A 72,089-nucleotide genomic window follows, 5' to 3' on the forward strand; every position below is an offset into this window, starting at 1 on the left:
GGGGAATGCAGCGATAGGGGCCCATGCTAAAGAGACCAGGGCACATTTGGTAGGAGGGCATATCTTGGTGTAGTTTCTATAGAAACAAACTAAGCGCTCATGTTCATCCATGTTCCCGCTGTACCAGGTAACCGACCCTCTAATAGATTAACAATGTATAATCCAAGTGCACAGTCTGAAGCCTGACATTAGACGAGGGGGGGGGGGGGCAGGGGCATATGGCAGTAGGGCCCACTGGGTATTTCCCCTGTACCCCTGTGGAACCAGTCCAATCCTGCCAGTATGTCACAATCTGGTTCCATGAAATCTGCAGCAACCATGTGATGCTGTCATGTATGCATGGTCCAGAATCTCTGAGGAACGTTTCCAGCAGCTTGATGAATACATCCCTAGTCATGCTGTCCTGGGGGCAAAGAGGGGGTCCTACCCAGTATTAGAACGATAAACCTAATAAAGTAGCCACTGTGTGCAAGTGCCGTAACTAAGGGTGAGCGACTGGTGCCGCAGCACAGAGCGCAAGGGCTCTGTGGGTGGCATTGTCTTTGCCCCACAGTCCTTGGCTCTAGCTAGCAAGGTGTCTGCCATAGCACCGTAGAGCCAGGATCTCAGCTGCAGCATCGCCAGAGTGTCCTGTGGACGTTCCCGACGGTCACACCCTGCAGTCTGTGCAGCCGACTGGAGCATCCTGAAGACACCTTGGTCAGCGATGCACTTACCAGCACTGTCAGTCCCACCCCCTCTATGCAACTTAATGATGTCATGCGCGTGATGTCATGATGTTGCACTCCCAGGGGGTGGAGCCAGCACAGGGTGCTTTTGTGCTGACTATGTATACCAGCATTTTTTTAAAGGATGGTGTCTGTGATTTAGAAGTCATTGCCTAAAGGTTACTTGTGGTTTGATGAACCTAGGGGACAGTTTTACTACACGGAGATAAGCTTGTTTTTCTGCAACCTGTCTTTACAAATGGGCTGATGAGGGCACAACTCACCTGATCCTCTCAGATGTATCAGCCCCATGCTTATCAATCAGGAACTCAGAGTTCATCAGGCAAACAGGCAGATGTATGCGCAGCAAACACCGCTTCAGATTAGATAGAGGTATTATCTGGTCTTTACTATCATTATATACCCACCTACAGCAGATAACAAACCTTCATGTCAACTTTGTTTGTACAACAGCAAAACATCACACAGCATCCCGTATGCAGTGTCGGACTGGGACATGAAGGGCCCACCGGGGGAATGCTGTTGTAGAGGCCCATGCTTAAGGGCGTGGCCAGGGTCTAGTGGGGGCGTGGCCAGCCACCACAGATGTTTGGCTAACTATTAAAGAGTACATTTTCTGTGCCCAATGGTAAATATATAATAAACCATATTCTTGTGACGTATAATGTAATATATGTATAATGCATGATTCAAGTGCACCTGGATAAAGTCTGGAACCTTATCCCTAGAGGAGAAGAAGGGCCCACTGGAAGTGGGGCCCACCGGTGGTTTCCCCTGTTCCCCCGTGGGCCAGTCCGACCCTGCCTGTATGTAGTAACGGGAGGCTTACCGTGTCTAGCAAACCATACCGGGCCTGATTCAGAGAAGGACGCATCGATGTTGTGTCCGTGGATGCAGCAGTGATGCTCAAATATGCTAAGGCAGCAGGAGGTGACTGTAGGAATAAGACTCCTTCTGCATGCAGCGCTGATCTGAGTGCTGAATCCGAAGACGCCGTATCGGATCACCATCTTAATCACTGGTGATTGGTCAAAGCCCTCAGCCATCTGAGTCTCAGCTTACTCAGACTGGCTGCCAGAACTCCTGCCCAGATCCTGCTGCTACAGGATCCAATCAGATTAGTATTACTACCAAGACCTTGCACAGCCACAAGGAAGCAGCCATGCAATCAGTGTATTTAAAATTCAAACGCAGCAGTTAGACAGACGGCTACTGTTAGCATTGCGAGATCTGACTGAGCCTTGGATCACCATTGCGACAATTGGCTGCGATTCGCTATGGTTTTAGGCAGCGGTCAGTCTGCATAAGCTAAAGTTTACTCAGGCTGGCCTTCGGATCCGGACATCCGAGTTTAGTAAGTCCTACGGTGCGGTCCCTGGACCCGTCACACCTTCAAAACTATGGCAACGCCCCACCATTTTGAAGAACGGTGCCAGGTGCAGCCCCGACTCCACCCCCCAATGTCAATCAAGTTGCGGCTGACAGGGGCTGCGAGTGATATTGCAAGACCCATTCTTCACATGTGCAGATCCACAACCACCAGATTTGTATGTAAACCATTGAGTTTATGTACAAATATGAATTAGGCTGATTGTCAGTAGCTTATATACACGGTATGGTCTAGCACTAGGCAATTGCGGGGGCTACTAGGGTTTAGGGAGCACCTAAGACACAGTATGAGTGATGCAATACTACTCATTGGCCCTCATTCCGAGTTGATCGGTCGCAAGGCGAATTTAGCAGAGTTACACACGCTAAGCCGCCGCCTACTGGGAGTGAATCTTAGCTTCTTAAAATTGCGACCGATGTATTCGCAATATTGCGATTACTAACTACTTAGCAGTTTCAGAGTAGCTTCAGACTTACTCTGCCTGTGCGATCAGTTCAGTGCTTGTCGTTCCTGTTTGACGTCACAAACACACCCAGCGTTCGCCCAGGCACTCCCACCGTTTCTCCGGCCACTCCTGCGTTTTTTCCGGAAACTGTAGCGTTTTCAGCCACACGCCCCTGAAACGCCGTGTTTCCGCCCAGTAACACCCATTTCCTGTCAATCACATTACGATCGCCGGAGCGATGAAAAAGCCGTGAGTAAAATTACTTTCTACTTAGCAAAGTTACTTGGCGCAGTCGCAGTGCGAACATTGCGCATGCGTACTAAGCGGATTTTCATTGCGATGCGATGAAAAATACCGAGCGAACAACTCGGAATGAGGGCCATTGTGTTTTTATTACCCCTGGGATGCTCACATGATAACCACTGACCAATTAAATAGATGAGCAACTTTTTATCTGTGAGGCTCTTGACTACTGGTCCTCCATGTCTACTCTGCTAGGAGTGTGGATACAGCCGCTGCCACTGACATGCCTACGACCCTCCCATAGCATGCCCATGAGATGGACCCATCACTTTTCCACCCCATTTCTTATACCGTCTGTCCTGACCGCACCAGCCCCTTTGTGCATACACTCTGTGTGACGCATGCGCCACAGCAGATCTCAGACATTTTTGTGCATGTACAGTTGCAAATAATCGCTCAGCTATGTGTAACATCAGCATTGTGGGCCTAATTCAGACCTGATCGCAGCAGCAATTTTGTTAGCAGATGGGCAAAACCATGGGGGACATACCGACCCGTTCGCACGCAACGGTTTATCGCTGCGGTGCGAATGGGTCCGGAATGCGCATGCGCGATGTTGCCTGGCGACAGGGGTCACCGGGTTACATCGCGTCTAACGAAGGAAGCGGTCGCAGAGCCGACCGCAAAGAAGATTGACAGGAAGAAGGCGTTCCAGGGCGGATCCGAACCGTTGGCTGCCGTTTCCGGGGAGTGGTAAGGAAAACGCAGGCGTGTCCAGGACAACGCAGGGCGGATGTCTGACGTCAAAGCCGGTTCCAGTATCGCAGGGATCGTCGCACAGGGTAAGTAGGTATAGGCCTAGTCTTCTTTTGCTTGAAATTTTTTAAGCTTAGGGCTGCACTAGCGATTGCAGCCCTGCTAAGCTAAAATACACTCCCCCATAGGCGTGGACTAGTTGATCGCAGCAGCAGCAAAAAGTTGCTACATGCGATCAACTCAGAATGACCCCCCCATGTGCACTGCAGGTGGTGCAGATATAACATGTGCAGAGAGAGTTAGATTTGGTTGGGTTATTTTGTTTCTGTGCAGGGTAAATACAGGCTGCTTTATTTTTACACTGCAATTCATACTTACCTACATTGTTTTTCTCCTTCGGGGGGTGGGGCCGGGCTGTGACATCACTAAGCCCCGCCCTCGCATCGGGAAATGCAGCGATTCGAGGGTCCGCGGGAAGGGGCGGGGCTAAAATGACGCGATTAGCGTCATTTTAACCCTTTCTCCACCCGACGGACCCGCTAATGCGGGAGGTTATCTCTCCATCCTGCTCGCATCACTAGGTTGCGAGCAGGATGCGGGAGACCTGCCCACTCTTCCGGTGGTGCGGGGGGCTACCTCTAAAAACGGGAGCCTCCCGCAGCTTCCGGGAGAGTAGGTAAGTATGCTGCAATTTAGATTCCAGTTTGAACACACCCCACCCAAATCTCTCTCTCTCTGCACATGTTACATCTGCCTCCCCTGCAGTGCACATGGTTTTGCCCATCTGCTAACAAAATTGCTGCTACAATCAGGTCTGAATTACCCCCTGTGTGCGGATGGTGTGCGACTAGGCATCAGGCCCTGTGTGAATTTGCTGTTAAGTAAAATAAAGGCTATTATTCTCCATTATCAGTGACATTCTTCAGTGGTGGCTATAAGAGGCTGTTTGCCTTTATACACACATACTGCACTATTTGTAAAACTATTTAACTCGTGAGGTGTAGGTTTAGGTGAACAAAATCTATCTGGGTTTGTTAATGAATGTTTATTGCTACTGCTCCTTTCTAAGTGTACATCATTCTGGAAGAGAAAAGACGGCTCTGTTTCGGTAGTATGGTTTCATTTTAATGTGAAAGTGTCCATATGACTAATAAATGACTAATAGCTTATTGAGTTGAGTAATACTTGCCTGTCTTTAAAATAAATCAATTTTCTAGGGTCAATTAATTTTTTTATATGATATGAATGCAATGCAGTCACTAAATTAACAATTGCAATGTTGGCAGACATAATGGGGGTCATTCCGAGTTGATCGCACGTAGCAACTTTTTGCTGCTCGTGCGATCAACTAGACGCCGCCTATGGGGGAGTGTATTTTAGCATAGCAGGGGTGCGATCGCTTGTGCAGCCCTGCTATGCTAAAAAAGTTTTGTGCAGAACAAAACTAACCCTGCAGTTACTTACCATGTGCGATGCGATGAAGGTCTTGGAATTGACGTCAGACAACTGCCCTCCAAAAGCCTGGACACGCCTGCGTGCGGATCTCCACACTCGGAAAACAGTGAGTATTCACCCCGGAACGCCTCCTCGCTGTCAATCTTCTTGTGATCACGCTAGCGATCACGTTCCTCTCTCTTCTGGTCGTTGCCCGGCGATGGCTGTCACTGGGCAACGACGAGCGTGCGCATTGCGGGCGCCGCGCATGCACAGTTCGGACCCGTTCGCACCACAGTGATGAACCGCAGCGTGCGAACGGGTCGGAATGACCCTCAATGTCTAAACCACAATTTCTACAGTTATGCTATCAACATTGTTGATATGTCGACGGATAACATGTTAATCTCTGCAGAATGCTGACATTAGGTCAGACTGCAGAAACAGAGGGCTAGGGATAGGCTGGGGGGAGAAAGGTCTATATAAGATGATTTCCCCAGCACTTGGCAAAACTAAGGGAGATGTACTAAACAGTGATAAAAGCGGAAAATTGAGCCAGTGGAGAAGTTGCCCATGGCAACCAATCAGCTGCTCTGTATACTTTTATAGCATGCAAATAAATTTACGTCAATGCTGATTGGTTGCCATGGGCAACTTCTCCACTTGCTCACTTCTCCACTTTTATCACTGCTTAGTACATGTCCCATCCAATAGCATACTTCCCAACTGTCCTGATTTTAATGCGACAATCCTGTTTTTCTGGGACTGTCCCATTGTCCTACCCGCAGGCTGCAGTCTCCTGCGGTGGGGGTGGCAGGGGAGACCCTCTGCTAAGCAGAGCATGCGCACAGTGTCTATTCACCAGGAGAGAGGGACAGGGGGCATGGCCAGCAGCTCACAGAGCACTAGGCATGCCCCCCACAGTGGTGAAATGGGGGCATGGCCCGCAATTGCAGCATGGCCCCCTCCTTTTGGGCACGCGGCTTGGCCCCGCACAAATGTCCCGCCCTAGACCATCAGGAAGTTGGGACATACAGTACTTACCTACTCTCCTGGATTGGCGGGAGGCTCCTGAAAATAGGGTGGCGCTCCCAGAAGGGCAGGCGAGTCTCCCGGACCCGGAGTCACCTACCACACTCCTCGAACCTCCCTGCAGCTGTCCTTGAAATTGGGAGGTCTGGGAAGGCGATGATGCAATACACACTGAATCACGTCATTGTAGCCCTGCCCCCGCTATTCAATGCCGGTAAACTGGGCATTGCGTAATGGGGGTGGGGCTAGAATGATGTGATCACACATTCACGCCCCCGCACTGCCCATCCATGTTGAGACCACTCCCCCTATTATACCGGCATGGCTCCCGCATGGGGCAGCCAGAAAGTCGGTAAGCATTACTTGGGAGGTATGCAATAGAATTATTTATCCACCTGCAGCCATTCTCACAAAAGGTAAAATTTGCAAATACCACAAGAAATCATACTCACTATACACTGCGGGAGAGGAGGGTTAGAGGTAGGCACTAGGGACAGGCTTAGGGTTACTCACTGCCAGATGACTGCTGCAACTCACAATCATATGATCACTGGACCCAGAAGACACGCTGCAGTCAACGTCAGCACTGAACCGGGACAGACTGTTTTGTCAAAGGTCTAATCGATGATTTAAAATCATTGATGGTTTATGGCCAATGTCGAGTACTTTTGGAATTGATGGGGGAGAACCAGATGGTTTCCCGCCATAGATGCTACAGAATCACCCAATGTTTTTTTGTTTTTTTTAACGAGGTGGCGTGACACGTAGCGTTCCTTGCCGCCAGCATAGCCCCGCCCTCTGGTTCTGATTGGCCCACGGCCCATTGAAGGAATAATGGTGAACATCAGTTAGTGTAACCATCGATGGCCATCCATTTTACACTTAAAAATCGGTACAAATCAGGAAAGGGGGCGTGGCCATGGGATAAAAGGTGTGTGACCACGCCCCTTTTCCTATACTTTCAATGGAATAATGGAGAGTCAAAAATCGGTACAGACCATAGACAAAAGGTACTGTACCTGCCAAAAAGGTTCAGTTGCAGGATATGTTACCATCAATGTTTACTTACCATTTTGCCATCAATGGTAACCATCGATGGATAACAAACCGACCTCCATCCCTATTGCAAAGGGTATGAAGTGTGTATAGGTTACTAGTACCGCAGCCTCTATGTACTCCTACCTCGACACATTTCTGTTATTAACAGTCTTTTTTTTCTATGGAAAATAGATTTATAAAGGAAAAAGAATACCATTGCACTCATGCATTTCTTCAAATCAGATCAAATCAAGTACCTGTACTATTTCTGTCAAAAAGCAATGGATGTAAATAATTTATGTAAATAACAGAACATGAACAAAAAACACACAATGAAACATATATCAATGAATAATATACAGGTGTTTTTACAAAACTAATTTTCACCTGCATTATGTTAATGAATCCAACTATTGAGCTGTCATTGATAAAGCATGTAGGGGCTAGTACTCCTTTTACGTGTTTGATCTGATGGGAGTAGTAGTACTGAACACAGTGGGGTCCTGAAACGTCTAGCCCAAAGTACCTGCTGTGCCTGGTGGTATGGGTTTTGCATCCTCCAGATATTGACCTTACTTATAGTTGTTCAGTACTGATTGCACGTCCGCAGGGAAGCTGCTGTGCAAAAACGTACAACTAATATGCTAATGTTGCAGAAGGGGAGCCGCCGACAGATGTCTGATAAGCTGACAACTCCGACATCCGTTGTCACACACAGTTGTGTGATGGATGCCACCCTTGAAGTTTACCGCCATACGCTCCTGCGTACCTTGTCTAATTGTTCGGCTGGACCTGAGCCAAAGCTTATAGGCCCTACACGCTGGGCGATAACACTGAACGATATGAATGTTCTCGTTCATTAATAAACGAGAACGTGTTCATATCGTTCAGTGTGGAGGCAGCAATGATGAACGATGTGCGGCCCCGCACTCGTTCATCGTTGGTGCCCCGTCGCTTGTGCATGCAGGCCAATATGGACGATCTTGTACATATTTGCATGCATTGCTATCGAGCCGGGTGATGGGGGGAGTGAAGAAACTTCACTACCCCCGTCACCTCTCCCCCGCCGTCGGGTCGCCTGTATCCGCCGTCGGGCAGTTTGGTGGCGGCTCGCTAGTTGTGTAGGGCCATTACTCAGAATGGCTCCTCCTCCCTGCTTGTGAGGCCAGGAAATATGTGTCCTCCGATGCAGTTCCTGGCCTCGGCACTCCCAGGAAATGGGAGACATGCCCCAGTTTCCAGGAACGCAGCTCTGCCCCATAATCATACTTACCGACTTCCAAGGCCGGTTTAAAAAAAATCTGGTATCCCTGGAAAGAGGGGACCCTCAGCTATTAGCCTAGTGCCCTTATACTCCTGGGGCTCAGGGAAGTAGTAGGAGGTCGGGTAATGATGCTGGGTGCTGGGTAGATGTAAGTGATAATTAGAGTGCACTTGAATCAAATCATTTCGTTCTTCCTCTAAGAAAATTTGAGATGTTTCTTTGCCCTCAAACAATTCCATTTATACGGTGTGCTCACAGCTTAATTAAACTCAGTTAGTTATAGGTTTTGTGATAACCTTCCGATTTATAGTAGTTTCCATAATTATTTTATTCATTTTTTAAGTGAATTGATTTCTTACTAGGGATGGCTATCAACCATCGATGATTATCCACTATCAGTGGGTGAGAAGCCGGGGCTCATGGAGCGTCGCTATGCCTTCGGTTGTGCCGTGCCCCTTTTCCCTGATTGGCCTGCCTTTCCACAGAGCAGGGATGAACATCAAGGAGTGCAAACCATCGATGGTTCTCTATAAGTGGTTTCATGCCATTGTTAGCCACCAGTGACACCACAGATGGCCATCCTATTTCTTACTGTTCCTATAACTAGTTATAAGAATTGCAAGGTGCTGGAGACATTAAATAAACAGATGCCGATATCCCTGACTAGCAGCACAATGAAAGCACTACCTGGACATTAATGGGAAGGGGGTGGGGGACGATGAAAAAAATTAAACCGTGCATTACTCTGCGTTGTGGCAACTTTGTTATTCTTGCTATATATCACCGATTGTGTTGTGTTATGTGTCCTATGCACAATTACCATACCTCCCAACATGACCCTCTCCAGGAGGGACAGAATGCTCTGCTCCTGGACTTTCCTCTTAATGTATGATTGCCATCACCTGTGCTGAAACACCTTTCTTATCCATTAACCTGTTCAGACCAGGTGCCACTGCCAGCAATCATAAAATAAGATTTTACTCACCGGTAAATCTATTTCTCGTAGTCCGTAGTGGATGCTGGGGACTCCGTAAGGACCGTGGGGAACAGACGGGCTCCGCAGGAGACTGGGCACTCTAAGAAAGAATTAGTACTACTGGTGTGCACTGGCTCCTCCCTCTATGCCCTTCCTCCAGACCTCAGTTAAGGAAACTGTGCCCGGAAGAGCTGACATTACAAGGAAAGGATTTTGGAATCCAGAGTAAGACTCATACCAGCCACACCAATCACACCGTATAACTCCTGATAACATACCCAGTTAACAGTATGAACAACAACAGAGCATCAAACAACAGATGCCAACATAACATAACCCTTTTATTAAGCAATAACTATATACACGTATTGCAGAAAGTCCGCACTTGGGACGGGCGCCCAGCATCCACTACGGACTACGAGAAATAGATTTACCGGTGAGTAAAATCTTATTTTCTCTAACGTCCTAGTGGATGCTGGGGACTCCGTAAGGACCATGGGGATTACACCAAAGCTCCCAAACGGGCGGGAGAGTGCGGATGACTCTGCAGCACCGAATGGGCAAACACAAGGTCCTCCTCAGCCAGGGTATCAAACTTATAGAACTTTGCAAAGGTGTTTGAACCCGACCAAGTAGCTGCTCTGCAAACTTGTAATGCCGAGACCCCTCGGGCAGCCGCCCAAGAAGAGCCCACTTTCACTGAATGGGCTTTCACTGATTTTGGATGCGGCAAACCAGCCGCAGAATGAGCCTGCTGAATCGTGTTACAGATCCAGCGAGCAATAGTCTGCTTTGAAGCAGGAGCACCCAGCTTGTTGGATGCATACAGGATAAACAGCGAGTCAGTTTTCCTGACTCCAGCCGTCCTGGCTACATAAATCTTCAAAGCCCTGACTACATCAAGCAACTTGGAGTCCTCCAAGTCACGAGTAGCCGCAGGCACCACAATAGGTTGGTTCAAATGAAAAGATGACACCACCTTCGGCAGAAATTGCGGACGAGTCCGTAATTCTGCCCTGTCCATATGGAAAACCAGATAGGGGCTTTTACATGACAAAGCCGCCAATTCTGACACACGCCTAGCCGAAGCTAAGGCCAATAGCATGACCACTTTCCACGTGAGATACTTTAGCTCCACGGTCTTAAGTGGCTCAAACCAGTGAGATTTCAGGAAACTCAACACCACGTTAAGATCCCAAGGTGCCACTGGTGGCACAAAAGGGGGCTGAATATGCAGCACTCCCTTTACAAACGTCTGAACTTCAGGAAGCGAAGCCAGTTCCTTTTGAAAGAAAATGGATAGGGCCGAAATCTGGACCTTTATGGACCCTAATTTTAAGCCCATAGTCACTCCTGACTGTAGGAAGTGCAGGAATCGGCCCAGCTGGAATTCCTCTGTAGGGGCCGTCCTGGCCTCACACCAAGCAACATATTTTCGCCATATACGGTGATAATGTTTTGCTGTCACGTCCTTCCTAGCCTTTATCAGCGTAGGAATAACTTCATCCGGAATGCCTTTCTCCGCTAGGATCCGGCGTTCAACCGCCATGCCGTCAAACGCAGCCGCGGTAAGTCTTGGAACAGACAGGGCCCCTGTTGCAACAGATCCTGTCTGAGAGGCAGAGGCCATGGGTCCTCTGTGAGCATTTCTTGCAGTTCCGGGTACCAAGTCCTTCTTGGCCAATCCGGAACAATGAGTATTGTTCTCACTCCTCTTTTTCTTATGATTCTCAGCACCTTGGGTATGAGAGGAAGAGGAGGAAACACATAGACCGACTGGAACACCCACGGTGTTACTAGTGCGTCCACAGCTATCGCCTGAGGGTCTCTTGACCTGGCGCAATACGTTTGTAGCTTTTTGTTGAGGCGGGATGCCATCATGTCCACCTGTGGCAGCTCCCATCGATTTGTAATCTGTGTGAAGACTTCTTGATGAAGTCTCCACTCTCCCGGGTGGAGGTCGTGCCTGCTGAGGAAGTCTGCTTCCCAGTTGTCCACTCCCGGAATGAACACTGCTGACAGTGCTTGCACGTGATTCTCCGCCCAGCGAAGAATTCTGGTGGCTTCTGCCATCGCCACCCTGCTTCTTGTGCCGCCCTGGCGGTTTACATGAGCCACTGCGGTGATGTTGTCTGACTGAATCAGCACCGGTTGGTTGCGAAGCAGAGGCTCCGCTTGACTCACGGCGTTGTATATGGCCCTTAGTTCCAGGATATTGATGTGCAGACAAGCCTCCTGACTTGACCACAGCCCTTGGAAGTTTCTTCCCTGAGTGACTGCCCCCCACTCTCGGAGGCTTGCATCCGTGGTCACCAGGACCCAGTCCTGTATGCCGAACCTGCGGCCCTCGAGAAGGTGAGCACTCTGCAGCCACCACAGAAGAGACACCCTGGCCCTGGGGGATAGGGTGATCAGCCGATGCATCTGAAGATGCGATCCGGACCACTTGTCCAACAGATCCCACTGAAAGGTCCTCGCATGGAACCTGCCGAAGGGAATGGCTTCGTATGACGCCACCATCTTTCCCAGGACCCGCGTGCAGTGATGCACCGACACCTGTTTTGGTTTTAAGAGTTCTCTGACCAGAGTCACGAGCTCCTGAGACTTCTCCGCCGGGAGAAACACCTTTTTCTGGTCCGTGTCCAGAACCATGCCCAGGAAGGGCAGACGAGTCGTAGGGATCAGCTGCGACTTTGGAATATTCAAAATCCAGCCGTGCTGTTGCAACACTTTCTGAGAGTGTGCTACGCTGATCAGCAACTGCTCTCTGGACCTCGCCTTTATGAGGAGATCGTCCAAGTATGGGATAACTGTGACACCCTGCTTTCGAAGGAGCACCATCATTTCCGCCATTACCTTGGTAAATATTCTCTGTGCCGTGGAGAGACCAAACGGCAACGTCTGGAATTGGTAATGACAGTCCTGTACCACAAATCTGAGGTACTCCTGATGAGGTGGATAAATGGGGACATGCAGGTAAGCATCCTTTATGTCCAGAGACACCATAAAATCCCCCTCTTCCAGGCTTGCAATGACCGCTCTGAGCGATTCCATCTTGAACTTGAACCTTTTCAGGTAAATGTTCAGGGATTTTAAATTCAATATGGGTCTGACCGAACCGTCCGGTTTCAGAACCACAAACATTGTGGAATAGTAACCCCTTCCCTGTTGAGGGAGGGGAACCTGTACCACCACCTGCTGGAGATATAATTTGTGAATTGCCGCTAACACTACTTCCCTTTCTATGGGGGAAGCAGGCAGGGCTGATTTTAGGTAACGGTGAGGGGGCATCACTTCGAATTCCAGCTTGTATCCCTGAGACACAATCTGTATAGCCCAGGGATCCACCTGTGAGCAAACCCACTGGTGGCTGAATTTTCGGAGACACGCCCCACCGCTCCCGGCTCCACCTGTGGAGCCCCAGCGTCATGCGGTGGATTTAGTGGAAGCCGGGGAGGACTTCTGTTCCTGGGAACTAGCTGTATGGTGCAGCTTCTTTCCTCTACCCCTGCCCCTGGCAAGAAAGGACGCACCTCTGACTTTCTTGCCTTTTTGTGATCGAAAGGACTGCATTTGGTAATACGGTGCTTTCTTAGGCTGTGAGGGAATATATGGCAAAAAATTTGACTTCCCAGCTGTAGCTGTGGAAACTAGGTCCGAGAGACCGTCCCCAAACAATTCCTCACCCTTGTAGGGTAAAACCTCCATGTGCTTTTTAGAGTCGGCATCGCCTGTCCATTGCCGAGTCCACAGGACCCTTCTGGCAGAAATCGACATTGCATTTATTCTAGAGCCCAGTAGGCAAATGTCCCTCTGGGCATCCCTCATATATAGGACAGCGTCTTTTATATGCCCCAGGGTCAGTAAAATAGTATCCTTGTCCAAGGTATCTAGTTCCTCAGACAGTGTATCTGTCCATGCTGCTACAGCACTACACATCCAGGCCGACGCAATTGCCGGCCGCAGTATGGTACCTGAATGTGTATAAACAGACTTCAGGATACCTTCCTGCTTCCTATCCGCAGGATCCTTTAGGGAGGCCGTATCCTGTGACGGCAGGGCCACCTTCTTAGATAAGCGTGTCAGAGCTTTGTCTACCCTAGGGGAGAATTCCCAGCGCATCCTGTCCGTTGGCGGGAAGGGGTACGCCATAAGTAACCTTTTGGAAATCAGCACTTTCCTATCAGGAGAATCCCAAGCTTTTTCACATAACTCATTTAACTCATGTGAAGGGGGAAAAGTCACCTCTTGCTTTTTCTCCCCACACATATAAACCCTCTTGTCAGGGACAGGGTTTACCTCTGATATGTGCAATACATCCTTCATAGCTACAATCATATAGCGGATGGCTTTAGCCATTTTAGGCTGCAATTTTGCATCATCGCCATCGACACTGGAGTCAGAATCCGTGTCGATATCTGTGTCAACAATATGGGATAGTGGGCGCTTCTGAGACCCTGACGGCCTCTGCGCTGTATGATCAGGCATGGGCTGAGACCCCGACTGTCCCAAGGCTTCAGCTTTATCCAACCTTTTATGCAAGGAGTTTACATTATCATTTAACACCTTCCACATATCCATCCAATCAGGTGTCGGCGGGGACACCTCATTCATCTGCACCTGCTCTGCCTCCACATAGCCCTCCTCGTCAAACATGTCGACACAAGCGTACCGACACACCACACACACAGGGAATGCTCTATATGAGGACAGGACAACCACAAGGCCTTTTGGAGAGACAGAGAGAGAGTATGCCAGCACACACCCCAGCGCTATATGACCCAGGAATCACACAGTAACTTAGTGTTTACCCAGTAGCTGCTGTATATATGATTATTGCGCTAAATTTATATGCCCCCCCTCTCTTTTTACCCTCTTTCTACCGTGAGTCTGCAGGGGAGAGCCTGGGGAGCTTCCTCTCAGTGGAGCTGTGGAGAGAAAATGGCGCTGGTGAGTGCTGAGGAAGAAGCCCCGCCCCCTCAGCGGCGGGCTTCTGTCCCGCGATTTGGTGTAAAAAATGGCGGGGGCTCATGCATATATACAGTGCCCAGCTGTATATATGCTGCTTTTGCCAGGAGGTACTCAATTGCTGCCCAGGGCGCCCCCCCCTGCGCCCTACAGTGACCGGAGTGTGTGGGTTAGTGTGGGCGCAATGGCGCACAGCTGCAGTGCTGTGCGCTACCTCATGTGAAGACAGGAGTCTTCTGCCGCCGATTTTGACGTCTTCTTGATTCATCTGCCGGCTTCTGTCTTCTGGCTCTGCGAGGGGGACGGCGGCGCGGCTCCGGGAACGGACGACCAAGGTTAAGTTTCTGTGTTCAAACCCTCTGGAGCTAATGGTGTCCAGTAGCCTAAGAAGCGCAACCTAGCCGCAGTTAGTAGGTTTGCTTCTCTCCCCTCAGTCCCACGTAGCAGAGAGTCTGTTGCCAGCAGAAGCTCTCTGAAAAAAAAAAAAAAAAACCTAACTAAAATACTTTCTATTTATCTATAGGAGAGCTCACTAAAATGCACCCAGCTCCTTCCAGGCACAGATTCTAACTGAGGTCTGGAGGAGGGGCATAGTGGGAGGAGCCAGTGCACAGCAGTAGTACTAATTCTTTCTTAGAGTGCCCAGTCTCCTGCGGAGCCCGTCTATTCCCCATGGTCCTTACGGAGTCCCCAGCATCCACTAGGACGTTAGAGAAATTAAGAGAAACGTCCAGAAGCAGAGCATTCTGTCCCTCCTGGAAAGGGTCATGTTGGGAAATATGCATAAATCCAACAGGCACACCTAGAGCAAGTGACAGGCGGCATTATTACACATGCAGGGTCCTGACTGCCTGCTACACTGCCACCTTCCGGCCATGGCATTGCGGATGAATGAATGAATTGTCGTCATCATATTATTTAAATAAAGCTTCTCAATACAAATGTGAGAACGTGCTTTTGTGGCAGCAGCGCGAGCAGCCGGGGCCTCAATTGGGGTATATAACGGACTGGGTAGAGTGTGCATGGAATGTGACGTCATTATAAACTCGCCAATCGGTGGCAGTGAGCGGGCGCTAAGAACACCTGATGCTTGATTGGCCAAGATGGTGGCGAATCACAGGGGAGGGATAACGCCGAGGGGCGTGCTCTGCAGCCGCAGTCCGGGAGCATCTGGTGCTGAAGCTTCATAGCGCTGATGCCGGTCGTGGAGGGCGGAGTTCTTCCTGCAGAGACAGCTTATCCAGCATTGCGCCCATAGGGAGGTATCGGGGGATGCCTACAGACTGACAGGGAGTGGGGACTTAGTGGGCATGGTACGTTGGGGATAGAGGGGCAGAGGATTGGGCATGTGTGCACTGTATATCTGCTGATGTGCTGTAGGTTACTGGTGCAGGTCTATACAGTGCATGCAGGTAATGATGTGCTGCACATAGAGTATGTACTGTATGGGCAGGGTAAGGAGAACCTGTAGGTGATATTGGCAGTGCATTGTGTAGACAGTCACAGTGTAAAGCACAGTTACAGGTAAGGGGTACATAGATATAGCAATGGGTTCTGGAGGAGAACTTGCTTACTACACATGGGAGGAGGTCCAGAAGCGGTGCACGCGTGAGGAGCGATGGCTGGTCATCCACCGCAAGGTGTATGACATCACAAGATTCTGCATGAAGCATCCTGGGGGACCACGCGTCATCAGCCACTATGCAGGCCAGGATGCCACGGTGAGTGCAGTCACACCCATCACTTCAGCAATGCCAGAGAACAGTGGTTCCCAAACTTTTTTGAATCATGGCGCCCTAGAGTATCAGAATGCGGCACACCTGGGCCAAAAGTTTCTTATTGATAAATTCAGAAGAAAAAAAAAATGAAATCAAGTAAATTGTGTTTATATGTTATTCATAGGTTCAGTTATGTAGTGCGGAATTGTCCACATATTTTATAATTGGCACCCACAACCCAGGGCAACCCTGGAAGTACCCCAGGGTGCCTAGGCACACAGTTTGAGAACTGCTGCCATAGAGCAAAAGAACCAAGGATCGGGTCAGATGAAGAATGACTTGGGCTTGTGCTTAGGAGAGGGTATAAGTTGGAGATAGAATACACTTCTGATCAGTGCGGCAGCATCAGGTCTAGCAATAAATGGGCTTTCTCAAAGCAGAAATAGAGAGTAAGGTGACTTGGCCTAAATGTTCCAATATACAGCGGAATAAAGTTCTGGAAAGTGCAATGGTATGCTGGCAGCTAGCTATCCTAGTGCCACGGTCATAGTGAGCTCTGCCATGGCTGGGCACTGTAGTGCCACTAATATGTACTATAAACTGATAACGCTTTATTGGCCACATTTTTGTATTTTGCTATTTTTATAACATATTTTAGGAAATTGCACGCCTGTCTTCCATTGGTTCTGAAGCACATGCCCACACTTTCTCAGGGTTGTGATGGAAGAAGATACAAGATTGCTTGGGCTAAATGCAAATTGCCTTATATAAAATAGCTATTGGTATTATTTAGGTGTATATAGAGGTGTACGTTTCAGGTGCTGTGAAAATATATGGGGGGGGGGGCGGATTTCTCCTATGCAGGCCGGGCTTCCTGACACTAGATCTATTTATATCTTGTAGCCAGTAATAACAGATTCCAGTGGCAGCAGCATGCCTAGCAATTACAGCTTCACCGAGAAAAGTCCCACATTTTGTTAAAATACACTATGAGCTGTCATGTCTGAGTATGAATGTGAGAGTAGGCATTTTATACACAACTTTACATGTCAGGTTTTCTAGCCTTCTAGGAATGTTTGGTGCTGATCAGTCTACTGCTGGGAAGCCGGGGAACTTCAGGATTGTAACATGTTTGTGTCTCAGACAAGATAATGCAAAGTCACACCAGATAACCTATATTTCTATACACTACACATGCAAAGCACTATTTGCACAGGTATACACCTTTTTAATGTAGTGTTATCCCCTAAGTGGGTATGTGTGTGTGTGCGTCAGTGGCGGAACTAGCGAGCGGTGGGCCCAGGTGCAAGTAGATGAAAATTGTTAGTTGTACTGTTGCTAAAAATGGGTGTGGCCATTAACAATGGGGGGGTAATACACATATGACCCAAATAGTGCAGTGCCAGATACACACGTGCCCCCAGAGTGCAAGATACACATATGTCCCCGCAATGCCAGATATGCCCCCACATTGCCAAATACACATGCCCCCACAGTGCTAGATATGCCCCCACAGTGCCAGATACACATATTTCCCCACGTTGCCAGATATGCCCCCACATTGCCAAATATACCCTCACAGTGCCAGATACACATATTCCCCCACGGTGCCAGATATGCCCTCATAGTGCCAGATATGCCCCCACATTGCCAAATACACATGCCCCCACAGTGCTAGATATGCCCCCACTGTGCCAGATACACATATTCCCCCATGTTGCCAGATATGCTCCCACATTGCCAGATATACCCCCACAGTGCCAGATACACATATTCCCCCACATTGCCAGATACACATGCCCCCACGGTGCCAGATATGCCCACACAGTGCTAGATATGCCCCCACAGTGCCAGATACACATATTCCCCCTCATTGCCAGACACACATGCCCCCACGGTGCCAGATACACATATTCCCCCTCATTGCCAGACACACATGCCCCCACGGTGCCAGATACACATATTCCCCCTCATTGCCAGACACACATGCCCCCACAGTGCCAGATACACATATTCCCCCTCATTGCCAGACACACATGCCCCCACGGTGCCAGATATGCCCACACAGTGCTAGATATGCCCCCACAGTGCCAGATACACATATTCCCCCTCATTGCCAGATACACATGCTCCCACGGTTCCAGATATGCCCACACAGTGCTAGATATGCCCCCATAGTGCCAGTTTAGATATTTTTACCTGCGCGTTGCCAGGGGTGTCATGCTTTTTCCCAGGAGTTTTATGCTCCGGGATCCATGCTCGTTGCCTAGGGGTAGCTAGGGATGGCCACTGACCATCGATGGATGACCCACCGATGGTCATCCCTAGCACCATAATCCTTTCCCCTTCCCTCCTCCCATGTACTCCGCTCGGCTGGCGGACTTTTCCGTAACGCCGTAATCGCATGATATCGTGTCATCCACCAGGCTAGCTGAGCGGAGTAAGGACGAGGGAGTGAGGGGGAGCACTGGCATGGCCGGAAAATTCCCGGGGCTGCCAGTCTGCACAGCGCAGCTGACCCTGAAAATTTTCTGCCCATGCCACTGAAGAGGTGCTTTGGGCCCATTGACAGCGGTGGGCCCCAGTGCACGGTACTTGCTTGCACTGGCGTGTATGTACAGTATGTATGATATTGGGTGTGTGTGTGTATATATACACCCTTAATATCATACATACATAAACACACAAACTATATATTTGTATGAAGTAAGCACTGCTTTTAAGCAATAAAAAATGATTCTATATTTACTGTAATAAATGTATCCCTCTCTCATGTATGTGTATATATATATATATATATATATATATATATATATATATATATATATATAATATAAAAGAATTGCCAGCTGCACATACAGTAAGAAGCATAGTCTGACATTATATGTTTACTGTTTGCACCAACACATAACCCTCTGCAATGAGCCATTATACAGCAATCCGTGTATAATCTGTACAGACAGAGTTCGGCATTCTGCACTGTGTCAGGCGTTAGATGCTCTCTCTACGCTGCCTGTACATATCCATTCACAGGATTGGTGCAGCCTTGTGGTTCCACCATAGCTCAGCCCACTCCCCCACCACAGGCGTCTCCTCCTCTCCATCCCCCAGGGCGGTCCACTGTATTGTGATTAAGTACACAGCATCCGGCACAGATTAACCTCTTGTCTGCCAGAAAAGGGGGTTCTTCCCAGAGCCATGGATTATAGAGGAAGCTGTACTGTTGTGTGTGAACAAAGCAAAAGAGATGAGAATAAAAACATGCTTCCTATTGATTTTCTAGACTCCTGTGACAGGTGTGGACAGCTGCATGCACATCCATTAGTACCGACGGCTTAAAGCTGGGTACACACTAGACGTCATTTTAAATGAATTTGCCGATAACGACACATCGTTACGACAAATGTGCTTTACCGTCCAGTGTGTACGCACTGGGGGCCCCATTCAGACCTGATTGCTGTTGTGCGAAATCGCACAGCGGCCGATTATCGAATGATTGCACATGCGTATGCACTGCAGTGCGCAGGCACGTCGCCAAACAGTGACAGGATGAGGCGAATATTTACATCGCACAGGCATTTGCAAGGTGATTGACAGGAAGAGGACGTTTGTGCGATGGTAACGGTCTGTTTTCTGGGAGTGTCTGGAAAAACACAGGCGTACCCAAGCGTTTTCAGGGCGAGTGTGTGGCGTAAGCTCCGGACCCGATCAGCCTGTTTGTATAGCACTGTAGGAGTAGGTTCTGGGCTACGCACAGACTGCACAGTATGGAAAAATCATTCGATGGTGAGTGAGTTGCGAACGGATTTGCAGCTGTCTGGCGTAATTTTTGCACGCTGTACACATGCATTTGCACACTTGCACGGGGTAGGTATTCACTCTCCATGGGCGGCGGCTATCTGATCGCAGACTGCTACAGAAACGCACAGCAGCGATCAGGTCTGAATCGAGCCCTATATCGCTAGCGATGCGTGCTCCCGTGGGTTGCTAGTGTCGTCTGTACATGCCGCTCAATTATGAAAATTTTGCTAACAACTAGTTGCAAATTGCGCAGTGTGTACGCTACCAACAACGAACGACTAATTTAAATAGGCTGAAACCCAACAATTTGGTAGTGTCGTGCGACTCGTGTATATCATTTGGTCGTTTGTAAAAAACGCTCAGTATGTACGCACAGTATCGTTTGTCTGGGAGTTCCAGGGAAATCGTGAGCGATATCGTATCATGTGCAAGTCGTTTAGTGTGTACCCGGCTTTAGTCATGTCTTCAAAGATAGGGTAACAGTGTAATTCCCATCAGCTGGACCAGTGCTTTCTGTATGTGACTGAGGCATGATTATACTATGTGAGGATTTGTCTGTCGTATGTGCACCATTTACATATCTGTATCTGCATAGGATCCGTTTACCGCATTCCACATTGATAAGGAGCTGGTGCGCAAGCATATGAAATGTCTATTGATTGGAGAGCTGGCACCTGGAGAGCCGTGCATGGAACCCAGCAAGAATGTAAGGAGTCCACGTGTTCCCTAGAATAAGGTTTCCTTCCCTGTAACCTGTCTGTGCTTGTGGGATTTCTGATGCTTTTCCTTTGTGCTTGTGGGATTGCTGATGCTTTTCCTTTGTCTGTGTTTCTGGGATTACTGATGCTTTTCCTTTCTCTCACAGGCTGCTATGGTGGAGGACTTCCGTGCACTGCGTTCCACTGTGGAGCAAATGGGTCTCCTCAACCCCAACAAACTCTTCTTCTTTGGAGTTCTGCTGCACATCCTGCTGCTAGATGTACTGGCCTGGGCCAATCTGTATTATTTCGGTCCCTCTCTTATATCATTCCTGATCTCCGCATTACTTCTTGGCACTGTGCAGGTAGGTGAGATGCAAACAAGAACTTCATTCAGTACGTTTTCTGGTGTCTGTGTGATGCTTCCTGAGAATATTTCACATATTCATTCTGCCAATTGCAATATAACTGTCACTTTGTGATAGCTGATCCTGACAGCCCCAAGCACTGTACTTCATACAGGCATACTTGCCTACCTGCCCCTCTCCATGAGGGAGAAAATGCTCTGTTCCTGGACTTTCCTGGTAATGTATGATTGCCATCACCTGTGGTGAGCTAGTTAATTGATAAGAAAGGTGTTTCACTACAGGTGATGGCAATCATACATTACCAGGAAAGTCCAGGAACGGAGCATTTTCTCCCTCATGGAGAGGGTCAGGTAGGCAAGTATGCATACAGGACAGTCTCATACCTCCCAACATAACCCTCTCCAGGAGGGACAGAATGCTCTGCTCCTGGATGTTTCTCTTAATTTAGGATTGCCATCACCTGTGCTGAAACACCTTTCTTATCCATTAATAACCTGTTCAGCACAGGTGCAGATAATCATACATTGAGAAAAAATCCAGAAGCAGAGCAGTCTGTCCCTCCTGGAGAGGGTCATGTTGGGAGGTATGCGATGGTTACATCTCAGTGGGTGTTTCAATACAAATCCCGGTGGCTACATCATTTGCATAGTTTCGCACAGCTGCTGCACACGGGATACCAGTAGCGATGGCATTTGAGTCCATCTGAATCAGGACCTGACTGAGGTTGGAAATGTGAAGCATTGGCTGCCTATAGGCCCATGTCTGCTGGTATTTCTATAAGCAGCATGCACATTTCTCAGGCTTATTTATGGTTGTTCCAGTTCAACTAATAAAGACAAGCCCATGTAAGTATGATAAATGAATACAGAGTATACAGTGCTATATACAGCCTATATCTCTTCACAAATTCCAACTCGTGCAGCTCTCTGGTGTGTCCTGAATAAATAAGAGGAGAGCACATACAGCTGATAACCATTTAATGGAGTATATGTAATAGCCTGGGAGTTGCAGGCAGCAACGGGGTGACAGCGATGTAGTTCATAGGTTTAAAGAACAAGACGCTGTGACCGGTGTCACAATAGTATCGCAGCCCCTCGCTCTGCGGCTCTGATGCATGCACAGACCACAAAGTATCGGTCATATGTAACCGAAACCACATCCACCACTGAGCCAGGCCCTGTGTGAGGGCAGGGCTGCTCCCAGCCACAGGGGGCTTGGACAGGAGTAGCAACATGATATGAAGAGGGGAACAGAAGTGAGTGGCAAGTCACAGACTGAGAGCTGGATAATGGGCCTAATTCAGACCCGATCGCTGCTGTGCGCTTTCGCATAGTGGGCGATCAGGTCTGAACTGCGCCGGCGCCGCAGTGCACCAGCGCATGCCAGAGATGCGATCGGCATCTTTGCCCAGCGATCGCCTCTGCCTGATTGACAGGCAGAGGCGTTCACTGGGCGAGAGGGGGCGGGCCGGCGGCATTGTGCCGCCATTTTGGGGGAGCGGCCCGGGCAACTATCATGCCATATACTCATGGGCAGTGGCAAACAAATCCCTCTACTGTGTACAACATCGACATTGGTTCCATCTCTGAATGAGGCCCTCGGTCTCAGGATTATTTATATCTTTGTCAGTCACTGCATCTCGTCCACGTTACCATAGTATACAGGGGAGATTGTGCATCCTGGTAGTCTCACTGTCGGTGTACGTGTGTCCCATCTATAGCTGTCCTCACTTGTTGCTCTCTGAGACTCTGTCACTATTGTATATATATCAAGGGCTTAGATTGTGATGTTTTGTCCGTCTTTCAAGTTGTGTTCTTATCTATCTCAGGCTCAGGCTGGCTGGTTGCAGCACGACTATGGCCACTTGTCAGTTTACAGTAAATCGAAATGGAATCATCTGCTACATAAATTTGTGATTGGTCAACTGAAGGTAAGAGACAACATGTTGCTCAAGGAAAACATATCTCTATCTTTTCCTGTGAGGGTCACTATCTATGTATATATTCCTGTGAGGGTCGCTATCTCTGTATCTCCCCCTGCGAGGGTCGCTATCTCTGTATCTTCCTGTGAGGGTCGCTATCTCTGTATCTCTTCCTGTGAGGGTCGCTATCTCTGTATCTCTTCCTGTGAGGGTCGCTATCTCTGTATCTTCCTGTGAGGGTCGCTATCTCTGTATCTCTTCCTGCGAGGGTCGCTATCTCTGTATCTCTCCCTGCGAGGGTCGTTATCTCTGTATCTCTTCCTGTGAGGGTCACTATCTCTGTATCTTCCTGTGAGGGTCGCTATCTCTGTATCTCTCCCTGCGAGGGTCGCTATCTCTGTATCTCTCCCTGCGAGGGTCGCTATCTCTGTATCTTCCTGTGAGGGTCGCTATCTCTGTATCTCCCCCTGCGAGGGTCGCTATCTCTGTATCTCTCCCTGCGAGGGTCGCTATCTCTGTATCTCTCCCTGCGAGGGTCGCTATCTCTGTATCTCTCCCTGCGAGGGTCGCTATCTCTGTATCTCTCCCTGCGAGGGTCGCTATCTCTGTATCTCTCCCTGCGAGGGTCGCTATCTCTGTATCTCTCCCTGCGAGGGTCGCTATCTCTGTATCTCTTCCTGCGAGGGTCGCTATCTCTGTATCTCTCCCTGCGAGGGTCGCTATCTCTGTATCTCTCCCTGCGAGGGTCGTTATCTCTGTATCTCTCCCTGCGAGGGTCGCTATCTCTGTATCTCTTCCTGTGAGGGTCGCTATCTCTGTATCTCTCCCTGCGAGGGTCGCTATCTCTGTATCTCTCCCTGCGAGGGTCGCTATCTCTGTATCTCTCCCTGCGAGGGTCGCTATCTCTGTATCTCTCCCTGCGAGGGTCGCTATCTCTGTATCTCTCCCTGCGAGGGTCGCTATCTCCGTATCTCTCCCTGCGAGGGTCGCTATCTCTGTATCTCTCCCTGCGAGGGTCGCTATCTCTGTATCTCTTCCTGCGAGGGTCGCTATCTCTGTATCTCTCCCTGCGAGGGTCGCTATCTCTGTATCTCTTCCTGCGAGGGTCGCTATCTCTGTATCTCTTCCTGCGAGGGTCGCTATCTCTGTATCTCTCCCTGCGAGGGTCGCTATGAATTACTTCCGTGTGGTAATGGCTTTCACTGTATATTTCTCCTGTGAGGATCACTGTCTGTGCTGCTCTTATGGTGCTCTGTAGGCTCACCCTTTCCCAAGCCCACAATATGCCAACTGTCCAATTCCTTTATCTCCTTTTACCCTACTTTCCTCTTTTCAACCCCAGGGTGCTCCCGCCAGCTGGTGGAATCACATGCACTTCCAGCATCATGCCAAACCCAACTGCTTTCGAAAAGACCCCGACATTAACATGCACCCGCTCTTCTTTGCACTGGGCAAGAAGCTGTCCGTGGAGGTGAGTGGCAATGCTATGGTTGTGTATAACCTAAAGTGTAACTAAAACTGAAAAAAAGAAAGATTTGAGTAAGCCGTAGAGACGGGTGGGAGATTAGATCACTTCTAGCCCAGTTCATGACTGGTTTACAGTACAACGGCTTATTTCTGTGACAGACCATCACAGTCACAGAGCTACAGTAGATGTATAATCTGCAGCGTATTGTGTCCAAAGGCAAGTGCGTGGGTAGATTAGCTCATTATTGCCAGTTCTGAAATTAAAAATATACAAGAAGTATCTAAACCTGTATGTTGCAAAAGATATATTCCTAATGAAATATGCGTACATTAGAAAAAGATCTTTCTCTTACGTCCTAGAGGATGCTGGGGTCCACATTAGTACCATGGGGTATAGACGGTCCACTAGGAGCCATTTGCACTTTAAGAGTTTGAGAGTGTGGGCTGGCTCCCTCTATGCTCCTCCTACCAGACTCAGTTTAGAAAATGTGCCCGAAGGAGCCAGTCACAGCTAGGGGAGCTCTACAGACTCTGAGCCACTATCTCCACTGACAGGACACTGAGCTCCTGAGGGGATCGAACGTTCCCCACCACAGGGGATCGCTCACCCCAGCAGCCAGCCACCACCCCCTTACAGAGCCAGATCAGTGGCGAGTTGGTCACCGGCCCCCTAGCAAGCAGGGGGCCGGTGTGAAGATGGCGGCAACAGGGTATGGAGCGCAGTACTAACTGCGCTCCAGGGCTCAGCGGTACATAGTACGGCGCTGTGAGGGGCGCCATGAGCCAGCGCCTACACCCTACACTGACCTCCAAGCCTGTCAGGGTCCCAGGATCGCTGCCAGCACAACTTCTCAGGCCAGTATAATCTCCAGAAGAGCGGGAAGACAGCGCCATGAAGGAGGCGGAGCTTCTCCTCAGAGCGGACCCAGCAGCGTTCAGCGCCATTTTCCTGCCTGCTGAAGCGCTGTCAGTGAGAGCTGTCTCTCCAATTCAACTCCAGCTATCTCTTACGGTACCAGGGGATTGTAGAAGGGGGTGGGGGGAGACTGTATAAAGCCTGTGTAACCTATTAAGGTGCACAGTCAGTGCTGCTTGGGTGTCTCCCTATACCTTAGAAGCGTTGTGTGTGGGTTGGCTCTAATCTATGTGTCTCTCTTGCCATTCTTGGGGGTGAAACTCTGTCTGTCCTCCCCTGTGTGTGTGTGGAGTGTCTGTGGTCTCCATTAAGCTATGTCCAGGGACTCTGGTGGTCATTCCGAGTTGATCGCAGCCAGCAACTTTTTGCTGCTGCTGCGATCAACTAGTACACGCCTATGGGGGAGTGTATTTTACCTTAGCAGGGCTCCGATCGCTTGTGCAGCCCTGCTAAGCAAAATAAATTTCAAGCAGAAGTAGACCAGCCATGGACATACTTACCCTGAGCGACGATCTCTGTGATGCTAGAGCCGGCTTTGACGTCAGACATCCGCCCTCCGTTCTGCTGGACACGCCTGCGTTTTCCTTATCACTCCCCGAAAACAGTCTCCCACGGTCCGGATCTGCCCAGGAACGCCTTCTTCTTGTCAATCTTCTTTGCAGTCGGCTCTGCGACCGATTCCTTTGTTAGCCGTGACGTAACCCGGCGACCCCTGTCGCCGGGCAGCGTCGCGCTCGCGCATTCTGGACCTGTTTGTACCGCAGCGATAAACCGCTGCGTGCGAACGGGTTGGAATTACCCCCTCTGTGTCATATGCTGCAGAGGATATGTCCTCTCAGGATGATCCCATTCCATGCAATCAGGATTGCACTGGTTTAGCACAGATACCAGCAAGGGAGCCTGAATGGTTATACCCTATTAAAACTATGATTTCTACTAGGGTTGCACAGAATGAATCTGCAACTCAGGTTTTACAGAACTCTATGGCAGTTTGGCCCGGTTCTGTTACCTCAGGACCCCCTGGTGTATGTTCCCACAAACGTGCTCTTGCCCAAGTTATGCAAGATGACACGGATACCGATTCTGACACGGCAGACAGTGAGGGGGATGTGCTGCGGGGGCGGCATCTCATGCAAAAGGGGTGCAGTTGATGATAGAGGCTATGTCGAGGAGGCTTACTTCACTGACAATAAGAAAGCCTCGCTAACCTTCCCTGCGTCCAAAGAATTAAATGCTATATTTGAGAAAGCATGGGAAAACCCGGAGAAAAAATTCCAGATCCCTAGAAGGGTTCTGGTTGCTTTCCCCTTCCCTGAGGAGGATAGGAAAAAATGGGAAAACCCACCCATAGTGGACGTGTCTGTATCCAGACTCTCAAAAAAGGTGGATTTACCTGTTCCAGGATCTACCGCCTTAAAAGCCGGCTGATCGTAAAATTGGCACTACGCTTAAATCCATATACACGGCTTCAGGGGCGATACTACGTCCTACTATTGCCTGTGCATGGATTTCCAAAGCTATAGTAAAGTGGTCAGGCACGTTACTTGAGGATTTGGATACAATGGATAAAAGTGATGTTGAATTGTTTTTATGTAACATTCAGGATTCTGCAGGATTTATGGTGGAATCCATGAAAGACCTGGGTTCCATGGCTGCAGGGATATATTCCATGTCTGTCTCAGCTCGTAGAAGACTTTGGCTGTGCCAGTGGTCTGCCGACGCGGAATCCAGGAGAGGTGTGGAGACCCTACCCTACACAGGTCGGGCTCTCTTTGGGGAAGCGTTGGATGCGTGGATTTCCACGGCTACAGCGGGTAAGTCTCCTTTTCTTCCCTCAGCTGCACCTGCTACGAAGAAACCCTTTTCTCAGCTGCATCTCAATCATTTTCGGACTGCCAAAGCAAGAAAGGCCAAGCCGTCTAACACCTTCTTTAGAGGAGGTCGGCCAAAATCCAAGAAACCTGCTGCGGCGGGCTCCCAGGAACAGAAACCTACTACGGGTACACCAAAGTCCTCAGCATGACGATGGACCGTGCGGCCTGGAGGTGGGACCGGTGGGGGCGAGACTCAGGCATTTCTGTTACGTCTGGGTGTCGTCCGGCCTGGATCCCTGGGTGCAAGACATTGTGTCCCAGGGGTACAGGCTGGAATTTCAAGATCTCCCTCCTCACCGGTTCTTCAAATCAGGCTTGACAGCTTTGCAGGAAGCCAGTTCCTCCCCATATACAAAACAAAGGTTACTATTCGAACCTTTTCATGGTACAGAAACCGGATAGTTTGGTCAGGCCCATTCTGCACTTAAAATCATTAAACCCTTTCCTAAGGGAGTTAAATTTCAAAATGGAGTCTCTAAAGACGGTGATATCAGGTATGGAGGAGGGGGAATTCCTGGTATCCATGGATATCATGGACGCGTAGCTACACATTCAGGTTTGGCCGCCGCATCAAGCTTATCTCCGATTCGCACTGTTGGGCTGTCATTTTCAATTCAAGGCCCTACCATTCGGTCTCTCCACAGCACCGAGGGTGTTCACCAAGGTGATGGCAGAAATGATGGTTCTCCTCTGCAGACACGGGGTGAACATAATTTCATATCTGGATGATCTGATGATAAAGGCATCGTCCAAGGAGAAGCTGTTACAGTCCATAGTTCTCACGACCCATCTACTCAGGGAACACGGTTGGATCCTGAATCTTTCAAAATCACATTTGGAACCAACCAGGAGGTTGTCCTTTCTGGGAATGATCCTCGACACGGAAGTGCAGAGGGTGTTTCTTCCAGATGAAAAAGCCTTGGTGATACAAACAATGATCCGGGATGTCCTAAAGCCAGCCCGGGTGTCGGTTCATCAGTGCATTCGCCTTCTGGGGAAGATAGTGGCCTCTTACGAGGCTCTGTAGTACGGGAGATTTCATGCTCGGTCCTTCCAACTAGATCTCCTGGAGAAGTGGTCGGGATCTCATCTACACATGCACCAGAGAATACGTCTGTCGCCAAAGGCCAGGATTCCACTCCTCTGGTGGCTACAATTGCCTCACCTTCTGGAGGGCCGCAGGTTCGGGATTCAGGACTGGATCCTTCTAACCACGGATGTAAGTCTCCGGGGCTGGGGCGCAGTCACTCAAGGGGAAACCTTCCATGGAAGGTGGTCAAGTCTGGAAGCTGGCCTACCGATAAACATTCTGGAACTAAGAGCCGTCTACAACGGTCTTCTCCATCTTCTGATAAATCGGGCCATTCAAGTGCAGTCGGACGATGTAATGACAGTAGCTTACATAAACCGACAGGGCGGAACGAAAAGCAGAGCTGCAATGTCCGAGGTAACAAGAATAGTCCTCTGGGCAGAAAAACACGCGTTGGCGTTGTCGGCAATCTTTATTCCGGGAGTAGACAACTGGGAAGTGGACTTCCTCAGCAGACACGATCTCCATCCAGGGGAGTGGGGTCTCCATCCGGAGGTGTTCAAGGAGGCATCAGATCTTTGGGGTGTACCCCAAATAGACATGATAGCCTCTTGTCTCAACAAGAAGCTTCGGCGATATTGTTCCTGGTCGAGGGACCCGCAAGCAGTGGCGGTGGACGCCCTGTTGACTCCGTGGGTTTTCCAGTCGGTGTACATGTTTCCACCACTTCCACTCATTCCAAGAGTGCTAAAGAGAACAAGGGTTCAAGCGATCCTCATTACTCCAGACTGGCCAAGAAGGGCTTGGTACGTGGATCTTCTGGATCTACTGCTAGAAGAGCCGAGGCCTCTTCCTCTTCGGGAGGACCTGTTGCAGCAGGGGCTGTTCGCATATCAAGACTTACCAGGGCTACATTTGACGGCATGGAGGTTGAACACCAGATACTAGCTCGGAAGGGCATTCCGAACAAGGTTATTCCTACCCTGATACAGGCTAGGAAAGGAGTAACGTCTGAACATTACCATCGTATTTGGAAAAGATATGTATCTTGGTGTGAGTCCAAGAAGTTTCCTACGGTGGAGTTTCAACTGGGACGTTTTCTCCTCTTCCTGCGAGCAGGTGTGGATATGGGCCTGAGGTTGGGATCCATAAAAGTCCAAATTTCGGCCCTATCCATTTTCTTCCAGAAACATTTGGCTGCCCTCCCTGAGGTTCACACTTTTTTGAAGGGAGTTCTGCACATCCAACCTCCCTTTGTACCGCATACGGGGCCCTGGGATCTTAACGTTGTGTTGCAGTTCCTCCAGTCGGACTGGTTTGAGCCTCTACAGGAGGTTGAGGTCAAGTTTCTCACGTGGAAGGCTGTCACTTTGTTGGCCTTAGCTTCTGCTAGACGTGTGTCGGAGTTGGGGGCTTTGTCATGTAAAAGCCCATACTTGATCTTCCATGAAGATAGAGCCGAGCTTCGGACACGTCAGCAGTTTCTTCCGAAGGTTGTGTCGGCATTTCATATCAACCAACCTATTGTGGTGCCAGTTGCGACTGACTCCTCAATTTCATCAAAGTCCTTAAATGTTGTAAGGGCTCTAAAAATCTACGTGAAGAGGACTGCTCATCACAGAAAATCGGACTCTCTCTTTGTCCTGTATGATCCGAAGAAAATTGGGTGTCCTGCTTCTAAGCAGATGATCTCTCGCTGGATCAGGTTCACTATCCAGCATGCATATTATATGGCAGGCTTGCCGTGTCCTACGTCTGTTAAGGCCCACTCTACTCGTAAGGTGGGGTCTTCCTGGGCGGCTGCCTGGGGTGTCTCGGCTTTACAACTCTGCCGAGCGGCTACTTGGTCGGGGTCGAACATGTTCGCAAAGTTCTACAACTTCGATACTTTGGCCTCTGAGGATCTAAAGTTTGGTCAATCTGTTCTGCAGGAGCCGCCGTGCTCTCCCTCCTTTTCTGGGAGCTTTAGTACATCCCCATGGTACTAATGTGGACCCCAGCATCCTCTAGGACATAAGAGAAAATAGGATTTTAATTACCTACCGGTAAATCCTTTTCTCCTAGTCCGTAGAGGATGCTGGGCGCCCGCCCAGCGTTTCGTTTTCCTGCAGTGGTTTTCTGGTTCAGTACAACTTTGTATTTAGTTAAGTACTGCATTGTTACTTGGTAAGTACTGTTTCAGCGGTTGCTGAGTTTCCAAGCTTGTTAGCTTGGTTTGCCTTCTGTGTGTGAGCTGGTGTGAATCTCGCCACTTTCTGTGTTAAATCCTTCTCTCGAAGATGTCAGTCTCCTCGGGCACAGTTTCTAAACCGAGTCTGGTAGGAGGGGCATAGAGGGAGGAGCCAGCCCACACTCTCAAACTCTTAAAGTGCCAATGGCTCCTAGTGGACCCGTCTATACCCCATGGTACTAATGTGGACCCAAGCATCCTCTACGGACTACGAGAAAAGGATTTACTGGTAGGTAATTAAAATCCTATTTTTGGGCTTATCTGATATCCTAGGGTAATGGTGCCCATACACTTATGAGATATTAGGTGCTATCCTTCGATTTCGACCGCATCTGTGAGAGAAATCGAAGGATTGTATGCACATGTTAGGTACTTTGAGACCCGATGCGCGGGCACGCCACTCGAATGTCGCGTCTCAGTATGTGCTGTACATAATATTTCTCGCATCACAGTACGATCGAAAAACCACATGCGATATATCGCACTGCGATGGGCACCCGCCCGGAGCGGCCAGAGGCCGCTCACACTCTGCGGTGATGTGCCGATCATGTGATTACCATGCGATCTATTGCATGATCGCATGGTAATCACTTTGGCAGTTCAGGTGCGATTTCATCGCACCTGAATTGCCGGTGCGATGCCCTGCGATGTTGTGTCGCTGGGCATCGCACAAGTGTATGGGCACCATAAGTTCCTCCTCCCTTGCAGAAGGAATGGATATGATGTAATGGCTTACTGGGTCTCTGTAATTACTGCCCAACACCAAACACACCACAAAAATTCCTCACAGTCTTGTAAATGGATTTAATATCCTAATAATATAAAATTAAAAACTTTGACATAAAATAGAACATTTAGAGCCATGACATAATACTAAACCACTCCTTGGAAGTAGAAGAATTTCCAGCAGTCCACTGTACTCCTACTAATTTGGAATCCAAGCTTGTTAGGTGGTATTGCTATATTAATCCCACCATTTTCGCTGGAACAGGTAGCAAGCCTCTCAGGACCAGAGTTTGTGAGACTAGAATACATTTGAAAAGTCCAGCCTATAAGGATTGAGCGTGACCACAGGTCATGTGACCAGATTACTCCATAGATCAGTGGTTCCCAAACTTTTGTGAGTCACGGCACCCTGGAGTGTCAGATTTTTTTTCACGGCACCCCTAGGCCACAAGTTTCTTATTGAGAAATTTCGAAAAAAATATTAGATTAAGTAAATTATGTTTATATGTCATCCTTAGGGTCAGTTGTGTGGTGAGGGACAAGATTTGCTTCTGTTTGTCCACATATTTTATAACTGGAAGCCATCAGCACTGGTTTTGCCTATTAAATTGACAATAAATAGTTTGAATTGGTCCTTGACCACCAACCTGAAGCACCCCTGCAAGTGTCCCGCGGCACCCCAGGGTGCCACGGCACACAGTTTGGGAACCACTGCCATAGATGATAGGATAGATACTATCTGAGAATATCTTTTTCCTGTCTGTCATTCCTTTACAGCTTGGAATAAAGAAAAAGAAATATATGCCGTATAATCACCAGCACAAGTACTTCTTTTTGAGTGAGTATATGTCCCTGTATATACGTGGAGAACATTGTTCCCACCCTTACATTGCTGTATGGTAATGTTATACTCTGTTCTCTCTATATTGTAGTTGGTCCTCCAGCACTGCTCCCTCTTTATTTTCAGTGGTATATATTCTACTTTGCTGTACATCGCAAGCAGTGGGTGGTAAGTACATTATACTCGTTAGTGGGGGCCGTAGCTGTGGGCAGCCGTGGTAGCCTGTTTTACTACCGTATGCAATACGAGCATCCGATCATCTAATGCAGGGTTTGTGTGTATGCATGCAGGAACCCGTGCCGCCTGTTGATTTTTACGCCGTTCACCGCAACTGTCATTATTAGTATCTGCACTTGCCCCATGATCTGTCAGAAACCGGCTTCCCTTTCCCATACGCACAGAATAGCAATAGGACGGACATACCCATGCAAGGCTAGGCATGTTTACATTGGAAAAGAGGAGACTAAGAGGGGACATGATCAACATCTACAAATATATAAGGGGTCAATACACAGAGCTTGGGAGGGACCTGTTTTCTATAAGATCAGCACAGAGAACAAGTGGTCACTCGCTTAGGTTAGAGAAGAGGAGTTTCCGCACATTGAGGCGAAAAGGTTTTTTCACTGTAAGGACAATACATGTTTGGAATTCCCTGCCTGAGAGAGTAGTAATTGCGGAATCCGTTAACACCTTTAAGAATGGGTTAGGCAAAGGATAAAGATATTCAGGGTTATGGTGCGTAGGCACGCATTATAGTTAATATAACTAGTCCTAACATAAAAATAACTAGTCCTATAATAGGACTGCATAGGAGACCACAAATAGGTTGAACTCGATGGACAATTGTCTTTTTTTCAACCTTAGTTACTATGTTAATTGTGTGCGCTGAATGCACAAACTCACTGTTTGCGTCCGAGAACAGAGATCTGCGTGATCAGGCCCATTATGGCAAGTAAGTATAAATTGCTCCGTGGATCATTTCACAAATGTAACAAATGCTCCTTCATCTGTGTAAAGGCACCTACTCTGCCTCACACAATTGCAGGTGATCACCCACTTACTGGTCCTTGAATGTTCCTGGGAAAACCAGTCGGCTTAGCTTTGCAGATGTCTTTACATCATACCTGCCTGTGGTCCCGGAATGTGCAGGAGACTCGGGAATGTTGGAGCGGACTTCTGGCAGAGTAGACCAACCTCCCTGATACCACCCACTGCCCCTATGAAATGGATCAGGGAGTGATGACATGATGCCCTGTGGTGTGCAGAATTTGGTGGAGCCCTTATGATATAATTTGCAAAGCATGTAGGCGCGAAAGGAATAGCAATGGCTTGTCTGCCCAACTCCATTCATGGGGCAGTTGTCAGTATTTGCTGATCCTGGGCTGTTATAAAGAGTGAATTGCTATTTGTGTGGTACTTAAAAGCCGGCAACACATACAGTATACAATGTATTTTTGGAATATCCCGGGGTCAGAATACCGTCACGGGGATCCTGACCGCCGAGAACACCGTCAGCTGTGCCAGGGGTATTCCCACTCGTAGGTGTCCCACGACACCCATAGAATGAGAATAGAACCTGTGGCGAGCCACTGAGTCCACAGCGTGGTGATCGCAGCGAGCCTGCAAGGAGCTTAGTTGCGCTCGCCGCCTCCTGGCATTCTGACGTCCAGGATCCCGGCGTCGGAATACTGACCTCCCGGATCCGGGCCGCCGGGATTCCATTCCCAACCCTTTATTTCTCTATCGTCCTAAGTGGATGCTGGGGTTCCTGAAAGGACCATGGGGAATAGCGGCTCCGCAGGAGACAGGGCACAAAAAAGTAAAGCTTTTACCAGATCAGGTGGTGTGCACTGGCTCCTCCCCCTATGACCCTCCTCCAGACTCCAGTTAGATTTTGTGCCCGAACGAGAAGGGTGCAATCTAGGTGGCTCTCCTAAAGAGCTGCTTAGAGAAAGTTTAGCTTAGGTTTTTTACTTTACAGTGAGTCCTGCTGGCAACAGGATCACTGCAACGAGGGACTTAGGGGAGAAGTAGTGAACTCACCTGCGTGCAGAGTGGATTTGCTGCTTGGCTACTGGACACTAGCTCCAGAGGGACGATCACAGGTACAGCCTGGATGGTCACCGGAGCCGCGCCGCCGGCCCCCTTGCAGACGCTGAAGAGAGAAGAGGTCCAAAATCGGCGGCTGAAGACTCCTCAGTCTTCTTAAGGTAGCGCACAGCACTGCAGCTGTGCGCCATTTTCCTCTCAGCACACTTCACACAACAGTCACTGAGGGTGCAGAGCGCTGGGGGGGGCGCTCTGAGAGGCAAATAAAAACCTTATTAGAGGCAAAAAATACCTCACATATAGCCCACAGAGGCTATATGGAGATATTTAACCCCTGCCTAACTTCAAAAATAGCGGGAGACGAGCCCGCCGAAAAAGGGGCGGGGCCTATCTCCTCAGCACACAGCGCCATTTTCTCTCACAGAAAAGCTGGAGAGAAGGCTCCCAGGCTCTCCCCTGCACTGCACTACAGAAACAGGGTTAAAACAGAGAGGGGGGGCACTGATTTTGGCGATATTGTATATATATAAAAGATGCTATAAGGGAGAAACACTTATATAAGGTTGTCCCTATATAATTATAGCGTTTTTGGTGTGTGCTGGCAGACTCTCCCTCTGTCTCCCCAAAGGGCTAGTGGGTCCTGTCCTCTGTCAGAGCATTCCCGGTGTGTGTGCTGTGTGTCGGTACGTGTGTGTCGACATGTATGAGGACGATGTTGGTGAGGAGGCGGAGAAATTGCCTGTAATGGTGATGTCACTCTCTAGGGAGTCGACACCGGAATGGATGGCTTATTTAGAGAATTACGTGAGAATGTCAACACGCTGCAAGGTCGGTTGACGACATGAGACGGCCGACAATCTATTAGGACCGGTCCAGGCGTCTCAGAAACACCGTCAGGGGTTTTTAAAAACGCCCATTTACCTCAGTCGGTCGACACAGACACAGACACGGACACTGAATACAGTGTCGACGGTGAATAAACAAACGTATTTCTCATTAGGGCCACACGTTAAGGGCAATGAAGGAGGTGTTACGTGTTTCTGATACTACAAGTACCACAAGAAAGGGTATTATGTGGGAGTGAAAAAACTACCTGTAGTTTTTCCTGAATCAGATAAAATAAAATGAAGTGTGTGATGATGCGTAGGGTTACCCCGATAGCAAATATTGGCGTTATACCCTTTCCCGCCAGAAATTAGGGTACGTTGGGAAACACCCCTTAGGGTGATAAGGCGCTCACACGCTTATCAAGTGGCGTTACCGTCTCCAGATACGGCCGCCCTCAAGGAGCCAGCTGATAGGAAGCTGGAAAAATATCCTAAAAAGTATATACACACATACGGTGGTTATACTGCGACCAGCGATCGCCATCAGCCTGGAGATGCAGTGCTGGGTTGGCTTGGTCGGATTCCCTGACTGAAAATATTTTATTCATGTAGAGCATTTAATAGGATGCATTCTATATATATGTATGTGAGATGCACAGAGGGATATTTGCTCTCTGGCATCAAGATAAGTGCGTTGTCCATATCTCCCAGAAGATGTCAGGGACACGACAGTGGTCAGGTGATACAGATCCCATACGGCAGATGGAAGTATTGCTGTATAAAGGGAAGGAGTTATTTGGGGGTCGGTCAATCGGACCTGGGGACCACAGCAACAGCTGGGAAATCCAACCTTTTTACCCCAAGTTACATCTCAGCTAAAAAAGACACCGTCTTTTCAGCCTCAATCTTTCCTTTCCCATGAGGGCATGCAGGCAAAAGGCCAGTCATATCTGCCCAGACATAGAGGTAAGGGAAGTAGACTGCAGCAGGCAGCCCTTTCCCAGGAAAAGAAGCCCTCCACCGCGTCTGCCAAGTCCTCAGCATGACGCTGGGGCCGTGCAAGCGGACTCAAGGTGGGGGGGTAGTCTCAAGAGTCTCAGGGCGCAGTGGGATCACTCGCAAGTTGACCCCTAGATCGTACGAGTATTATCCCAGGGGTAAAGATTGGAGAGTCGAGACATCTTCTCCTCGCAGGTTCCTGAAGTCTGCTTTACCAACGGCTCCCTCCGACAGGGAGGCAGCATTGGAAACAATTCACAAGCTGTATATCCAGCAGGTGATAATCAAAGTACCCCTCCTACGACAAGGAAAAGGGTATTATTTTTCCACACTATATTGTGGTACTGAAGCCAGACGGCTTGGTGACACATAGTCTAAATCTAAAATGTTTTGAACACTTACATAAAAGGTTCAAATCGAGATAAAGTCACTCAGAGCATTGATAGCGAACCGGAAAAAAGGGGACTATATGGTGTCCCTGGACATCAAGGATTACCTCCATGTCCAAATTTTGTCCTTCTCATCAAGGTACCTCTGGTTCGTGGTACAGAACTGTCAATATCAGTTTCAGACGATGCCGTTTGAATTATCCACGGCACCCCGGGCCTTTTTACCAAGGTAATGGCCGAAAAGATGTTTCTTCAAAGAAAAAAGGCATCTAAATTATCCCTTACTTGCACGACCTGAAAAGGGCAAGTTCCAGAGAACAGTTGGAGGTCGGAAGAGCACTATCTAAAGTAGTTCTTCGACGGCACGACTGGATTCTAAATATTCCAAGAATCGCAGCTGTTTTCCGACGATACGTCTGCTGTTCCTATGGATGATTCTGGACACGGTTCAGAAAAAGGTTTTTCTTCCCGAGGAAAAAGCCAAGGAGTTATCCGACCTGTCAGGAACCTCCTAAAACCAGGAAAGGTGTCTGTACATCAATGCACAAGAGTCCTGGGAAAAATGGTGGCTTTTTACGAAGCAATTCCATTCGGCAGATTCCATGCAAGAATTTTCCAAAGGGATCTGTTGGACAAATGGTCAGGGTCGCATCCTCAGATGCACCTGCGAATAACCCTGTCGCCAAGGACAAGGGTATATCTTCTGTGGTGGTTGCAAAAGGCTCATCTATTGGAGGGCCGCAGATTCGGCATACAGGATTTGATCCTGGTGACCACGGACGCCAGCCTGAGAGGTTGGGGAGCAGTCACACAAGGAAGAAACTTCCAGGGGGTATGGACGAACCTGGAAAAGTCTCTTCACATAAACATTCTGGTACTAAGAGCAATCTAAAATGCTCTAAGCCAGGCGGAACCACTCCTGCAAGGAAAACCGGTGTTGATTCAGTCGGACAACATCACGGCGGTCGCCCATGTAAACAGACAGGGCGGCACAAGAAGCAGGAGTGCAATGGCAGAAGCTGCCAAGATTCTTCGCTGGGCGGAGAATCACGTAATAGCACTGTCAGCAGTGTTCTTCCCGGGCGTGGACAACTGGGAAGCAGACTTCCTCAGCAGACACGATATTCACCCGGGAGAGTGGGGTCTTCATCCAGAAGTCTTCCACATGCTAATAAACTGTTGGGAAAGACCAATGGTAGACATGATGGCGTCTCGCCTCAACAAGAAACTGGACAAGTATTGCGCCAGGTCAAGAGATCCACAGGCAATAGCTGTGGACGCACTGGTAACACCTTGGGTGTACAAATCAGTATATGTGTTTCCTCCTCTGCCTCTCATACCAAAGGTATTGAAGATTATACGGTGAAGAGGAGTAAGAACAATACTAGTGGCTCCGGATTGGCCAAGAAGGACTTGGTACCCGGAACTTCAAGAGTTGGTCACGGACGACCCGTGCCCTCTACTTCTGAGAAGGGACCTGCTACAACAGGGTCCCTGTCTCTTTCAAGACTTACCGCGGCTGCGTTTGACGGCATGGCGGTTGAACGCCAGATCCTAAAAGGGAAAGGCATTCCAGAAGAAGTCTTTCCTACCTTGATTAAGGCAAGGAAGGAAGTCACCGCGAAACATTATCACCGCATTTGGCGAAAATATGTCGCGTGGTGCGAGGATCGGAGTGTTCCGACGGAGGAATTTCAACTGGGTCGTTTCCTACATTTCCTACAATCAGGATTGTCTATGGGTCTCAAATTGAGATCTATTAAGGTTCAAATTTCGGCCCTGTCAATATTCTTCCAAAAAGAATTGGCCTCAGTTCCTGAGGTACAGACTTTTGTTAAAGGAGTACTGCATATACAGCCTCCTGTGGTGCCTCCGGTGGCACCGTGGGATCTAAATGTAGTTTTAGATTTCCTCAAATCCCATTGGTTTGAACCATTGAAAAAGGTGGATTTTAAATATCTCACATGGAAAGTGACTATGTTACTGGCCCTGGCTTCCGCCAGGAGAGTATCTGAATTGGCGGCTTTATCTTATAAAAGCCCTTATCTAATCTTCCATTCGGATAGGGCAGAACTGAGGACTCGTCCGCATTTTCTCCCTAAGGTGGTATCAGCGTTTCACCTGAACCAACCTATTGTGGTGCCTGCGGCCACTGGCGACTTGGAGGACTCCAAGTTGTTGGACGTTGTCAGAGCCTTAAAAATATACATTTCAAGGACGGCTGAAGTCAGAAAATCTGACTCGCTGTTGATACTATATGCACCCAACAAGTTGGGTGCCCCTGCTTCTAAGCAGACGATTGCTCGTTGGATTTGTAACACAATTCAACTTGCTCATTCTGTGGCAGGCCTGCCACAGCCTAAATCTGTTAAGGCCCATTCCACAAGGAAGGTGGGCTCATCTTGGGCGGCTGCCCGAGGGGTCTCGGCATTACAATTCTGCCGAGCAGCTACGTGGTCGGGGGAAAACACGTTTGTAAAATTCTACAAATTTGATACCCTGGCAAAAGAGGACTTGGAATTCTCTCATTCGGTGCTGCAGAGTCATCCGCACTCTCCCGCCCGTTTGGGAGCTTTGGTATAATCCCCATGGTCCTTTCAGGAACCCCAGCATCCACTTAGGACGATAGAGAAAATAAGAATTTACTTACCGATAATTCTATTTCTCGGAGTCCGTAGTGGATGCTGGGCGCCCATCCCAAGTGCGGATTATCTGCAATACTGTACATAGTTATTGTTAACAAATTCGGGTTATATTGTTAAGGAGCCATCTTTAAGAGGCTCTTTCTATTATCATACTGTTAACTGGGTTTAGATCACAAGTTGTACGGTGTGATTGGTGTGGCTGGTATGAGTCTTACCCGGGATTCAAATTGCCTCCCTTATTGTGTACGCTCGTCCGGGCACAGTACCTAACTGGAGTCTGGAGGAGGGTCATAGGGGGAGGAGCCAGTGCACACCACCTGATCTGGTAAAAGCTTTACTTTTTTGTGCCCTGTCTCCTGCGGAGCCGCTATTCCCCATGGTCCTTTCAGGAACCCCAGCATCCACTACGGACTCCGAGAAATAGAATTATCGGTAAGTAAATTCTTATTTTTGTATTACATGGAGAGGCAGGACACCGCTTGTGTGTTTGAGCAGCTAAGTATGAACCTACAACTAGAGACTTTCCAGATGATTTATCTACGAGCGTAGTGTCTAATTGCTGTATTGTATAGATCTACCTGTGAAATGGGTTCATGTGTACAATACCAGGCGTGGAAAGTCACTAGAGAGAAGTAGTGCCTCAGGGTTTCAAAGCTGTACAGGAGTCTTATTGTTATGAAGTCATTTCAGACCATGTTTATTTCCGCCCCACAGGACATGGCCTGGATGATTTCATTCTACGTGAGATTTTCCCTGTGCTATTTCCCTCTCATTGGGATCGGTGGCACCATCAGCATGTTCATGTTAGTCAGGTAAGTAGTACCACATTGGAAATCGTTAGCAGAGAAACAATGAACTGTGTTTTCCCAGGTTCCTAGGTAATAACTGCATTATGCAGATGGGCATTGTTCTAATGTTCTACATTCTGGGTAGGCAAATGCATTTATATAATTGCTGTGAATATTTGTAGTCTGTTCCCCGAAAGCTGAGCTGTGGTTCCTGTATTGGTAACTGCTCCTAGGTACAGTGGTTTGGCTGGTCCAGAGCAGTCGGAGATGTGTCCTGTGTGTTCAAGACTTCTAAAGAGATCAATCGGATTCTAGTTTTCATTTAGCTAGCACATTCTATAAAAATCTAGACTCTGACTGGTTTTTAGAATACACCTCATATATTAGAATAGAATATGCTCCTCTCAGGTTCCAGAACATTTGTGTTCTAGTCTCCAGATATAGCTCTGTAGCTTAAGTAGGGGGGAGAAGTGATAAAGCAGTGATAAGTACAAGGTGATAATGCAGCAGCCAATCAGCTCCTGTCAATTTACATATTGGAGCTGATTGGCTGGTGCATTATCACCTTACACTTATCACTGCTTTATCACTTCTCACAAGCTTAATACATCTGCCCCCACAGGTGCCAGAGTTATGTCCTCTGTTATACCTGTGGTTTGGTGTATTGGGATAATGTCACAAAGGGGGTGGAGCCTTTCCCGTATGTGTAAGTAGTACTGACCATGGTAAAGTTACTGTATTACTGGTACACACTGTTTTTGTTAAAGTCCAAAAGCAGTCACTGTGTGATGACCTGTCAGGTTACAGAACCTTCTGGGCTTGTTTTATTCATTGCACTCCGGAGCAGTAATATATGTTCCAGATTAGTAACTTGTTCTGAGGTCAGTTTTATTATCTCACTTGTGTTGAGGCAAGGTTACTAAACTACTGCCTGATAATAAGTTCTTCAAGGTATGTATAAGGAGAGCAGCTCTAGAAATGCATGGCTAATGTGATTCTATATATGTGATTTAATTGTATTTTAGATTCCTGGAGAGCAACTGGTTTGTGTGGGTGACACAGATGAATCACATTCCAATGAACATAGACTATGACCAGAACAAAGAGTGGCTTTCTACGCAGGTGAGCAGCATTATCTACTTCTCTTTTGTTGTTAGTCATATTTACATACAAGATCATTATAGATGTACAGACTTAAGGGCATACATATGTATTTTCCTCTGTGGGAAAAGCCCAGAGATGATAAGCAGATGGGTGGTAATGGGGGCGGGGTTGGACTATTGCATCATTAGGTCCCACCCCCTTGAAAAAAAAATGCTACGGTTCACACACATTTCAATAGGGCGCGAGGCTAAAGTGACGCAATTACCATAGAGTCCCATCATTAGGCCACGCCCCTCCTGACAGACCCACTTAACTAGGAAGTGGACAGGATGTGGGAGGGGTGCCAGCTCTTCCGGGTGTGCAGGGGGCTACCCAAAAAATCAGGAATCTTCCGCAGGATCTGGGAGAGTGCCCAAGTATGCTTTAGGGTTGTTGTACTGTGCAGAGAGGCAGATGCCCACTTTTAGCCAAAGGAGAGCTGGCGGTCTCATCCTGTGATTTTATTGGGGCACTCTGTATGTTGCACTTTGACGGAGAAGCGCACACTGCAGTACAAAGCTTTAAGAGGAAAATGATGACGTGTAAGCAATGAAAGGGCTGGTTGGAAAGGGGTAATAGGCTGCTCTTCTGATTTTTACACCTCTCTGCAGACCTTTTACGTCACTTGCAGCAATCACCATCATTGGTATCTGCACTTGCAACAACACCATGCTAGATGCCAAGGGATTTTTCAGAATCAGACTTCCCTTCCCCGTGTGTATGACTCGCATGCGTATAGCTTAGCTACACGCTCATGACACTCCCACATGACAGGGTGGTTCTGTGCGCTTGCATTGTTGCCACCCTGAAAAGACCAGTTTCATAGAAAGACACCAAGTTCCCACCCAGATACGTAAAATCCCATATGCCCTGTATGCAAATACTTGCCACTTGCAGCCGTGCATGGAGATCCACCTGACTGGGTGCGCAACTTTATCTGCACGTTGCTGACCATCTAGACCTGGGTGGGAGGGAATCTTTTTGCTGCCCTCGGATCTAGACACATCACTGTAAAACCATGCCATTCTGTTTGGCACGAGCAGTGCACTCTTATTGGCCCCAGTGTCTTTGCTTCTATTATGTTGAGTGTAGAGACCTCTCCTCTGGTATTTTGTGACTATTTGGCCTTACAGTGACCAGCAGAATTTACACACCTGGACATGTACTGGGAAGTGTTTCTATTTGTAATCTGTTATGGAGCCATTCATGTACAGGAGGTCTAGATTTCTACTGTAGATCAGATTGTTAGTAATGAAGTCATTTGTACAGATGTGTCCTCATACATCTTTGCTGCAGTCAAGCCAAACAGCCCCTCTCAGCATGCCTGGTCGCGATTATACCCTTCTAGCGTTGGGTGTCTTTTTGCATCTTATTTGCCAGAAATGTGTGTTAGTTGCAACACAATGTGACTAGGATGCACAAGGAGCCTGTGCTGATTAATTCTATATATGACACTTGTATATGGTGTGTGACTGAGTCTGTAAATGAAGTGCTACAATGTAGCAGCCGCAGCTTCTTTCTGTTCTGCTCCGTATCCAGACTCACTCTCAGACAATATACACCCAGCGTTAGCAGAGTTGCCCGGGACCTGGTGGCTCACTTACGCCAGGCAACTCTCGCTGCATGGCGTACTGAGGCTAGATGTAAAGGCCAGTACTGACGGGAGAGATGTGTGCTGAGCGATCTTAACACAGACCGCTCAGCACACATCTCTCCCCCCGCTCAGCACAGCGCAACGGAGGGCCGCTCACTTCACACAGCGCTGAAGTGAGCGACCCGCTAGATTGAGCCTGCATGCAGGCCAATCTAGCAATAGCGACGCGCGGGCTGGGGGGCATACACACAACAGATCCTTATTGCTTAGATTTTAAACACGGAACTCTCTGTGTGTACCCCCCCCCCCCCCCTCCCCCTTAAGAGTACACATCTGTAGTTCCTGAGTGCTTTGTGTCACTGGTAATACTCTCTTACACATTTGTCTGCCTTTTACTTCCTACAGCTACAAGCCACTTGTAACGTGGACCAGTCTCTGTTTAACGATTGGTTCAGTGGTCACCTCAATTTCCAGATTGAACATCAGTAAGTAATTAAGGGTGGGCACAAGCAGTTGATCTCTGTCTAGCTTGTTATTTCACCATTGCCACTTTCTGCCTACAGTTTATTCCCCACTATGCCACGGCACAATTACTGGAAGGTCGCTCCTCTTGTCCGCTCGCTCTGCAAGAAGTACAGCATTGAATACCAGTCCAAACCACTGTTCACTGCGTTTGCTGATATAGTTCAGTAAGTGACATAAACCAGGCCTGTGGGGCCTTGCACTGTCTCACTCTTGAGTTATATCTTTTGACCTCTCTCCATGTATTGTTAGCAGCAAGAATATAGGGCTATCTCAGGAATAATGGGACGTTCTTCATCTTCTGTTTGGGAAGTGCCACAGTTTCAGTATTTGTAGAAAAGCCCATTTCCCAACCAGCGGAACGCTGAGGGTTGTATTGATGGGAACCCAATTTCTTTAAACACAGACGTATCTTAACATAGTACAGTTTGGAAGAAATAGGGATGTGATGGAAATCAATGTACAGAAGCAAATAACTTCTATAAGGAGGCGCTCTTACACGTCTGTTCTACCTTTGTTTCTTGGAATGTCACCTATAGTAGGAGCATCATTTGTTCAATGCAGAGGAATGAGAGATTTGTCTGTTTTACTTGCACTTGTATAAACACGTAGGAGTAAATTTACAAAAACTTCTAAAAGTGAATAGAGGTTATATTGTCCATAGCAACCAATCAGATTATCTGTTATTTCTTTATTACATCCTAGGAAATGACATAATCTGTTGCTATGGGCAACATCACCTCTTTTCACTTTTAGAAGCTTTAGTAAATTTACCCCTTGTACCCCTTCCACATCTCTAATCCGGAACCCACCCGGGAATTGGAAACGGGTCCTTCCCGGGTGGGACCCGGCCTTGGACCCTAAGATCTGGCTTGCAGACCGGGCAATATGCCGGGTAGGGTTGCCATAGCAGCGGGGGCGGAGCCGGCATCGGGGGAGGTGTTGCTGGGAGATGAGGTCATCTCCGCACTGCCTCTCCCTATGCTGTGAATGGGTACCGGGTTGCATCGACCTGGCAACCCATTCACACTGCCACTGACCCGGTATTCAACCTGGGAATAACCCTTCTTATAACCCGGGTTCAATTACCGGGTCAGGCGATCCGGGAATTCTCCATGGGCCCTTTCACACCGCACAGTGACCCGTGTCGACCCGGCAATGGTGGTCATTACGAGTTGTTCGCTCGGTAATTTTCTTCGCATCGCAGCGATTTTCCGCTATTTGCGCATGCGCAATGTTCGCACTGCGACTGCGCCAAGTAAATTTGCTATGAAGATTGATATTTTACTCACGGCATTACGAGGTTTTTTCTTCGTTCTGGAGATCGGAGTGTGATTGACAGGAAGTGGGTGTTTCTGGGCGGAAACTGGCCGTTTTATGGGAGTGTTTGAAAAAACGCTACCGTTTCTGGGAAAAACGCGGGAGTGGCTGGAGAAACGGGGGAGTGTCTGGGCGAACGCTGGGTGTGTTTGTGACGTCAAACCAGGAACGACAAGCACTGAACTGATCGCACTGGCAGAGTAAGTCTCGAGCTACTCAGAAACTGCACAGAGAAGTCTTTTTGCAATATTGCGAATCTTTCGTTCGCAATTTTGATAAGCTAAGATTCACTCCCAGTAGGCGGCGGCTTAGCGTGTGCAAAGCTGCTAAAAGCAGCTTGCGAGCGAACAACTCGGAATGACCACCAATATACGGGTTATTTTTATAACGTGAAAGGGTTATTAGAGTTTTAAATCCATTTTAATGAGTAACCTAGCCAGTGGTTCTCAACCTCGGTCCTCAAGTACACCCAACAGTTCATGTTTTCCAGGTCACCTAGCAGTTGAACAGGTGTATTCATTACTCACCGACACATTGTAAAAGACCCACAGGTGGAGCAAATTATTTCACTTGCAATCCTGTGAGGAGACCTGGAAAACATGAACTGTTAGGGGGTACTTGAGGACCGCGGTTGAGAACCACTGGCCTAGACGGTGTCTGTAGCTATTATTTTCCATTATTAATAAAATTCCCAATATCTAAAATGTGCCAAATGCTTTCTAATTCTCCTTCTATTTCTTGCAGCTCCCTTAAAGAGTCTGGAGAGCTGTGGCTAGATGCGTACCTGCATAAGTAATAAAGTCTCCCTCTGTGCAATGCTACAGGATTTGCTCTGGAAGGCTGTGGAGCCTGATAACGGGGCCAGCTACAGCTGCTCGGAGGCTGCATTTTCAACACTTACTTTAATGTCAGGTCTGCAGTGTGGCTGGCTGGAACCTCGTAAACCTGCAGAGCTGTAGTTTATTGAATCTATGATAAATGAAGGCATTGAGACCCAGCACAAACGTTCCAGAACTCTAAATATGTGTTATATTTATTCCATGGTGGCTATATAAAGCAGCGATAGGGCAATGTGTGTTACAACGCTATGTGATTGTTAAAGTGGTGCAAAACATGTACTTTAAATCTCCCCTGTAAGTGATGAATGTATAATACAGATCAATGTACATCATTCCCACTGCATTAGCATTCTGTACCTGGGGGCTACCCATATAATTTATCTTCAGCTGCGCACACCTTAGATCCATGTATTAAAATAATTATGATATTGTAACATTTTCTGGAATGTTACAGAGAGACAAGAAATATCTAGAAATTGCTCACTGCAAGCTGCCATATTTCTGAGTGCCCTTCTAACATTACAGGAAACTGCTGTAGTACTGACCGATGCACTAAATCAGCCCATCTTATCCCCAGTTAATTTCCCGAACGACTGGATCCTGGCGGTGGAAATACCGACGCCGGAATCTCGACAGCAGGGAAACTGCCAGCGGTCAAAATCCCAACCGCTGCCCGGTATTCCCACTCGGGTCCACGCCACCACCTGAGGGGGAATATAGTGTGGCGAAGCTGGCCGGCGAGTGGACATGCTGCGCTAGAGGTCGGGATTCTGACAGTCGGGATTTCATACCAGATCCCTCTACACAGAAGTGTAAGTAATCAGTTCTCTGTAACAATAAACATGGTCCATTGTGTGACTTCCATTCCAGATAATACGCTCAGTCCTACTGACTGTCGATCTTTAGAAGATAATGCTGCCAATATTTTTGAGGTCCCTGTGACGATGGGACTATTTTGTAGTTTTATACCAACAAAACCTTTTCATTCTTGCTGATAGACTAATTAGACTAATTTAACCATTTTGATTGTATATGGGAATCGATCCATTGTTTGATTTCATTGCAACAACTAATAAACTGATTTCACAAGTCTGCCTGTGACATACGGGGGTGTGTGTGTTTTGTGAAGCAAATTACTCCTCATAGCCAGTTACTGATTCACTTACATACAGCAACAGTTTATTACAAAGAAGTTTATATTAGATGGGATTTATTTTAACTGCTCTATTCCCATAATACAGTTTCCATGTTATTGCATGCATTGTCATTCAAGTATCACACAGGCAAAAATAATACAATAGATATTTACTGGTTTGCGGCAGAGGTATTGTCTGGTTTCACTATGGCAATACTTTGCTAAGCTCAGAATCTCATATTAATAATCACTTTACTGCGCTGAGATTGTGTCCGATACTCAGTAATAGTGATTATTTAGAGGCATGGTGCTCAGTAATTGCACTATAGGCAGGGTTGGATTGGTCACAGTGGGAAACCCCCCCGTGGGCCCCTTTTCCTCCTCTAGGGATCAGGTTCCAGACCTGATTATAATTATACATGTTACCTTTTACTGCACAGTACTATTGAGTATTGTGTACAGTGCATATCTGGTATTAATCTGGTACATTATTATGCATGTGTTGGCAGTATTTACCATATATATTTATAAAGGGACCCAGACCATGCACTCTCTAATGGTTAGGCAAACCAATATGGTGGCTAAAGACTAGCTACACCCCTAAACATGGCCCCTACCACTACATCCCCCCGGTGGGCCTTTCATGCCCCAGCTCGACACTGACTATGGGGCAATTCAATGAAATGCAACGTTGAGATTTGATGTGCATCTTGCACATTGATGATACTTATGGTTGCCCAACGTTGCTCATTTTACTGTGCACCACTATAGATGCTGTGGTCGTAGTGTATCACGGGTAGGCACATTGCATTAAATTGAGCCCTATACGTCAGTTTGCCATTGTGCTGGGAGCCAAGAAGATGTACAATAGGAACTACTACATTATCTTACCATGAAAACTGACTCCGGGACACCTCTTGGGGTGTTGGCCAGCAGTTAGTAGGCAATTTATACCTCTTCCATCCTGTTTGTATGTGTATACACACTTCTTAGTGTACTCCAGAGCAGGATGTAGCTTATCTTACCAATAGGTTTCACCTTGGCTAAAGCCTCTGACTGTACCTATGGTTATATATTGTGTCTGGCCTTCTACATTCATTTAACTGTACCGGCCAGTACTTTGTTATTTCTCTATCGTCCTAGTGGATGCTGGGGTTCCTGAAAGGACCATGGGGAATAGCGGCTCCGCAGGAGACAGGGCACAAAAGTAAAGCTTTCCGATCAGGTGGTGTGCACTGGCTCCTCCCCCTATGACCCTCCTCCAAGCCAGTTAGATTTTTGTGCCCGGCCGAGAAGGGTGCAATCTAGGTGGCTCTCCTAAAGAGCTGCTTAGAAAAGTTTAGCTTAGGTTTTTTATTTTACAGTGAGTCCTGCTGGCAACAGGATCACTGCAACGAGGGACTTAGGGGAGAAGAAGTGAACTCACCTGCGTGCAGGATGGATTGGCTTCTTGGCTACTGGACATCAGCTCCAGAGGGACGATCACAGGTACAGCCTGGATGGTCACCGGAGCCTTGCCGCCGGCCCCCTTGCAGATGCTGAAGTAAGAAGAGGTCCAGAATCGGCGGCAGAAGACTCCTCAGTCTTCTAAAGGTAGCGCACAGCACTGCAGCTGTGCGCCATTTTCCTCTCAGCACACTTCACACGGCAGTCACTGAGGGTGCAGGGCGCTGGGAGGGGGGCGCCCTGGGAGGCAAATGAATACCTATTTTGGCTAAAAATACCTCACATATAGCCTCCGGAGGCTATATGGAGATATTTAACCCCTGCCAGAATCCGTTAAGAGCGGGAGACGAGGCCGCCGAAAAAGGGGCGGGGCCTATCTCCTCAGCACACAGCGCCATTTTCCCTCACAGAAAGGCTGGAGGGAAGGCTCCCAGGCTCTCCCCTGCACTGCACTACAGAAACAGGGTTAAAACAGAGAGGGGGGGCACTAAATTGGCGTTAGAAATATATAAAAAAGATGCTATAAGGGAAAACACTTATATAAGGTTGTCCCTATATAATTATAGCGTTTTTGGTGTGTGCTGGTAAACTCTCCCTCTGTCTCTCCAAAGGGCTAGTGGGTCCTGTCCTCTATCAGAGCATTCCCTGTGTGTGTGCTGTGTGTCGGTACGTGTGTGTCGACATGTATGAGGACGATGTTGGTGAGGAGGCGGAGCAATTGCCTGTAATGGTGATGTCACTCTCTAGGGAGTCGACACCGGAATGAATGGCTTATTTAGGAAATTACGTGATAATGTCAACACGCTGCAAGGTCGGTTGACGACATGAGACGGCCGACAAACAATTAGTACCGGTCCAGACGTCTCAAAAACACCGTCAGGGGTTTTAAAACGCCCGTTTACTTTAGTCGGTCGACACAGACACAGACAGGGACACTGAATCCAGTGTCGACGGTGAATAAACAAACGTATTCCTTATTAGGGCCACACGTTAAAGGCAATGAAGGAGGTGTTACATATTTCTGATACTACAAGTACCACAAAAGAGGGTATTATGTGGGATGTGAAAAAACTACCGTAGTTTTTCCTGAATCAGATAAATTAAATAAAGTGTGTGATGATGCGTGGGTTCCCCCCGATAGAAAATTATGGGCGGTATACCCTTTCCCGCCAGAAGTTAGGGCGCATTGGGAAACACCCCTTAGGGTGGATAAGGCGCTCACACGCTTATCAAAACAAGTGGCGGTACCGTCTATAGATAGGGCCGTCCTCAAGGACCAGCTGACAGGAGGCTGGAAAATATCATAAAAAGTATATACACACATACTGGTGTTATACTGCGACCAGCGATCGCCTCAGCCTGGATGTGCAGAGCTGGGGTGGCTTGGTCGGATTCCCTGACTAAAAATATTGATACCCTTGACAGGGACAGTATTTTATTGACTATAGAGCATTTAAAGGATGCATTTCTATATATGCGAGATGCACAGAGGGATATTTGCACTCTGGCATCAAGAGTAAATGCGATGTCCATATCTGCCAGAAGATGTTATGGACACGACAGTGGTCAGGTGATGCAGATTCCAAACGGCACAAAGGTGTATTGCCGTATAAAGGAAGAGGAGTTATTTGGGGTCGGTCCATCGGACCTGGTGGCCACGGCAACTGCTGGAAAATCCGCCGTTTTTACCCTAAGTCACATCTCTGCAGAAAAAGACACCGTCTTTTCAGCCTCAGTCCTTTCGTCCCTATAAGATCATATCTGCCCAGGGATAGAGGAAAGGGAAGAAGACTGCAGCAGGCAGCCCATTCCCAGGAACAGAAGCGTTCCACCGCTTCTGACAAGTTCTCAGCATGGCGCTGAGACCGTACAGGACCCCTGGATCCTACAAGTAGTATCCCAGGGGTACAGATTGGAATGTCGAGACGTTTCCCCTTCGCAGGCTCCTGAAGTCTGCTTTACCAAGGTCTCCCTCCGACAAGGAGGCAGTATGGGAAAAAATTCACAAGCTGTATTCCCAGCAGGTGATAATTAAATTACCCCTCCTACTACAAGAAAAGGGGTATTATTCCACACTATATTGTGGTACTGAAGCCAGAAGGCTAGGTGAGACTTATTCTAAAAATTTTTTTGAACACTTACAAAGGTTCAAATCAAGATGGAGTCACTCAGAGCAGTGATAACGAACCAGGAAGAAGGGGACTATATAGTGTCCCGGGACATCAGGGATGCTTACCTCTATGTCCCAAATTTGCCCTTCTCACTAAGGGTACCTCAGGTTCGTGGTGCAGAACTGTCACTATCAGTTTCAGACGCTGCCGTTTGGATTGTCCACGGCACCCCGGGTCTTTACCAAGGTAATGGCCGAAATGATGATTCATCTTCGAAGAAAAGGCGTCTTAATTATCCCTTACTTGGACGATCTCCTGATAAGGGCATAGTCCAGGGAACAGTTGGAGGTCGGAGTAGCACTATCTCGGATACTGCTACAACAGCACGGGTGGATTCTAAATATTCCAAAATCGCAGCTGATCCCGACGACACGTCTGCTGTGCCTAGGGATGATTCTGGACACAGTCCAGAAAAAGGTGTTTCTCCCGGAAGAGAAAGCCAGGGAGTTATCCGAGCTAGTCAGGAACCTCCTAAAAACAGTGCATCATTGCACAAGGGTCCTGGTAAAAATGGTGGCTTCCTACGAAGCAATTCCATTCGGCAGATTTCACGCAAGAACTTTTCAGTGGGATCTGCTGGACAAATGGTCCGGATCGCATCTTCAGATGCATCAGCGGATAACCCTATATCCAAGGACAAGGGTGTCTCTCCTGTGGTGGTTATAGAGTGCTCATCTTCTAGAGGGCCGCAGATTCGGCATTCAGGATTGGATGCTGGTGACCACGGAGCCCAGCCCGAGAGGCTGGGGAGCAGTCACACAAGGAAAAAATTTCCAGGGAGTGTGATCAAGTCTGGAGACTTTTCTCCACATAAATATACTGGAGCTAAGGGTAAATTTATAATGCTCTAAGCTTAGCAAGACCTCTGCTTCAAGGTCAGCCGGTATTGATCCAGTGGGAAAAACATCACGGCAGTCGCCCACGTAAACAGACAGGGCGACACAAGAAGCAGGAGGGCAATGGCAAAAACTGCAAGGACTTTTCGCTGGGCGGAAAATCATGTGATAGCACTGTCAGCAGTGTTTCATCCCGGGAATGGAAACTGGGAAGCAGACTTCCTCAGCAGGCACGACCTCCACCCGGGAGAGTGGAAACTTCATCGGGAAGTTTTTTCCACATGATTGTAAACCGTTGGGAAATACCAAAGGTGGACATGATGGCGTCCCGTCTGAACAAAAAACGGGACAGGTATTGCGCCAGGTCAAGAGACCCTCAGGCAATAGCTGTGGACGTTCTGGTAACACCGTGGGTGTACCAGTCGGTGTATGTGTTCCCTCCTCTGCTTCTCATACCTAAGGTGCTGAGAATTATAAGACGTAGAGGAGTAAGAACTATACTCATGGCTCCGGATTGGCCAAGAAGGACTTGGTACCCGGAACTTCAAGAGATGCTTACAGAGGTCTTATGGCCTCTGCCGCTAAGAAGGGACTTGCTTCAGCAAGTACCATGTCTGTTCCAAGACTTACCGCAGCTGCGTTTGTCGGCATGGCGGTGGAAAGCCGGATCCTAAGGGAAAAAGGCATTCCGGAAGAGGTCATTCCTACCCTGGTCAAAGCCAGAAAGGAGGTGACCGCACAACATTATCACCACATGTGGCGAAAATATGTTGCGTGGTGTGAGGCCAGGAAGGCCCCACAAAGAAATTTCAACTCGGTCGTTTCCTGCATTTCCTGCAAACAGGAGTGTCTATGGGCCTCAAATTGGGGTCCATTAAGGTTCAAATTTCGGCCCTGTCGATTTTCTTCCAGAAAGAATTGGCTTCAGTTCCTGAAGTCCAGAAGTTTGTCAAGGGAGTATTGCATATACAACCCCCTTTTGTGCCTCCAGTGGCACTGTGGGATCTCAACGTAGTTCTGGGATTCCTCAAATCACATTGGTTTAAAACCAGTCAAATCTGTGGATTTGAAGCATCTCACATGAAAAGTGACCATGCTCTTGGCCCTGGCCTGGACCAGGCGAGTGTCAAATTGGTGGTTTTTTCTCAAAAAAGCCCATATCTGTTTGTCCATTCGGACAGGGCAGAGCTGCGGACTCGTCCCCAGTTCTCTCCCTAAGGTGGTGTCAGTGTTTCACCTGAACCAGCTTATTGTGGTGCCTTGCACCTACTAGGGACTTGGAGGACTCCAAGTTGCTAGATGTTGTCAGGGCCCTGAAAATATGTTCCAGGACGGCTGGAGTCAGGAAAACTGACTTGCTGTTATCCTGTATGCACCCAACAAACTGGGTGCTCTTGCTTCTAAGCAGACTATTGCTAGTTGGATGTGTAATACAATTCAGCTTGCACATTCTGTGGCAGGCCTGCCACAGCCAAAATATGTAAATGCCCATTCCACAAGGAAGGTGGGCTCATCTTGGGCGGCTGCCCGAGGGGTCTCGGCTTTACAACTTTGCCGAGCAGCTACTTGGTCAGGGGCAAACACGTTTGCTAAATTCTACAAATTTGATACCCTGGCTAAGGAGGACCTGGAGTTCTCTCATTCGGTGCTGCAGAGTCATCCGCACTCTCCCGCCCGTTTGGGAGCTTTGGTATAATCCCCATGGTCCTTTCAGGAACCCCAGCATCCACTAGGACGATAGAGAAAATAAGAATTTACTTACCGATAATTCTATTTCTCGGAGTCCGTAGTGGATGCTGGGCGCCCATCCCAAGTGCGGATTATCTGCAATACTTGTACATAGTTACAAAAATCGGGTTATTATTGTTGTGAGCCATCTTTTCAGAGGCTCCGCTGTTATCATACTGTTAACTGGGTTTAGATCACAAGTTGTACGGTGTGATTGGTGTGGCTGGTATGAGTCTTACCCGGGATTCAAAATTCCTCCCTTATTGTGTACGCTCGTCCGGGCACAGTACCTAACTGGCTTGGAGGAGGGTCATAGGGGGAGGAGCCAGTGCACACCACCTGATCGGAAAGCTTTACTTTTGTGCCCTGTCTCCTGCGGAGCCGCTATTCCCCATGGTCCTTTCAGGAACCCCAGCATCCACTACGGACTCCGAGAAATAGAATTATCGGTAAGTAAATTCTTATTATCTTTCATACACTAATGTCAATAAAACACTTCTAAATAGTACAGACAAAAGAAACCATTGTTTCTATTGCCACCATACTACTGATGCTTTAAAGCAGAGGTTCTCAAACTCGGTCCTCGGGGGCACACACAGTGCATGTTTTGCAGGTAACCCAGCAGGTGCACAGGTGTATTAATTACTCACTGACACATTTTAAAAGGTCCACAGGTGGAGCTAATTATTTCACTTGTGATTCTGTGAGGAGACCTGCAAAACATGCACTGTGTGGGCCCACGAGGACCAAGTTTGAGAACCTCTGCTTTAAAGCATTTACTGCTGCGGGGTACACTGGGCTCCACAGGGAATGACATTGGGGTGTAGAGTAGGATCTTGATCCGAGGCACCAACAGGCTCAAAGCTTTGACTGTTCCCAGAATGCCTAGCGCCAACTCCTCTATAACCCCGCCTCTGTGCACAGGAGCTCAGTTTTGTAGTTGGTGCCATGCAGTAAGTAGGCACTTAACAGGGGGGCTGCTCCAGCAGCCCTGAAAGAAGCTTTTGAAGACTTCAAGGGCTGCAGCAGAGACACTGACTGTGTCAGATGTCAGTCAGACATCTCCTGCTGCAGCTCCATCACCTCCCCCAGCGGCGCTGTACACTCCCGCGCCCTGGTTGCCGGGTACCTACAGCGGAGGCTCCGGTTTTCTTCATTGTTAGTCACACACACGACCGCTGCTCTCCCGGGTCGCATGGCCGCACTACAGGGAGGAGGTAAGGGGTCCCCTCAACGGGACCCGCTGTTAATCGCGATCCCGCGTGGCCGGTGGGAGGCGGGCCGCACATGCTGGCGTGGACACTGGTAGTACAGGGACCCCACTAGACCACCAGGGCATGGGCACAGGTCAGTTTTCTCTTATAAAACCGTTTTACTAAGCCCCCAGTACCCGGTGGTGAAGTCCAGCAGGGGGATAAGGCTTTGACCTGTGGCCCCTCCCCCAGGGAGCCATTTAGAGTAAATGTTCCCGCCCTGGAGCTGCATCTCTCCCTCACTCCCTGTCAGCGTTTGGGTGCCATTATAGCAAGCAGAGCTGATCCTGGGACTGTTTGGGCAAATCCTCCTCTGTAAAGCCGCCTGCATGTCAGCGCTGTGCATTTTACAGGACACTTAAGTATTCTACATGTCTGCTGACAGTGGGGGTCATTCCGAGTTGTTCGCTCGTTATTTTTTTTTCGCAACGGAGCAATTAGTCGCTAATGCGCATGCGCAATGTCCGCAGTGCGACTGCGCCAAGTAAATTTGCTATGCAGTTAGGTTTTTTACTCACGGCATTACAAGGTTTTCTCTAACGTCCTAAGTGGATGCTGGGACTCCGTAAGGACCATGGGGAATAGCGGCTCCGCAGGAGACAGGGCACAAAATAAAAGCTTGAGATATCAGGTGGTGTGCACTGGCTCCTCCCCCTATGACCCTCCTCCAAGCCAGTTAGATTTTTGTGCCCGGCCGAGAAGGGTGCAAACTAGGTAGCTCTCCAGAGCTGCTTAGAATAAAAGTTTAGTTAGGTTTTTTTATTTTCAGTGAGTCCTGCTGGCAACAGGCTCACTGCATCGTGGGACTAAGGGGAGAAGAAGCGAACTCACCTGAGTGCAGAGTGGATTGGGCTTCTTAGGCTACTGGACGTTAGCTCCAGAGGGACGATCACAGGTTCAGCCTGGATGGGTCACCGGAGCCGCGCCGCCGTCCCCCTTACAGAGCCAGAAGAGACGAAGGTCCGGTGAAAGCGGCGGCAGAAGACATCCTGTCTTCAAGACTAAGGTAGCGCACAGCACCGCAGCTGTGCGCCATTGCTCTCAGCACACTTCACACTCCGGTCACTGAGGGTGCAGGGCGCTGGGGGGGAGCGCCCTGAGACGCAATATAACACACATATACCTTAGCTGGCAAAAGGAATACATCACATATAGCTCCAGGGCTATATGGATGTATTTTTTCCCCTGCCATTTTACACAAAAAAGCGGGAGTTAAGGACGTTGTGAAGGGGCGGGGCCTATCTCAGCACACTGGCGCCATTATTCCCTCACAGCTCCGCTGGAAGGACGGCTCCCTGATTCTCCCCTGCAGTACTGCATCTGATTCAGGGTAAAAAAGAGAAGGGGGGGCATTTTGGCAGCAGATAACTAGATTAACAGCAGCTATAAGGGATTAACACTTATATAAGGTTATCCCTGTATATATATAGCGCTGGGTGTGTGCTGGCAGACTCTCCCTCTGTCTCTCCAAAGGGCTAAGTGGGGTCCTGTCCTCTATCAGAGCATTCCCGGTGTGTGTGCTGTGTGTCGGTACGCGTGTGTCGACATGTATGAGGAGGAAAATGAGGTGGAGGCGGAGCAGTTGCCTGTGTTAGTGATGTCACCCCCTAGGGAGTCGACACCTGACTGGATGATTGTGTTTAAGCAATTAAGTGATAATGTCAGCAATTTACAAAAAACTGTTGACGACATGAGAAAGCCGGCAAATCAATTAGTGCCTGTTCAGGCGTCTCAGACACCCTCAGGGGCCCTAAAACGGCCGCTACCTCAGTGGGTCGACACGGATCCAGATACAGATACTGAATCTAGTGTCAACGGTGACGAGACAAACGTAATGTCCAGTAGGGCCACACGTTACATGATCACGGCAATGAAAGAGGCATTGAACCTTTCTGACACTACAAATACCTCAAAGGCGGGTATTATGTGGGGTGTGAAAAAACTGCCAATAGTTTTTCCTGAGTCTGAGGAAATAAATGAGGTGTGTGATAAAGCGTGGGTTTCCCCCGATAAAAAACAGCTAATTTCTAATAAGTTATTAGCACTATACCCTTTCCCGCCAGAGGTTAGGGCACGGTGGGAAACACCCCCTAGGGTAGATAAGGCGCTCACACGTTTATCTAAACAAGTAGCGTTACCGTCCCCTGATACGGCCACCCTCAAAGAACCAGCTGATAGGAGGCTGGAAAATATCCTGAAAAGTATATACACACATACTGGTGTTATACTGCGACCAGCAATCGCATCAGCCTGGATGTGCAGTGCTGGAGTCGCATGGGCGGATTCCCTGACTGAGAATATTGATACCCTGGATAGGGACAATATTCTGTTAACTATAGAACATTTAAAGGATGCATTGCTATATATGCGTGATGCGCAGAGGGATATTTGTACCCTGGCATCAAGAGTAAGCGCAATGTCCATCTCTGCCAGAAGAGCATTATGGACCAGACAGTGGTCAGGGGACGCAGATTCCAAACGGCACATGGAAGTATTGCCGTATAAGGGGGAGGAGTTATTTGGGGCTGGTCTAACAGACCTGGTGGCCACGGCAACGGCTGGAAAATCCACCTTTTTACCCCAGGTTACTTCACATCAACAGAAAAAGACACAGTCTTTTCAAACTCAGTCCTTTCGTTCCCATAAGTACAAGCGAGCAAAAGGTCACTCTTTTCTGCCCAAGGGCAGAGGAAGAGGAAAAAGGCGGCACCATGCAGCTGCTTCCCAGGAGCAGAAGCCCTCCCCTGCTTCTGCCAAGTCTTCAGCATGACGCTGGGGCTTTACAAGCAGACTCAGACACGGTGGGGGCCCGTCTCAAGTATTTCAACGCGCAGTGGGCTCACTCGCAAGTGGATCCCTGGATTCTACAGGTAGTATCACAGGGGTACAAACTGGAATTCGAGGCGTTTCCTCCTCATCGGTTCCTGAAGTCTGCTTTACCAAAGTCTCCCTCCGACAGGGAGGCAGTTCTGGAAGCCATTCACAAGCTGTACTCCCAGCAGGTGATAATCAAGGTACCCCTCTTACAACAGGGGAAGGGGTATTATTCCACACTATTTGTGGTACCGAAGCCGGACGGCTCGGTGAGACCAATATTAAATCTAAAATCTTTGAACACTTACATAAAAAGGTTCAAATTCAAGATGGAGTCACTCAGAGCGGTGATAGCGAACCTGGAAGAGGGGGACTATATGGTGTCGCTGGACATCAAGGATGCTTATCTCCACGTCCCAATATATCCTTCTCACCAAGGGTACCTCAGGTTTGTAGTACAAAACTGTCATTATCAGTTTCAGACGCTGCCGTTTGGATTGTCCACGGCGCCTCGGGTCTTTACCAAGGTAATGGCCGAAATGATGATTCTTCTACGAAGAAAAGGCATCTTAATTATCCCTTACTTGGACGATCTCCTGATAAGGGCAAGAACCAAGGAACAGTTAGAAGTCGGAGTGGCACTATCTCAGGTAGTGCTAAGTCAGCACGGATGGATTCTAAATATTCCAAAATCGCAGCTGATTCCAACGACACGTCTACTGTTCTTAGGAATGATTCTGGACACAGTCCAGAAGAAGGTGTTTCTCCCGGAGGAGAAGGCCAGGGAGTTATCCGAGCTAGTCAGGAACCTCCTAAAACCAGGACAGGTCTCAGTGCATCAGTGCACAAGGGTCCTGGGAAAAATGGTGGCTTCTTACGAAGCGATTCCATTCGGAAGATTCCATGCAAGAACTTTTCAGTGGGATCTACTGGGAAAATGGTCCGGATCGCATCTTCAGATGCATCAACGGATAACCCTGTCGCCAAGGACAAGGGTGTCTCTCCTGTGGTGGCTTCAGAGGGCTCATCTACTAGAGGGCCGCAGATTTGGCATTCAGGATTGGATCCTGGTAACCACGGATGCCAGCCTGAGAGGCTGGGGAGCAGTCACACAGGGAAGGAATTTCCAGGGCTTGTGGTCAAGCATGGAAACATCTCTTCATATAAACATTCTAGAACTAAGGGCCATTTACTATGCCTTAATTCAAGCAAAACCTCTGCTTCAGGGTCAGGCGGTGTTGATCCAGTCGGACAACATCACGTCAGTCGCCCACATAAACAGACAGGGCGGCACGAGAAGCAGGAGGGCAATGGCAGAAACTGCAAGGATTCTTCGCTGGGCGGAAAATCATGTGATAGCACTGTCAGCAGTGTTCATTCCGGGAGTGGACAACTGGGAAGCAGACTTCCTCAGCAGACACGACCTTCACCCGGGAGAGTGGGGACTTCACCCAGAAGTCTTCCACCAAATTGTAAACCGTTGGGAAAGACCAAAGGTGGACATGATGGCGTCACGTCTAAACAAAAAACTGGACAGATATTGCGCCAGGTCAAGGGACCCTCAGGCAATAGCAGTGGACGCTCTGGTAACGCCGTGGGTGTACCAGTCAGTGTATGTATTCCCTCCTCTGCCCCTCATACCGAAAGTATTGAGAATCATAAGAAGGAGAGGAGTAAGAACTATACTCGTGGTTCCGGATTGGCCAAGAAGGTCTTGGTACCCGGAACTTCAAGAGATGCTCACGGACGAACCGTGGCCTCTACCTCTAAGACAGGACCTGCTACTGCAGGGGCCTTGTCTGTTCCAAGACTTACCGCGGCTGCGTTTGACGGCATGGCGGTTGAACGCCGGATCCTGAAGGACAAGGGCATTCCAGAAGAAGTCATCCCTACTCTGGTAAAAGCCAGAAAGGAAGTAACCGCAAAACATTATCACCGCATTTGGCGTAAATATGTTGCGTGGTGTGAGGCCAAGAAGGCCCCTACACAGGAATTTCAACTGGGTCGTTTCTTGCATTTCCTGCAAACAGGACTGTCTATGGGCCTAAAATTAGGGTCCATTAAGGTTCAAATTTCGGCCCTGTCGATATTCTTCCAGAAAGAACTGGCTTCAGTACCTGAAGTTCAGACATTTGTGAAAGGGGTGCTGCACATACAGCCTCCTTTTGTGCCTCCAGTGGCACCTTGGGATCTCAATGTTGTGTTGAGATTTCTAAAATCACACTGGTTTGAACCATTGTCTACGGTAGATTTAAAATATCTCACGTGGAAGGTGTCGATGCTGTTGGCCTTGGCTTCAGCTAGGCGTGTGTCAGAATTGGCGGCTTTATCATGTAAAAGCCCTTACCTAAATTTTCATTCTGACAGGGCGGAATTGAGGACTCGTCCTCAATTTCTACCTAAGGTGGTTTCTGCATTTCACATGAACCAACCTATTGTGGTACCTGCGGCTACTAGGGACTTAGAGGACTCTAAGTTGCTGGACGTTGTCAGGGCCTTGAAAATATATGTTTCCAGGACGGCTGGAGTCAGGAAAACTGACTCGCTGTTTATCCTGTATGCACCCAACAAGCTGGGTGCTCCTGCTTCAAAGCAGACGATTGCTCGTTGGATTTGTAGTACAATTCAGCTTGCACATTCCGTGGCAGGATTGCCACAGCCAAAATCAGTAAAAGCCCATTCCACAAGGAAAGTGGGCTCATCTTGGGCGGCTGCCCGAGGGGTCTCGGCTTTACAACTTTGCCGAGCAGCTACTTGGTCAGGGGCAAACACGTTTGCTAAATTCTACAAATTTGATACCCTGGCTGAGGAGGACCTGGAGTTCTCTCATTCGGTGCTGCAGAGTCATCCGCACTCTCCCGCCCGTTTGGGAGCTTTGGTATAATCCCCATGGTCCTTACGGAGTCCCAGCATCCACTTAGGACGTTAGAGAAAATAAGATTTTACTTACCGATAAATCTATTTCTCGTAGTCCGTAGTGGATGCTGGGCGCCCATCCCTAGTGCGGATTGTCTGCAATACTTGTATATAGTTATTGTTACAAAAAATTCGGGTTATTATTGTTGAGCCATCCTTTCAGAGGCTCCTTTAAATTTATCATACTGTTAACTGGGTTCAGATCACGAGTTGTACGGTGTGATTGGTGTGGCTGGTATGAGTCTTACCCGGGATTCAATATCCTTCCTTATTATGTACGCTCGTCCGGGCACAGTATCCTAACTGGCTTGGAGGAGGGTCATAGGGGGAGGAGCCAGTGCACACCACCTGATATCTCAAGCTTTTATTTTGTGCCCTGTCTCCTGCGGAGCCGCTATTCCCCATGGTCCTTACGGAGTCCCAGCATCCACTACGGACTACGAGAAATAGATTTATCGGTAAGTAAAATCTTATTTTTTCTTCGTTCTGGTGATCGTAATGTGATTGACAGGAAGTGGGTGTTTCTGGGCGGAAACTGGCCGTTTTATGGGTGTGTGCGAAAAAACGCTACAGTTTCTGGGAAAAACGCGGGAGTGGCTGGAGAAACGGAGGAGTGTCTGGGCGAACGCTGGGTGTGTTTGTGACGTCAAACCAGGAACGACAAGCACTGAACTGATCGCACTGGCAGAGTAAGTCTCGAGCTACTCAGAAACTGCACAGAGAAGTCTTTTCGCAATATTGCGAATCTTTCGTTCGCAATTTTGATAAGCTAAGATTCACTCCCAGTAGGCGGCGGCAGAGCGTGTGCAAAGCTGCTAAAAGCAGCTTGCGAGCGAACAACTCGGAATGACCCCCAGTGTTAGTTAAGAAAAAGTGTATTTAGTCAGGGTTATTTAGTACAAGTACCCTGTGATATACATCCAGTCTTTACTGTGCATTGTTATATCTATTCAGTGTATAGCTATTCATAGTACTACTAGTACAGTGCAGTTTTACTGCATGTCATAATTTCTGCATTGTACAAACTGTGACTCTGTGTGTGTGTGTGCGTGCGTGCATATAGCTGCTGTGTGAACTCCATTTCGTGTCTCTCACTCAGATTGCTATCCCTATATTCTATAACCTGAGGGGGCTAAGTGTGTCAGGTTTATCTTAATATAGGCAGTTCACAGGATATACTCATTGTGTATTTTTCTATGTGATTTTTAGTCACCAATATACCTCTTTAATTCCCTGTTTGTGCTAATACACTGCACAGGGGGTTCTTGTCCGGTGTTGTGCTGCTGATATTGTACTGTGTTACCTTGCATTGAGCTTTTGATTATGTCAGCTACAAAGGGCAACGGAGCTGGGGCTGATCCCACACTGCGTGTTGTTGACGCTGCAGACACATTTGAGGATAACACAGCAGCTGAGGGTTCAGGTTCTGGGGGTTCCTTGCCCCCCCAGTGGGACTGTAGCAACAGAGGTGCAAAATGACCCACCTTGGGCTACCTTCTCCACGCTATTGAATATGCTGGTAACTAGACTAACGCCCCATATGGGACCTCCTGTGCCGGTACAACCACTTATGGTCCCCGCGGTTAGTCCACCATGGTCAGATCAACTGTCCAATCAGTTACAGCAATTGAACCAATCACTGACTACTCAAAAGTCTAACCCTCGCCCGCCTAAGACCAAGGGGTCCTCTAAGCTTGCAATTACTTCCTCACAATTCACCTACATCCCAGACACCTCGTCTGATGAGGATGGCGCTTATACGGACCCCACAGATTCTGATCCTGATGCTTCTGATGGGGAAGTTGTTTTGCAGGTGGATGTTCCTGACTTGTTAGAGGCTATCAGGCTCATTCTTCAGGTTGATGATGAACAGTAGCCTGACACTGCCCCTAAGAAACCGGACAGGTTTAAACGTCAGAAACTGGTTAAACAAGTTTTCTCTGACGTCCTAGTGGATGCTGGGGACTCCGTAAGGACCATGGGGAATAGCGGCTCCGCAGGAGACTGGGCACAAAAGTAAAGCTTTAGAACTACCTGGTGTGCACTGGCTCCTCCCCCTATGACCCTCCTCCAAGCCTCAGTTAGATTTTTGTGCCCGAACGAGAAGGGTGCACACTAGGTGGCTCTCCTGAGCTGCTTAGTGAAAAGTTTAGTTTTAGGTTTTTTATGTTCAGTGAGACCTGCTGGCAACAGGCTCACTGCATCGAGGGACTAAGGGGAGAAGAAGCGAACTCACCTGCGTGCAGAGTGGATTGGGCTTCTTAGGCTACTGGACATTAGCTCCAGAGGGACCGATCACAGGCCCAGCCATGGATAGGTCCCAGAGCCGCGCGGCCGGCCCCCTTACAGAGCCAGAAGACAGAAGAGGTCCGGAAAATCGGCGGCAGAAGACGTCCTGTCTTCAACAAGGTAGCGCACAGCACTGCAGCTGTGCGCCATTGCTCTCAGCACACTTCACACTCCGGTCACTGAGGGTGCAGGGCGCTGGGGGGGGGGCGCCCTGAGACGCAATAAAAACACCTTGGATGGCAAAAAATGCATCACATATAGCTCCCGGGCTATATGGATGAATTTAACCCCTGCCAGAATACACAGAAAAATGGGAGATAAGGCCGCCGAGAAGGGGGCGGAGCCTATCTCCTCAGCACACTGGCGCCATTTTCCCTCACAGCTCCGTTGGAGGGAAGCTCCCTGGCTCTCCCCTGCAGTCACTACACTACAGAAAGGGTTAAAAAAGAGAGGGGGGCACTAATTACGCGCAGTATTAAAAAATACAGCAGCTATAAGGGGAAAAACACTTATATAAGGTTATCCCTGTATATATATAGCGCTCTGGTGTGTGCTGGCAAACTCTCCCTCTGTCTCCCCAAAGGGCTAGTGGGGTCCTGTCCTCTATCAGAGCATTCCCTGTGTGTGTGCGCTGTGTGTCGGTACGTTTGTGTCGACATGTATGAGGAGAAAAATGATGTGGAGACGGAGCAGATTGCCTGTAATAGTGATGTCACCCCCTAGGGGGTCGACACCTGAGTGGATGAACTGTTGGAAGGAATTACGTGACAGTGTCAGCTCTGTATAAAAGACAGTGGTTGACATGAGACAGCCGGCTACTCAGCTTGTGCCTGTCCAGACGTCTCATAGGCCGTCAGGGGCTCTAAAGCGCCCGTTACCTCAGATGGCAGATATAGACGCCGACACGGATACGGATACTGACTCCAGTGTCGACGGTGAAGAGACAAATGAGACTTCCAGTAGGGCCACACGTTACATGATTGAGGCAATGAAAAATGTTTTACACATTTCTGATAATACGAGTACCACCAAAAAGGGGTATTATGTTCGGTGAGGAAAAACTACCTGTAGTTTTCCTGAATCTGAGAAATTAAATGAGGTGTGTGATGATGCGTGGGTTTCCCCCGATAACAACTGATAATTTCTAAAATGTTATTGGCATTATATCCTTTCCCGCCAGAGGTTAGGGTGCGTTGGGAAACACCCCCTAGGGTGGATAAAGCGCTCACACGCTTGTAAGAACAAGGGCTCTACCCTCTCCTGAGATGGCCGCCCTTAAGGATCCTGCTGATAGAAAGCAGGAGGGTATCCTAAAATGTATTTACACACATACTGGTGTTATACTGCGACCAGCAATCGCCTCAGCCTGGATGTGCAGTGCTGGGTTGGCGTGGTCGGATTCCCTGACTGAAAATATTGATACCCTAGATAGGGACAGTATATTATTTATTGCCTATAGAGCATTTAAAAGATGCATTTCTATATATGCGTGATGCACAGCGGAATATTTGCCGACTGGCATCAAGTCTAAGTGCGTTGTCCATTTCTGCCAGTAGAGGGTTATGGACACGTCAGTGGTCAGGTGATGCGGATTCCAAACGGCATTTGGAAGTATTGCCTTATTAAGGGGAGGAGTTATTTGGGGTCGGTCTTTCAGACCTGGTGGCCACGGCAACAGCTGGGAAATCCACGTTTGTACCCCAGGTCGCCTCTCAACATAAGAAGACGCCGTATTATCAGGCGCAGTCTTTTCGTGGGCAAGGGGGCAAAAGGTTCCTCATTTCTGCCCCGTGACAGAGGGAGAGGAAAAAGGCTGCAGAAATCAGCCAGTTCCCAGGAACAGAAGCCCTCTCCCGCCTCTGCCAAGCCCTCAGTATGACGCTGGGGCTTTACAAGCAGAATCAGGCACGGTGGGGGCCCGTCTCAATGAATTTCAGCGCGCAGTGGGCTCACTCGCAAGTAGACCCCTGGATCCTTCAGGTGATATCTCAGGGGTACAAATTGGAATTCGAGACGTCTCCCCCTCGCCGTTTCCTAAAGTCGGCTTTACCGATGTCTCCTTCTGACAGGGAGGCAGTTTTGGAAGCCATTCACAAGCTGTATTCCCAGCAGGTGATAATCAAGGTACCCCTCCTGCAACAGGGAACGGGGTATTATTCCACACTGTTGTGGTACCGAAGCCGGACGGCTCGGTGAGACCGATTCTAAATCTAAAATCTTGAACACTTACATACGGATGTTCAAATTCAAGATTGAGTCACTCAGAGCAGTGATTGCGAACCTGGAAGAAGGGGACTACATGATGTCTCGGGACATCAAGGATGCTTACCTTCATGTCCCAATTTACCCTTCTCACCAAGGGTACCTCAGGTTTATGGTACAGAACTGTCACTATCAGTTTCAGACGCTGCCGTATGGATGGTCCACGGCACCCCGGGTCTTTACCAAGGTAATGGCCGAAATGATGATACTCCTTCGAAGGAAGGGAATTTTAGTTATCCCTTACTTGGACGATTCCCTGATAAGGGTAAGATCCAGGGAACAGTTGGAGGTCGGTGTAGCACTATCTCAGGTAGTGTTGCGGCAGCACGATTGGATTCTCAATATTCCAAAATCGCAGCTGATTCCGACGACTCGTCGTCTGTTCCTAGGGATGATCCTGGACACAGTCCAGAAAAAGGTGTTTCTCCCGGAGGAGAAAGTCAGGGAGTTATCCGAGCTAGTCGGGAACCTCCTATAACTGAGCCAAGTCTCAGTACATCAATGAAAGGGTTCTGGGAAAAATGGTGGCTTCCTACGAAGCAATCCCATTCGGCAGATTCCACGCAAGAACTTTCCAGTGGGACCTGCTGGACAAATGGTCCGGGTCGCATCTTCAGATGCATCAGCGGATAACCCTGTCACCAAGCACAAGGGTGTCTCTCCTGTGGTGGTTGCAGAGTGCTCATCTTCTAGAGGGCCGCAGATTCGACATTCAGGACTGGGTCCTGGTGACCACGGATGCCAGCCTGCGAGGCTGGGGAGCAGTCACACAGGGAAGGAATTTCCAGAGCTTATGGTCAAGCCTGGAGACATCACTTCACATAAATATCCTGAAGCTAAAGGCCATTTACAATGCTCTAAGCTCAGCAAGACCTCTGCTTCAAGGTCACGCGGAGTTGATCCATTCGGACAACATCACGGCAGTCACCCACGTAAACAGACAGGGTGACACAAGAAGCAGGAGGGCAATGGCAGAAGCTGCAAGGATTCTTCGCTGGGCGGAAATCATGTGATAGCACTGTCAGCAAGTGGGGACTTCACCCAGAAGTCTTCCACATGTTTATAAAACTCGACAAGTATTGCGCCGGGTCACGGGACCCTCCGGCAATAGCTGTAGACGCTCTGGTAACACAGTGGGTGTACCAGTCAGTGTATGTGTTCCCTCCTCTGCCTCTCATACCCAAGGTACTGAGAATTATAAGATGGAAAGGAGTAAGCACTATATTCGGGCTCCGGATTGGCCAAGAAGGACTTGGTAACCGGAACTTCAAGAGATGCTCACGGAGGATCCGTGGCCTCTACCTCTAAGAAGGGACCTGCTCCAGCAAGGACCCTGTCTGTTCCAAGACTTACCGCGACTGCGTTTGACGGCATGGCGGTTGAACGCCGGATCCTGAAGGAGAAAGGCATTCCGGATGAAGTCATTCCTATCCTAATCAAAGCCAGGAAAGATATAACCGCAAAACATTATCACCGCATTTGGCGAAAATATGTTGCGTGGTGCGAGGCCAGTAAGGCCCCGACGGAGGAATTTTCAACTAGGTCGATTCCTACATTTCCGGCAAACAGGAGTGTCTATGGGCCTGAAATGGGGGTCCATTAAGGTTCAAATTTCGGCCCTGTCAATTTTCTTCCAAAAAGAACTAGCTTCAGTCCCTGAAGTTCAGACGTTTGTGAAAGGGGTACTGTATATACAGCCTCCTTTTGTGCCTCCAGTGGCACCTTGGGATCTAAATGTAGTTGTTGGGTTCCAAAAGTCACATTGGTTTGAACCACTTAAATATGTGGAGTTAAAATATCTCACATGGAAAGTGGTCATGCTGTTGGCCCTGGCCTGGGCCAGGTGCGTGTCAGAATTGGCGGCTTTATCCTGTAAAAGCCCTCATCTGATTTTCCATTCGGACAGGGCGGAATTGAGGACTTGTCCTCAGTTTCTCCCTAAGGTGGTTTTCAGCGTTTCACCTGAATCAACCTATTGTGGTGCCTGCGGCTACTAGGGACTTGGAGGACTCCAAGTTGCTATACGTTGTCAGGGCCCTGGAAATATAGGTTTCCAGGACGGCTGGAGTCAGAAAATCTGACTCGTTGTTTATTCTGTATGCACCCAACAAGCTGGGTGCTCCTGCTTCTAAGCAGACTATTGCTCGTTGGATTTGTAGTACAATTCAGCTTGCACATTCTGTGGCAGGCCTGCCACAGACAAAATCTGTAAAAGCCCATTCCACAAGGAAGGTGGGCTCATCTTGGGCGGCTGCCCGAGGGGTCTCGGCTTTACAACTTTGCCGAGCAGCTACTTGGTCAGGAGCAAATACGTTTGTAAAATTCTACAAATTTGATACCCTGGCTGAGGAGGACCTGGAGTTCTCTCATTTGGTGCTGCAGAGTCATCCGCACTCTCCCGCCCGTTTGGGAGCTTTGGTATAATCCCCATGGTCCTTACGGAGTCCCCAGCATCCACTAGGACGTCAGAGAAAATAAGAATTTACTTACCGATAATTCTATTTCTCGTAGTCCGTAGTGGATGCTGGGCGCCCATCCCAAGTGCGGATTGTCTGCAATACTGGTACATAGTTATTGTTACCAAAAAAATCGGGTTATTGCTGTAGTGAGCCATCTTTTCTAGAGGCTCCTCTGTTATCATGCTGTTAACTGGATTTAGATCACAAGTTATATGGTGTGATTGGTGTGGCTGGTATGAGTCTTACCCGGGATTCAAAATCCTTCCTTATTGTGTACGCTCGTCCGGGCACAGTATCCTAACTGAGGCTTGGAGGAGGGTCATAGGGGGAGGAGCCAGTGCACACCAGGTAGTTCTAAAGCTTTACTTTTGTGCCCAGTCTCCTGCGGAGCCGCTATTCCCCATGGTCCTTACGGAGTCCCCAGCATCCACTACGGACTACGAGAAATAGAATTATCGGTAAGTAAATTCTTATTTTACCTCACTCTGATCATTTAGTTGACATACGTCAGGAGTCCTGGGAAAATCCAGGAAAGAAGTTCACGCCTCACAAGAAGATGCTTGCTCGCTACGGAGCTTAGTAAAAATTGGGAAACACCCCCGCCAGTGGATTCGCAAGTGGCGTGGCTCGTAGAATGCTCAGCTCTGTCTGTAACTACAGTCACGTCCTTGAGAGAGCAGATGGACAAGCGTGTGGAGGGTTGTTTGAAGGCAATCTACACCCTAAACGGTGCGGTGCACAGTCCCACTATTGCAGCAACTTGGGCTGCAGAAGCATGGGCTCAGGAGCTGGAGGCGGAGTTGCCTTCCAATGCTTATGATCATGCTAGACAATGCCTGTCGTATATTGTTACAGCGTCTCATTACATTAAAGAGGTGGCTTCTGATGCCGGTATTCTGGCGGCCAAGGTTTCTACTATGTCCATTTTGGCTCGCCGAATTCTCTGGTTACGGTCCTGGTCTGTGGACATGGACTCTAAGAAAACCCTGGAGGTACTCCCCTTCAAAGGAGACATTCTCTTCAGAGAAAACCTTGACAATATTGACAGGTTCGCACTTCCAAACCCAATAAGCCCAAACCCAAGCGGGCCTGGGCTGCCAGTCAGCCTGCTTCCAAAACTGACAAGCCTGCTGCATGACGGGGCGGGCCTCCCTCTGGGGGATCCCAGGGTGGGGGGCTGACTTCTAGGGTTTACCCAGGAATGGTTGCAGACCACTTCCAATGCCTGGGTACGGAAAGTAGTCACTTGAGGTTACGCCATATCCTTCAAGAATCGTCCTCCTCATCGATTTTGCCTGACAGACGTCCCTTCGGATCAGGTATAGGCAAGGACTCTTCATTCGGTGGTACAGCCCCTCCTGGACACAGGAGTGGTACAGGTGCCTCTGGCTCAGAGAGGCAAGGGGTTCTATTCACCGCTGTTCCTAGTCCCAAAACCGAATGTGTCTTCCCAGCCCATTCTCAGTCTCAAGTAGTCCTTGAACAAGTTTGTGAAGGTCTTCAAGTTTCGTATGGAAACTCTTTGCTCTATTGTTCTGGCCTTGGAGCCTGGGGACTATATGGTCTCACTGGACATACAGGATGCTTACCTGCATATTCCCATTGCAGTGTCGCATCAGCAGTACCTGAGGTTTGCGGTTGGCAACCTCCATTAGCAGTTTCAGGCGTTACCTTTTGGTTTGACCACTGCTCCGCGAGTCTTCACCAAGGTAATGACGGGTGTACTCCGCCGTCAAGAGGTCAGGATCCTACCGTACTTGGACGACTTGTTGATCCTGGCAAATTCCCCTACGTCATCTAGATTTGACTATCCGGTTCCTGCAAGCCCACGGGTGGCTCATCATCTGGAATAAATCCTCCCTGGTCCCTGCTCAGAGCATGGTGCACCTGGGAGCGTTGTTGGACACTCACAACCAACGGTTGTTCTCGTCTCAGGAGAAAGTCCTGAAGCTTCAGGACAGGATTCGATGCTTCCTATCTCGTCCGCAAGTGTCAGTACATTCGGCAATGCAAGTGCTAGGTCTCATGGTGTCGGCTTTCGACATGGTGGAGTAAGCTCAATTCCATTCCCGCCCTCTCCAGAGGCTAATTCTTGCCAAGTGCAACGGTCTGCCTCCCCGGATCAGGTCGCATATGATCTCATTATCCGGAGATCCATCTGTCACTAAGCTGGTGGCTTCAGGACCATTGATTGAGCAGGGGTTGTCCCTGCTGGATCTCCAACTGGGTCCTTCTGAGGACGGACGCCAGTCTGAGTGGTTGGGGCGCGGTGTTGGAGCAACACTCCCTTCAGGGTCGGTGGACCAAGGAGGAGTCTCTCCTCCCGATAAACATTCTGGACTTGCGGGCGGTGTTCAACTCATTGAACTTGGCCCAGCGTTTGATACAGAACAGACCTGTTCAAGTACAGTTGGACAACGCCACCATGGTGGCATACATCAATCATCAAGGCGGCACTCGAAGCCGCATGGCAATGAGGGAAGTATCACGGATTCTTCAGTGGGCAGAACGCCATCTGCCAGCCATATCGGCAGTGTTCATTCCATCCAGTTGTCAGGACGTACACGCCGGAGAATGGAGCCTCCGTCCAGAAGTGTTTCAACTCCTCGTGGACAAGTGGGGTCTTCCAGTTGTGGACCTGATGGCGTCTCGACACAATCACAAGGTTCCAACTTCGGAGCAAGGACAAAGGATCTTCAAGCAGCATTCGTGGATGCACTGGCAATTCCATGGAACTTTCGGCTGCCATACGTGTTCCCTCTGGTGTCACTCCTGCCCAGAGTTATAAGGAAGTTAAAGCAAGGAGGAATCCTACTTCTGATTGCTCCAGCGTGGCCCAGACGGCATTGGTTCTCAGACCTTCAGGGTCTTTCAATAGAGCGCCCCCTTCTACTTCCGCAGCGCCCAGATCTCTTTGTTCAGGGCCCTTGTGTATATCAGGATTTAGCCCGATTGGCTTTGACGGCGTGGCTCTTGAAGCTTCCGTCTTAAGGGCCAAAGGATTTTCTGAGGCGGTCATTCAAACCATATTGAAGGCCCGGAAACCGGCTTCTGCTCGGATTTACCATAGGGTCTGGAATTCTTAGTTTGCTTGGTGCGCATCTAACAATCATGAGGCTTACAAGTTTAGTACAGCCAAACTTTTGGCCTTTCTACAACAAGGCCTGGACTTGGGCCTTCGTCTGGCCTCCATCAAGGTTCATATTTCTGCCTTGGGTGTTTTGCGGATTCAACCTCCTTATGTCCCGCCGGTGGCTTCTTGGGACTTGTCAGTGGTTTTGGAGGCATTGCAAGGGTCTCCGTTCGAGCCTCTTGAATCTGCAGACCTTAAGTGGCTTTCTCTTAAGGTATTGTTTCTGCTGGCTATTGCCTGTGCTAGACAGGTGTCGGATTTGGGTGCCTTGTCTTGTAGGTCACCATATTGGATTTTTCAACGTGATCGGGCGGTTCTTAGAACACGCCCTGGATGTTTACCAAAGGTGGTGTCTTCTTTCCACCTTAATCAGGAGATCGTGGTTCCGGCCTTTGCCTCTCCTGATTTGTCTGCCAGAGAACGGTCTTTGGATGTGGTACGGGCTCTCCGTATCTATGTGAAGAGAACTGCCTCCATCAGGAACTCGGATTCTCTCTTTGTTCTGTTTGGTTTTCACAACGTGGCTGGCCTGCTCACAAGGAGACCCTGGCCAGATGGATTAGAATGGTGATTGCACATGCTTATGTACAGGCTGGCCTTCCAGCTCCTGCTACCAGAAAGGCCCATTCTACTCGGTCGGTTGGACCTTGGACGGCCCGCCGTGGTGCGACCCTTGAACAATTGTGCAAGGCGGCTACTTGGTCCTCAGTGAACACGTTCATAAGGTTCTATGCCTTTGATACTTCCGCCTCCCAGGATTCTTCCTTTGGACGCCGGTTTCTTGTGCCCGCTATAGTGCGTCCCCACCCATAAGGAACTGCTTTAGGACATCCCCAATGTCATTCCCTGTAGAGCCCGGTGTACCTGGGTATCGTCCGGCATGGATCCCTGGGTGATAGATATGGTGTCCCAGGGATACAGGCTGGAATTTCAAAGTCTCCCTCCTCATCGCTTTTTCAAATCAGGCTTACCAACTCTGTTGACAGACAGCACTGTATTGCAAGACGCTGTCCAAAAACTGGTGGAGGCACAGGTCATTGTGCCAGTACCACCTCACATGCAGAACAAAGGTTACTATTCAAACTTTTTCGTGGTACCGAAGCCGGTTGGTTTGGTCAGGCCCATTCTGAGCCTAAAATCATTGAACCCCTTTCTAAAGGAGTTCAAGTTCAAGATGGAGTCTCTCAGGGTGGTGATATCAGGTCTGGAAGAGGGGGAATTCCTGGTATCACTGGATATCATGGATGCGTACCTCCACATTCCGATCTGGCTGCCGCATCAGGCTTATCTCTGTTTCGCATTGCTGGACTGTCATTTCCAGTTCCAGGCCCTGCCATTCGGCCTCACCACAGCACCAAGGGTGTTTACAAAGGTGATGGCAGAAATTATGGTTCTCCTCCGCAAGCAAGGTGTGAATATCATTCCATATCTGGACGATCTGCTGAGAAAGGCATCGTCCAAGGAGAAGCTGCTGTCCATTGTTCTCACATCAGGCCTCCTCAAGAGTCATGGTTGGATTCTGAACCTTCCAAAGTCACATTTGGAACCAACCCAGAGGTTGTCCTTTCTGGGAATGATCCTGGATACGGAAGTGCAAAGGGTGTTTCTTCCGCAGGAAAAGGCGTTGGTGATACAAGCTATGGTCCGGGATGTCCTGAAGCCAGCCCGGGTGTCGGTTCATCAATGCATTTGCCTATTGGGAAAGATGGTGGCCTCTTACAATGCTCTCCAGTACGGGAGGTTCCACACTCGGACCTTCCAACTGGATCTCCTGGACAAGTGGTCGGGATCTCATCTCCACATGCACCAGAGAATTCGTCTGTCGCCGAAGGCCAGGATTTCACTCCTCTTTTGGCTCCAATTGCCTCACTTTCTGGAGGGCCGCAGGTTCGGGATTCAGGACTGTGTCCTTCTAACCATGGATGCGAGCCTTCGGGGCTGGGGAGCAGTCACTCAAGGAGTAACCTTCCAAGGACGGTGGTCAAGCCTGGAAGCCGCCCTGCCCATCAACATCCTGGAACTAAGAGCCGTCTACAACGGTCTTCTTCAGGTGGCCCCTCTTCTAAGAAATCGGTCCATTCAAGTGCAGTCGGACAACGTAACAACAGTGGCTTACATAAACCGACAAGGCGGAACGAAGCGCAGAGCGACAATGTCAGAGGTGACAAGGATACTCCTCTGGACAGAAAAGCACACGTTGGCGCTGTCAGCCATCTTCATTCTGGGAGTAGACAACTGGGAAGCAGACACGATCTCCATCCAGGGATTAGGGTCTCCATCCGGAGGTGTTCAAGGAAATAACAGACCTTTGGGGATTACCCCAAATAGACATGATGGCCTCTTGTCTCAACAAGAAGCTTCGGCGTTATTGTTCCAGGTCGAGGGACCCACAAGCAGTGGACGCCCTGGTGTCTCCGTGGGTGTTCCAGTCAGTGTACGTGTTTCCACCACTCCCACTCATCCCAAGAATCCTAAAGCTCATAATGAGAACAAGGGTTCAAGTGATCCTCATTGCCCCAGACTAGCAAAGAATAGCTTGGTACGCGGACCTTCTGAATCTACTGGAAGAACCCCGGCCTCTTCCTCTTCGGGAGGACCTGCTGCTGCAGGGGCCATTCGTCTATCAAGACTTACCGCGGCTACGTTTGACGGCATGGAAGGTGAGCGC

General features: G+C 48.8%; 1 protein-coding gene across 2 annotated transcripts; it reads left to right on the top strand.

The window, feature by feature from the left end:
* The first annotated feature begins 15,361 nt into the window (after positions 1–15,361).
* FADS1 (fatty acid desaturase 1) lies at positions 15,362–46,080 on the top strand. 2 transcript variants are annotated; one of them, XM_063944402.1, is made up of 12 exons: positions 15,362–15,995; positions 20,389–20,499; positions 20,659–20,856; positions 22,688–22,789; positions 24,123–24,251; positions 31,801–31,861; positions 31,956–32,032; positions 39,488–39,585; positions 40,587–40,683; positions 42,704–42,783; positions 42,862–42,987; positions 44,885–46,080. In XM_063944402.1, exons 1-12 carry the CDS (start codon positions 15,822–15,824, stop codon positions 44,934–44,936), a joined length of 1,305 nt encoding a protein of 434 aa, XP_063800472.1. In that variant the 5' UTR covers positions 15,362–15,821; the 3' UTR covers positions 44,937–46,080. The 2 variants fall into 2 exon arrangements, with proteins under 2 accessions (XP_063800472.1, XP_063800473.1); XM_063944403.1 differs by lacking the exon at positions 15,362–15,995 and adding an exon at positions 19,593–19,778.
* Positions 46,081–72,089: the final 26,009 nt, after the last annotated feature.

This window comes from Pseudophryne corroboree, chromosome 11, assembly GCF_028390025.1.
Source record: "Pseudophryne corroboree isolate aPseCor3 chromosome 11, aPseCor3.hap2, whole genome shotgun sequence".
NCBI classification, from domain to species: Eukaryota; Metazoa; Chordata; class Amphibia; order Anura; family Myobatrachidae; genus Pseudophryne; species Pseudophryne corroboree.

What these genes read in the sequence shown, in the direction of transcription:
- FADS1 (XM_063944402.1), top strand. Translation starts at nt 15,822, where the DNA reads ATGGGTTCTGGAGGAGAACTTGCTTACTACACATGGGAGGAGGTCCAG. An exon ending in GCATGGAACCCAGCAAGAAT is followed by an intron (nt 20,500 to 20,658) that starts GTAAGGAGTCCA and finishes TTTCTCTCACAG; the next exon opens with GCTGCTATGGTGGAGGACTT. An exon ending in TTGTGATTGGTCAACTGAAG is followed by an intron (nt 22,790 to 24,122) that starts GTAAGAGACAAC and finishes TTTCAACCCCAG; the next exon opens with GGTGCTCCCGCCAGCTGGTG.